At 34.6% G+C, this 72,089-nt stretch overlaps 1 protein-coding gene, 1 long non-coding RNA gene and 1 pseudogene across 3 annotated transcripts; 2 read left to right on the forward strand and 1 right to left on the reverse strand.

The window, feature by feature from the left end:
* Positions 1-22,829: 22,829 nt before the first annotated feature.
* Positions 22,830-26,502, reverse strand: LOC121174000 (uncharacterized). The gene is made up of 4 exons (XR_005889608.1): positions 26,001-26,502; positions 25,079-25,124; positions 24,570-24,979; positions 22,830-22,935 (listed from the first exon to the last, which is right to left on the reverse strand). It is a non-coding gene; the product is annotated as an uncharacterized lncRNA (long non-coding RNA).
* Positions 26,503-39,885: 13,383 nt separating this feature from the next.
* Positions 39,886-42,516, forward strand: LOC100798640 (cytochrome b5). Of its 2 annotated transcripts, none has more exons than XM_003552084.5 (3): positions 39,886-40,128; positions 41,682-41,748; positions 42,016-42,516. In XM_003552084.5, the coding sequence occupies exons 1-3, from the start codon at positions 40,042-40,044 to the stop codon at positions 42,276-42,278; spliced, it is 417 nt and encodes a 138-aa protein (XP_003552132.1). In that variant the 5' UTR covers positions 39,886-40,041; the 3' UTR covers positions 42,279-42,516. The 2 variants fall into 2 exon arrangements, with proteins under 2 accessions (XP_003552132.1, XP_006602525.1); XM_006602462.4 differs by lacking the exon at positions 39,886-40,128 and adding an exon at positions 40,706-41,317.
* A 20,720-nt stretch (positions 42,517-63,236) lies between these two features.
* Positions 63,237-72,089, forward strand: part of LOC102664132 (probable ubiquitin-conjugating enzyme E2 24) — a 12,744-nt pseudogene continuing 3,891 nt past the window's right edge.

Below are 72,089 nucleotides of genomic sequence, written 5' to 3' on the forward strand. Positions count from 1 at the left end.
AGGATTCTTATCGCATGTTACGGTAAAATGAATGCAAAAATATCAACATAAAAAAAATCAAGAAACATTATATGGTTAGTTTACAACAAATTCACAAGATCAAAAGAATAACAAAATGTTTCTTGAGCAAGTGGTGGCAATCTTTAAGTAGCTGACAAACCTTTTTCACTTCCTGTAGGGTTATGTCCTTTCCTCCAGTAATATTATACACTACTCGAGTAGTTGATTAAATAGATGATCCAATTAAAGGAGCCAAGGTAGCTTGTTCTAGTGTTTCTTCTGTTCGGTTTTTACCAGAGGAAACACCTACTCCAGGCATTGCAGTGCTAGAGTCTTTCATCACAACTTTTGCATCTGCGAAATCCACATTGACAAGTCCAAGTATCTGCAAGAAGGCACACCAATTTATAATGTCCAAAAAAAAGCATGGACTACCCTTGACTTGAATGCAAAGCCAAAATGCCCAATTATGAAGGAGATGTGACCCAGTGACCACTCAAAAGCACTAAGGAACAAGAAGGGGGAGAATAGTTCAAGTTTTTAATATTTTCCTTTTCTCTTTGCAAGTTAGTGATCTTATGGGACCAACAAGGAACTTAAATCATGTTATAGTGTCTGAATAGGAAAAAATATGAATAGACGGCCAATCAACTCACTATTATAATGTCTGATATTCCTTGTACTCCTTGCCCTAGAACATTGCCGGCAAGACAGAAAGGATGCTGAAGAGGCATCTGCTTATCGGCTATGTCAAGTAGACGACCATTTGGAATCACTATAAGTGTGTCAATATTTTTCTGCTGCCTTTCGATGGCTTCAAAGGCCTGAAGAAAACCAAATTCAAACTAGAGACTTATTTTCTAGATTTCAAAACACAAACTAAAAGTTTCAAATGAACCATAGACTCTTATCTTCTAGATAAAATAAACTTCAGACAACAAATTATATATATTGGATGGCACATAACTTAGATACTTGAGCTACGACTGGGGCAGCACCATACCCAGTTCCCCCACCCATCCCAACCGTTATAAACACTAAATCTGATTCCTTAAGAGCATCGACAATAGCATTTCTTGATTCCTCTATAGCTTGTTCCCCCAAAAGTGGATTCCCACCTGTGCCTGCATCACTATCAAGAAATTTGAATCAAAGGTCACCCCTCAATTTCTCAGAAAAATTAGCAAAGAAACATGACAGTAGCCTAAAAAAAAAAAATCACATCATAGCAAAAACTATGCAAGTAGAGTGCCTGATCTAATCCACGAGTCAGAACTTCTCCAATTTTAATAGGGTTCTCAACTATAGAATTTAACAGTGCCTGAGCATAAGTATTTATTGCATAGAAGTCTACACCCTGATTGAAAATGCAGCATAATCGAGGATATCATTAGCATTATTCACTTGGTGGCAGCAAAACACAAAGGTGAAAAAAAATTAGATGCATTTCTTTCAGTGCTTTTGTGTCGTTCTCCAATTAGAATTGGAGTTTCTCCTTGGCAACCTATGCTCGCATCCAATGTAAGCATTTATTTTGAAAACTATCAAGGTGAAACTCTAATTTTAACTGGAGAAAGATCTCCTAAATAACTACATCTAAGTTTTGTCCAAACACAAATGGTATTTTATCTTAGAGAATAATGACATTGACAAGTAATAGCATAAAATGATTCCATGGTATATTTTCTCAAAGTATTCAGCTAATCTGGCTCCAATAACGAGAAGTCTAGCTACCTGCAGTGAGAGAATGACATTCATATAATCATATAATCTCTTCAAGTCTATTGGCTCACCAACTGTTTCTGGTGCAATTTTGGATAATAATACAACAGCCTGAGAAAAAAAATGAATCAGAAGAGTAGAATAAAATAAGCAAGTCTAACTTGTTTTATTAATAATTACTTTCAGTCCTTCAGATGTGTAGTCAGAAATGAGCCATCCATGATTTGTAGTTGAAAAAGGCCAAGCACCTTTTGAAATGTGACAGTACCATTTATTAAGATCACCTGGACAATCTTCTAAAACCTTTCAAACAAAAAAGAAATAAATTATCAACAAGGGAAATTCAATGCAACTTAAAATGATAAATGCAAAAGAAAACCTATGAATTCTGAATATAGGTATAAGTTTTTCTTATAGTTGGACCAACAATCTTGATGCAAATTGACAGAATTGTATAATACATGAACTGATATGGACAATGCATAAACTACAATGAATTAAAGATAAGATGATCCTAACATTCAAAACATTAAGGAATGTGACATAAAATTGAGTAAGTTGGCACAATGATTCTTATAGGTAGTAGTGCAACGTAATTCATGACTTCAAAGGCCCAGAAGCATATGAAGACAAGCTTAGTGAGCTGTCCAACTTTGCTCCACAATTTCTCTCACTCTTTGATTGTACTCGCGTTTGTTCTCACTAAACATTCGAGCTGCTTTTGAGTTTGCAGGAGAATTTGGGTTGTGGTCACAAAGCAATGACTGCCATAGAGTAATAACTATCTTTCAGAAAATAGTTATAACATGTTGACTACTATATAGCATAAGTAAAACAACTGATATATGTGCTAGTGATGGCCTTGTAGCATAGTAGTAGTGCCACACAATTTTCTAGGAGGCACCTTATACGTTCAATTCCCATTCTCTGATGAGTTCTGATACTCACATTTAGCCTATCCTTCACATCCCCTCACCATGTTTTAGGACATCCCTCTTAACAAGAATGGACCTTCTCCCAAAATAAAAATAAAAACTAAAATATGAGTAAAAGAAATATAATGAGCTTCTCTTTGATTATGTATATTTTATCAGCAAAATAATCCATTAAGATAAGTCTACAAATAGGAGGATTTGAAATCCTTCTAAAGATGCAATATGCATGAAAGTAGAAAAAGTGAAAATACATCATATAATCAATCTGAACAATATTGTTGTTTCTTAGCAAGTCAGACCTAAAAAAAACTGTTACAAGCCCCTTATCCCCACAAACAAGGAAGCTAAGAGCAGGAAACAATCCTGTTCTATAAAAGGTGTTGCAAATTTCAAGGCTTAAAATTCTAGAAATACACTACAACTGAATTGACAGTTAATGAGATCAAACATAACAACAACAAAGATCTTATTCCACTATGTCATCACCTCTAAAGAGAATGTGTCAGCAGGACATTCTTTCTTTCTATTTTTTAAGGTAAAACTATAAAACATGGATCAAGAAAATAACATGACATTATATATGCCTGCCTAAAATAACTTGTTCATTTTATTATTAATATAAATGATATTCTATATTAATAGTCAAGTAGCAAATCAACCATTTATATTAAGTAATCAAGTAACAGTTTGTTCAAATAATATATTTTAAAGATTAAACTATTTTTATGAAAAATATTTATTTATGAAAGAAAAGACTCAACCATTTCATTAAGGAACAATTATCATTGTGGAGAATATTGTCAATTTTTCTTATCATGAAATTTTTGTATATTTTAGTTATAACTGTATGAAGAAGATAAAATTGGACACAAGTGTTTTTAATTGTTCTTAAAATTGTCCATTTATTTTTATTTTAGGACCTCTCCAGCTTAGAATTTTTTCTACAACCAAACATCATTAGATATCATAATATAGAAGCAATTACATACAACAATTTGTGGGCTAGTCATTCACATTTTTATGTTCCAAATATCCACTATGTCCTAATACAAACAAGTTAGCCTTGGCAGCAGCCTGATTGGCTCCCCAAATAACAGATTGAGGATGAGTGAGTAAATTCTCATAATCACCCAATAGCTGTAAGCTGATAACCGATTCCCCATGACGCACTCCCAAAGCCTGTTTGTCCATCCTTTGATTCGCAGGGCTATGTTCAGCTTCTTCAAAAAGTTTGCCTTCCTCTTCTCCAATAAGGTTAGCAACTACGAGGGTTGTAATGCACAATAACACAAACAAGTAGGTATCAAGGCGAGGTATTGGCCCTTCTCCTGGATCCCTCTCCTAAGAAAACGGGGAGAAAATGTACTTAAAACAAGTTAATAGAATCCAAAATTAGAGTCACTGGTTGGATTTAGTAGAGAACCAATACATCAGTTAAATGTAAGCCTACAAACATAATAAAAATAGAATAGATATGCTGCAATATATTACCCTTTGAACTAGCAGTAGCACTGCAATCCATAATCCTAAAAAGGCACTATGCCATGCAGTACCATTAATAGCTTGCAAAGCCTTAACCAACCCTGCAATAAGCCAACAACCACTTCAATGAAGCAATTCTATCATGCATCAAAAACCAAAAGGACTTATGAATGTTAGATGCAATCAAGTTCAACAATAGTTCCAACAATGAAATTTCTGCATACTAGTATGATGCTTTGACAAAATAACCCAATTTTTTTTATGGAAAACCCCTAGCATTTCAACATAAAAAGCAATTTCTTTTAGAGAATAACAAAAAAAACTTGTACTTCTAGCAGCCAATAGCGTACCTTTGACTATATCTTTTGATGATTTCAGAGCTTGCCACAAATCGAGGTTTCTCTGGGGAACTTCGAGCCGATGACGTTGTTTGGATGCGAGGTTAATAGAATGAGTTGAAGATAACGATGTAGTCACAAAATGAAAGGGGTTTACATGAGGGTGTATGACTTTACAAGAGAAATAGGGCTCAAGGTTTACGAGGGAAAAGGTTTACACGAGAGAGGGTTTCAGCCCCTATGACGGTGGCCTCGACAGAGAAAGGGCTTGGCACGGCAGCAAAGGGAGGCCAGCGAGAAGCGAAGCATGGAAAAGGTTTACAAGAGGAAGAAGTCGAGAATGGAACGCTAAAGGATAAGCTCGAGACTGAGGGGTTTTAGGTCTGCATCTTAAAATCAAAGACGGTTTAAAAAAAACTATCACAGTAACATGCAAGTCAAAGATTATTTTATAAAAATCGTTGTTAACAGCTATCAAATATGGTTTTCGTAAAATCGTCTTAAAAAAGTTGGACTTAATTTGTAGTTTTCTCAATTTAAAAAAAAAAAGTGATTTAGTATTTAATTTGACATAAAATGTAATAGGGTGAGAACTTTTCATATAAGACATGTAGTAATAAAATGTGAAAGTCATGAAGTTGGTTCATGATAGATTTTGTGGTGCATGACACACTATTCTTATGCATTGAGTATGATGTTTGTGTGATTGCATTTGTTTGAGTTACAAAAGGAGAAGGAAAAACCTTTCTTCTACTTTGGTTGTGGTGAGTTAGAACAAGACGTGATCGTGATGTGGACAACATGTCATTCGATAAATATGATCTCTTTCTAATGACTAGTTGAGAAGGCAAGCTTTAGAGAGATTGTGTGGAGAGCTCTATTTGTGTTGTATTATTTTGTGAAGGACAGGGTAACCACAGAGAGATGTGGGTAGTCGGGTAGATGTATATCTTCATGTCATGTGTTGATGAGCTCATGATGTATGGTTGACCATCCACTACTAGAAAAAATGGTTTTAAAATCGCTATGTTAACATCAATTTTCAATAAAACCGATGTTAACAAAAATATGGGGGCATAATCGTAAATAACGTGAGTTCGCTAACATCAATTTTTGGAAAAACTGATGTTAACATGAGTTTGTTAACATCGGCTTTTTGAAAAACTGATGTTAATGCGGCGATTGTTAACATTGGTTTTAAAAAAACCGATGTTAACAAACTCATGTTAACGTCAGTTTTCATAAAAGCCAACATTGTGTTTGTCCTATTTAGAATTTGTTTTCCCGCTTCTCACGCTCACTCTCACTCTCGCTGTCCGCGATGCTTCACTCTTACTCAAATCCTCACTCTCACTCTATCTGTTTTTGACCTCGAATCCTCACTCTCTCTATTTTCGACCTCAAATCCTCTCTCACTCTCACTCTCATTGTCACTCTCCACGACGGCCATTCAACTGCTGGAGCTAGGTTGTGACCTCAAATCGTCAACTCTGCGACAAGGGCATGAAAGGTTAGCCAAGTTTTTCTCTACTTTCTTCTCCTTCTCGCACTGCCATTTGAAATCCCTAACCCAAATCATTTCGTTTCTCCTTATCCTTCATTGATACTTGTTTTGTTTTCCACATTGTTATTTATATTGGTGAGGGAATCGATCTTGGTGAAAATGTGTAAGATATATGCCATGGTTAGTTTTGTGAAATTAAGTTGCTTACAAAGTGTTTTATGAAATGTCTACCTTCAAGTTGTTGTTCGAAGGTTATTATGTGGCTATGGAAATTACATATGATTGTCGATGTTGAATATAGTTGGGGAAGTAATTCATGTATCTATAATTTAAACAATGCATTCATACTTCAATCCAATTTATTCATTTTAAAAAATATAATTGTTGGATCAAGTGGCCTCGGAATAATTAAAAAGGGGGGTTGGATTAATTATTACTAGACCTTTACTAATTAAAAATTACTCTTCTTAGGCTTTTACTATAATGTTAAGAAAATAAAGAATAGAGATAGAAACTTAACCAAAAGTAAAAGCGATAATTAAAGTACACAACAGAAAATAAAGAGTGTAGGGAAGAAGAAGACAACCACAAGAGTTTTATACTGGTTCGGCAACAACCCGTGCCTGCATCCACTCCCCAAGCGACCTGTGGTCCTTGAGATTTCATTTCAACCTTGTAAAATCCTTTACAAGCAAAGATCCACAAGGGATGTACCCTCCCTTGTTCTCTTTAAACAACCTAGTGGATGTACCCTCCACTAAAACTGATCCACAAGAGATGTACCCTCTCTTGTTCTCAGTCACAACAACCCAAGTAGATGTACCCTATACTTGTACCACAAAGGATGTACCCTCCAATGTGTTAAGACAAAGTTCTCAGGCGGTTAGTCCTTTGAAACTTTGTGAATGGGGAAACAAAAGAATCCTCAGGCGGTTAGTCCTTTGAAATCTTTTGTTTATGGGAAAGGGAAGAATCAAAAGAATTCTCAGACTGTGTCGTTTTGAATTCTTTGATAAGGGAGAAGGGAGACACAAAAGAATTCAGGCAATTAGTCCTTTGTTCTTTTGGAAAAGGGAGAAGAGAGACACAAAAAGAATTCAGGCGGTTAGTCCTTGGTGAATTCTTTTTGGAAAAGGGAGAAGGGAATGAAAAAGATGAATAGCACAAGTTTTGTTTTCAAGGTTTGGAAAACCAGAAAACTTTAGAAAGATTTTGGCAAAGGAAGAAGAAGAAGAAATTCAAGAAGATGTTCAAAGAGATTCAAAGGTTGTAAAAGAATATGTGGAAAAGTTGTTTGTAAAGGTTGTAAGTGTTATTGAAATGCAAATCAAGGTTTTGCTTTTATAGACTCTTCATGTCTGGTCAAGAAAACCATTAGAAGAGTTATATCCTTTAGAAAAACTTCAAAACCATTGGAAGAGTTACATCTTTTGATTTTTGTTCAAAACTTATCATTAGTAATCGATTACCAAATCATTGTAATTGATTACACAAAGCATTTTTGTGAAAGGATGTGACTCTTCACATTTGAATTTGAATTTCAACGTTCAAACACACTGGTAATCGATTACCAATATATTGTAATCGATTACACCATTTTGAAATTGATTGGAACGTTGTAAATTTAGTTGAAAGCTTTTTGAAAACAACACTTGCCACTGGTAATTGATTACAATAAACTGGTAATCGATTACTAGAGAGTAAAAACTCTTTGAAAAAAGGTTTTGTGAAAAATTCATGTGCTACTCAATGTTTTGAAAAACTTTTTAGTACTTATCTTGATTGAGTCTTTTCTTGATTCTTGAATCTTGAGTCTTGAATCTTGTTCTTGATTACTCTTGATTCTTGATTCTTGAAAACTTGAAACTTGAAACTTCTCTTGAATCTTTCTCTTGATTTTTGAATTGTTCTTGACTCAATCTTGAAATCATTCTCATGGGCTTTTTGTCATCATCTTTGTTATCATCAAAACACCTTGAATCAATCTTGATTCATCATCATGAAGCAATGAATCTTGCTTCTACAATAATTAAATGAATTGCATGAGTTTTCTCTTCTAGCTGATATTTTTAGCAACTTAATTTTTTTTAGTTTCTTCAAAGACATAAAAACAAAAAAATAAAACAAAAATAAGTACAAATACAAAACCTAATTTATCAAGTAAAAAAAGTATTCCAATGACTATCCAGGCCATGATAATCAACCTGCATACAATCCCTCTATGATAAGCCCATTCCGCTAATGGATCCTTATATATGGTTCTTATTTTTTTTCCAAAATTGACATAGGACTTCTTTTCATAACACTTGAACCATAAAAATAGAAAGAAAAAAAAAACACAGATGACCTATGTAATATTATGTTAGAATTAATGTTAACTCTAATGTATTTTTTACACATAAATTAATTTACTAAAAATTTAATTTTACAAAATAAAATTTATATAGGGGTGTAGAATTGTTGGCAAGACTCACAACAAATAACATGAGTAGAGGTGTCATTACAACAATTTTATTTTAATAGGAGGTGTTTTGTGACTTTGTTGTTATAGCTTAGGAGGGAAAAGTTATTTTTCATTGTATTTGGGATACGGTACTCCTTGTACCTAAGTAAATAAAATCTTTTTTTGCTGATAAAAAAATAAATTTGTAAATTTTATTTGGGATATATGCAAGGTCACCTTTTTTGCTTTTTCTTTTCTTCAAGTTGTCCTTTTTTTAATTTGCATCCATGTTTGTCTTTATCCATATTGGTTTTCTATTTTCCTCTACCATGTTATATTTACGGTCCTAATTGTGTTCTCTATGTAAATGCTTTCGGCTATAAACTATTTAACGTGCACTTTAATGGTCGCAATTTGTAGGTAGTTTTCCTTTTGTTGTTTGCATCAAGATCACGAAATTCATTGTTGGAGACTATTAGTGACCATCATCATAGGTATGAATGTCTTTCATATTATTTTCAGGCTTTTATTTGTTATGAATGCTTTTGTAACTTGTATTATGTGATTAATGACTATTGCTTTATATATAACTTACGTTCATTATGAGTGAACCTTAGTTTCCCGTTTGAGATTCAATACAATGATTTTCCGGACAATTTGGATCAATCATTGTATTGAATCTTGAATTGTCTATTTGGATAATTTAGGAAGAGTCATTTTTTATAGTAGATTCATATGCATAGATTAAGTTTCTTTTCTTAAATTTGATGAAATTTCGGTATAATGCATTTCACTTTGTTCTCTGAGTGCATATTTGATTGTGGTGGAATTCATGTCACTGCTTTCATGTCATGTACTTGGAGATCAATGTGAAATGCTGCCAAAATTTCATCAAATTTAAGAAAAGAGACTTAACCTTTACATATGAATCTACTATAAAAAAAATGTCTTCCTGAACGGGATAGGGCAACACCATTAATGAAAAAAGTGAGGTTTTCATTTGTGGAATAACTTTGTGAGTATGATAGAGTTATTAGTTAGATGGAACAAAGTTGGATGAATGCAAGTCGCATCAGCCCTGCGTATGAGGAAGGCGTTGAACAGCTCTTAGAATTTTCCTTTGAAAGAAGTCGATCGGATGAGGATGGAAAATATTGTTGTCCTTGTATAAACTGTTTGAATAGGAGACATCAAATACTAGACGACATATGAGAACATCTTCTTTATGAATGAATTAAGAAGAATTATACGACATGGATATGGCATGGTGAATTGACAGACATGCAAAGGGGATCCCAAACTGAACCGGTTGATGAAGAAATGGGAGATCGATTAAAGGATATGAGTCGTTATCTTGGGAAAGAGTCTTTTCAGCAAGCACATGTCCCTGTGTATAATACATTGGAAAGTGATTCAAAGAAGCCTTTGTATCTGGGGTGCAAGAAGTCTTTGATGTTGTTGCTAATAGTGTTAAGTCTGGTTAATGTCAAGGTCAGATATGGGTACAGTGAAAAAAAGCTTTACTTCACTGCTTCAGGTAGTGCAGGATATGCTTCCAGAGGAAAATACATTGCAAAAAAGTTACCATTAGGCAAAAAAGATATTGTGTTCGTTGGGTATGGAGTATCAAAAAATTCATGAATGCCCTAATGATTACATATTGTACAGACATGAGTTTGAAGAAATGGATAAATTCCCTAGGTGTGGGGTATCTGGTATAGAGTGAAGGATGATAACGAATATAGTAGTGATAAAAGCACAAAGGAAAGCCCCAATTGAAGGTGTTATGGTATCTTCCAATCATTCTAAGGTTTAAGCATCTGTTTGCTAATGAAGATGATGCAAAAGACCTTACATGGCACACAAATGGGAGAAATTACGATGGAATGCTCCGCCATCCAGTTGATTCCTCTCAGTGGAAGAAGATTAATAGTTTGTATCCAGAATTCAGCAAAGAGGTAAGAAATCATAGTCTTGGACTTGCCAATGATGGAATGAATCTGTATGGAAATTTAAGCACTCAACATAGTTCATGGCCTATTTTGCTAGTAATTTACAACTAGCCTCCTCGGTTGTGCATGAAGCAAAAATACATGATGTTGTATATGATCATATTGGGCCCAAGATAGCCCAGAAACGACATTGATGTTTATCTCAGTCCGTTGATTGAAGACTTGACAAAGTTGTGGGACGAGAGGGTCGTCGTGTTTGATGGGTATCTAAATGAGACATTCAAGTTACATGCAATGCTATTTTGAACCATTAATGACTTTCTAGGATACGGGAATTTGAGTGGATAAAGTATTAAGGGTCATTGTGCATGCCCCATATGGGTAGAAAACACAAGGTATGTACAACTGAAACATGGAAGAAAAATAGTATACACTTGGCATCGACATTTTCTAAAACCTTATCACTCTCACCGGCTATTGAAAAAAGCTTTTAATGGAAGTCGACAACATGAAAGTGCGTTGATACCATTAATTGGTCAGTCTGTTCTTGAGCGGGTTAAATATGTAAATACTATATTTGGAAAGACCCAAAAGAAGCTAACAAGTAAAACTTGCCTATGGAAGAAGAGGTCGATATTGTTTGATCTTCCATATTGGTCTTATCTAGATGTTAGATATCGTATTGATTTTATACATCTGGAGAAAAATGTGTGTGATAGTGTCATCAACATGCTTCTTAACATTCAAGGCAAGACAAAGGATGGTTATTCATCAAGATCTAGCTGAGATGGGTATACGTGACCAACTACAACAAAGGTCTAATGCTAAGAAAAAATACTTGCCTTCAGCATGTCATACTTTGTCAAGGAAGGAGAAAACAAGTTTCTGTCAGTGTTTGTGTTGTGTCAAAGTGCCATAAGGATACTCTTCGAATATTAAGAGCCTTATGCAGCTGAAAGTTATGAAATTACTTAGCTTAAAGTCTCATGATTGCCACATCTTGATGCAACAATTGTTATTCATGGCGATTCAAGACATTTTTCCTAACAAAGTAAGGCATGCCATAACTCGTCTGCACTTTTTCTTCAATGCCATTTGTAGCAAAGACAATATTCTTAGGGTTTAATCCCAACACTTTGCTATTGTACATGATGATAATCCCCGTCTGGCGTCCATGCCTTACTTTGGAGTCATTGAAGAAATCTGGGAGCTTAATTATGTTAAATTCATTGTGTGTGTTTTCAAGTGTAAGTTGGTTGATAGCAATATCGGTGTGCAAACCGATAATTTTGAATTTACTTTGGTAGATCTAAAGAAGCTAGCTTATCAGAATGAGTCTTTCGTCAAGGTTGACAAGCTAAATAGGTGTTTTATGTTCAAGATCCTTGTGATGAAAGGAGGTCAGTGGTTCTACAAGGAAAAACCATTGGTCTTAATCTTGAAGATGATGATTCAACCCTTGTTACTTGTGTCACTCCTTTCTCCACACAAATGCCTAATGTCAACGGAGAAGAAGTTGACGATGTCCATGCAAATTGTAATGATCATGATGAAGTAGAATTAATTAACATCGCATAATGTAATCTTTTTTTATATTTACTTGTTTCCATATTTACAATTACATAACTTACTATAGTTTTGAGTTAAGTTTAATTAATGTTGTTTTTTAACAGGCACATGACTACACCACCGAGCTTCCATCCTCCTCTTGAGTTAGTACCTTCGTTATCGCCGAAGAAGACTAGAAGAGCAACATGGCTCAAATCATTGGCTACCAGACTCGTTGGCATGTAAAGACCAATAGTTCATGTAGATCTTGCCACTAGGAAGCCTGATGGTCCCTACAGAAAGAAATTAAGGACATGTTTGGGGGTCATCGCTCGAGACATGGTGGACGTTACATTTGTTAACCGGAAACAAGTTCCTACAACTCAAAAGTATTTGATTTGGGGGGACATTCAGGTATTTGAATTAAATGTTGAATGCTATTGTAATTGGTTGTATTAAAAATCTTATAATGTTGAATGTTATTGAATAACTATTAAGTGTATTATTTGTATTGCAGGCTAAATTTGATATTCTAGAAGTGTTTGACTAAAGGACAAAAAAGAAAATCCTTAAGACGGTTGGAGAGCGATGGAGGCAGTTTAAGTTAAACTCGACCTCCAATGGGCTCTGGCACAAGGCAAGGAGGATGATGATGACACTATATGTAAGAAGTACAATATTAGTAAAGAAAAGTGGCAACAATTTTGTCAAACTCGTAGAGACCCTTCATGGGAGGTTAGTTGACTTGCATTGTTTATGAATTTGATAGTTATGCATTATTTTAAGGCACATTTTGTTGACAAGTTTCTGTCTAATTGTGACAAGATGTTAGAAAGAAGGCTCAAGCCATCTAGAAACTAAACGCTGCCCCTCATGTGTTGTCTCGTCAGGGTTAGGATTTACTAGAAGAAAATTTAATGGAGGAAAAGCAAAAGAAACAATTGGAGCAAGCAGCCCAATCTTGTAGCACATAAACAATGGTTGATCATCCATCTCCCATTAGGCAGCATGCGAAATTGCAGATAGGATTGTAAGTTATTTTTTTTATTTCAATGATCAATTTTTATAATAACAATAGTAGTCTGTAAACTCATGCATTTTTTTGTTGACTGCAAGATTCCCTTGAAAAGCAGTCAACACAAGGCAACTTTGTTGCCCGTGGACATCAGGATGTGCTAACTGTTGCTATTGAGCGATCGAAGCACTCTGGCTGTGTCCATGCTGCTAGAGTCGGTGTCACGATCAAACAATACTTTAGACTGGCTTCAAAAAGCTCCTGCACATCTATGTCCATCACTCTTAAAGAGTTGGAGCAATTGACACAAAAAATCAGGGACTAGCTGGAGGAGCCGATCACTAAAAAAGTGACTCGATAACTAATGTTGTCATTCAGCCAGATGCAGTCTCAGATGCAATCGCAGATGCATTCTTAGGGACTCATACTGCCTCATGAGCCTGAGGTTGGTTCTTCTGCTGTCCGTGTCAGCACAAAGGGAAGCTATGTCGATCCCTCAAGGCAAGACCCAGACATAGGTGAATTAGAAAAATTTGCATTGTATATTGATGACGATCCTCCCTGCCTGGTTGCCCTTGGAAGAGTTTATGAGGGGTCAACAACTGTCCACAACATTTCTTTGGGAAATGATCAAGTGAAGGTTGGTGTTGAGGAAGTTTGAGATGTTGATGCTTGCGTCCTTGTACCCACTCAAGAGGTTCAGTTAGTTGGGCAGGCCCTTAACACCTTCCTTGCTTGGTCGACACATCTTGTACAACCATTTTTATAATAGGTATTTCATTTTGTTGTGTTTGTTATTATTAAGAAAAGGATTTGTTACGAAAAAAGTGTTGGTTGTCATTCACTTATGTTTATTAACTGTGTAGGATAAACAAGGAGTTGAGGGACTGGTGAAACTTGTAGATATGTCGGAACCTAATGACCATCCTCTATACCATATGACATTAACGATCTCATAGCTTTTCCTCAAGCCTATGTAGGTGTCGTGGGATTCAACTGTGTTTGGGGTGTATAATCATGACATCCCCTTGAACATAAACCATGAAGATCTTTCTAAAATAGCACACGATGATCAATGTCTTAACATCTCTGTTATACAAATGTGGATTTTGTAAGTCACTTTACATTACAATCCATTACATAACTGATTGTTTTAAATTAATGCATAATTTACTTTATTTTAACAACAATAGGCATAAGAATGAGTTAAGTCTGTGATCAGGGAATGCCTCTGTGTATGGATTCCTTGAACCACAGTCTATACAGAGATCTTGGAAATTGCAATTTGAATTTGAGAAATGGATGCAAAATTCACAAAGAGATGTTTATCTAGGAGCCTACTTGAATGGGTAAGTAAAACTGAACAAATCAATTTAAATAATTTATCCACTATAATAACTTAATGTTCTGCAATGCAATGCACACTGGCAATAGGTCGTTATATGTCCTAAGGACAATTTTGTTATCTGGTTATGTTCTTTGCACCATAATCCAGACAACTACTTGAAATGAATTATTAACAGGTCAGTTTTAATTTGTAAGAAATTTACTTTATCATTTGTAAGACATCGATATTTTAATTGTACAATATGCATGCATGTTTCTCTTAACCATTGCTTTAAAGGGATTCAACAATATTCAAGGAAGTAAATCCAAGGCTACTGCTAAATGGATTCCAGTTAAAGTAAGTCATTTAAACAATTGTTGATGTCTTCAAAATTAAATTTTATTATTGTGTACACTAATTTTCGATTAACTTTAAATATCTTATTGAATTTAGTGTAATAAGCAAAGAGGAAGCACTGAGTGTGACTATTATGTGATGCATTGGATGTCAACGATAGTCTTAAGAGATTTCAAGGATAATTGAGAAATGGTAATTGTTTACTTCAAAACTAATTTCATTTGTTATACTTGTTATTATTTATACTAATTAAGTTATGTTTTATTATATCAGTATTTTATTGATCCAAGACCATTGGAACCAAAGAGATTAAAGGCAACTCACATTCAGTGGGCAAGATTTTGAGTAAAAATTAAGGAATTTATCAATTGTATATAGTTATGTTTAATTACATTTGGTTACAGTAGATGATTTTATGTATTGACATTATTGTTTTCTTTAACTATTTCTTATAATTGATAGGAATTATTCAATAACAATATAAAAGTTTGTACTGTGAAACTATATGGATTGATCTGTTTTTAAATTTGTAGGTTTGGGTAATATTAAAAAAAATAAACAGGATATTAAAAAAATCCAAAAAACAACATTGGTTTTTCTGAAAACCGATGTTGTGATGCACTCACAACATCGGTTTTTAGGAAAACCGATGTTGTGGTACAACTACAACATCTATTTTTACAAAAACCGATGTTGTCGTACACCTGACAACATTTGTTTTCCTGAAAACCGATTTTTGTGTTGCACATGACAACATTAGTTTTTAGGAAAATCGATGTTGTCTGGTGTATGACAACATTGGTTTTTTAAAAATCGATGTTGTTCTTTGCATATTTTACATTTTTTTTGGTTTATTGTTTATTATACGACATCAGTTTTCTTAAAATTTGATGTTGTTTAGTGTATATTAACATCGATTTTATGAAAAATAATGTTAACATTGATAATATTAAGTCGGTGGTTTCAACATCGGTTAAAAACCAATGTTAAAAGCATATTTTCTAGTAGTGATCGTCTACTATTATTAATAGAGGAGCCCACACAAACTACTAAAGTACAATCTCGGTGGATAGAACCATTGAGGATTTAGTTCTCAGCGGCAACACATTGTTGAAGTGGGTAATGTCATATACCGAGGCACACTATCCAAACAGGTAACACGGTTCAAGCACATACACTTTCCATGAGTGTATACAGATGATCAAATACACCATTTAAATTAAATTGAATCAATAAAACTAGGTATATTTTAATGTAGGTTTTGGATTTAAAACTTTAAAATTTGGTATTCATATTCAAAATATGATATTATTCTAGCAAAAAGTAAAAATTATCCATCATATATATTTTTATGATAGCCGCACATGTTACACAACTTTCTATTAAGCAATTGCATGCTTAGCTTACTACTAAGTTAATTTTGTCATTTATAATGCATAATACAAACACAAATATAAATAATATATCATTGCAAGAATAAATAAATAAATGCGTGTATATATAGAGAGAAAGATTATAAATTATTTTAATTTCTTTAATATAGACCTAATTATACGGGTCAACTAGTGACTCACTAGGTCGACCTAGTGACTCAATACCCAAGCTAAGTCAATAATTAGTCTAAGATTGATAATATTGCTTATTTGAGAGTGGAGAGAGTACTAACTAGTGTTTTGAGGGTCTGATTAAGGATTGCTTAATACATCCTTTTAGATTTCTTTAAACAAACAAAAGAACATATTTTAATGTTTTTTGTGATTTTTTGGTATAATAATATTATTTTTTTCATTCATTAAAGGAAGGAGAGGAAGAGAGAGAATGAAGGAAATAAAGGAGAAGAGGAGAAACAACAAGAGATCATAGACCAATTAGTTCCCTAGAGCTCAACTTCATAGAATTCCTAAGGTTGGTGTTTTTTCCTTGTCCATCCTTACCCCTTTGATTGCATGATTTCCCTTATTCCTCCTTTTTTTTCTCTCCCTCTGAATGACTAAATGCTAGGTTTGAGCATTTATGGTTTTTTATGATTTTGCATTAGTGAGGGGTTTATTGATTAGATCTATCAATTAGGAAAGCAAAATTCGTGTAGTGGGATTCATTGATGTGCTTGTGAGTGTTTGGGAGCATCTGAATATTGTGAGCAATGTTATCATTGTAAACATGCATAGTTGTTGGAGTGGTGGGGCATGTGCTTGAATTCAACTTCATCACTATGAATTTTTCCCTCATTTTGGTCTGTAACATTAGCCCACCAAATAAAATCTAAGGGACTAAAATTACACAATTATGGAATTTAGAGGATTAGAATAGGAAAATTAAGAAACTTGAGAAACTAAAACTGCACATGCCAAATCATGGACCATGCAAGCATGCTAAAATTTTAAAATTCATTTTTGTTTATGGAGTAAATGGTCACTTTTGTCTCTTAAAGTATAAAGCGGTGACAATTTAGCCCTTGTAAGAATGAAAGTTATGATTTAGTCACTCAATGTGTATTAAGTGCGACAATCACATCATGTTGTTAAGTTTCATGGGACGAATTAATCATTAAGCTATAATGTTTGATCAAGGATCAATTTGACAAAAATTTGTAAAGTTTGGGAACCATCTTTGAAACTAACGTCGTCAAAAGTTAAGATTTTCGATGACGGTTCCATAAAAAACCGTCTTAGAAAATGGTACCCTTCTAAGACGGTTCTGTCTTAGAAGGGTAGCTTTTAAGAAGGTTCTCTACAAACCGTCTTAGAACGGTATCATTCTAAAATGGTTCTTAGCTAAGAACTGTCTTAGAAGAGTATTATTTTAAGACGGTTTTTCTGAGAATTGTCCTAGAATGGTACTCTTCTAAGACAGTTCTTAGTTAAGAATTGTCCTAAAATGTCTTTTCCAAACAAATAATAAAAATATTATTATTAAAAAAATTTAAACAAAGAAATTTCATATTTCATGTACAACAACATATAAAAATTTCATATTATTTTTATATAAAAATTTCATGTTAAATCAACACAAATTGGAAAACAAATGAATTTTGTAAAATATACTAACTTCTAACAAAAAATATAGTAATATTACTTGTTTTAAGTTAAAATTTATTGATAAATTGGGCAAGTAACTACATATGTTAAAGAAATTACACTACAAATATAGAAGTTAATAACTCACCTCTTTACCCTTCAACTCCTAAGCCTTAATTCTGATCAACTCAGCCTCCCCCAAAAATTCTACCTACAAATACATAACATATAAATAATATTTTGTAAGTGCAAGAAACATACTAATGCACTAAATATTAAGCCTTAGCCAAGTTTCTCAAAAAACTAGCCAGAACCCATAAAATCAAATAGGAAAAGGTGAGGAAGCAAACCTCACAACGTTCTTGAACTAGCCATAAAATTATAAAAATACAACTAAAATTATTTGAAGTATCAGTGCCTATATATTGTGGATAAAAAAATTTAACATATAAATAAAAGTGTATAATTGCATATTTCTGTAAAAACTTAAATTAAATATAAATTATATTAAGTTAAGAAGAATGATGAAATGCCGCATTGCACAAGTTTATGAAATAGTCTAAAGTTAAAACTAAATAAAATGGTTGAGTTGTCCCAATCATCAGAATCTTCTACCAGTGACAAAAACTACATATTCAGACTAAAAAGGCAGGAAATTTTTACCAATGTCTTAATTGCACACATGTGACACCCTCTACCCTCACATATATATTAATAAAGGAATAAAAATTCAAATATTAATTAAAAGTATTTTTAAAACATTTTTAAATACAAGCCTTTCAAATGGGTAAAAGGCTCACATTCACTTTCTTTCACATCATATTCAAACTTGTCCAGATAAATAATAAAGTCATCTCGGCTCAAAGAAGGCCATCTAAGTTTCATACAATTAATATAGAACATATATCCTAATGTCACATCCTATCAGAGCGTGGTGTTCCCGTGTCCTCTAGCATGAGGTTCTTCATAGTCACCCACCTATTCATCTGCTCCCCCGAACACAAAGTTCAAGATCATCGCAGGATCCAAACACAAACAGCAAACCGGGAGTGAGTTATCACATTTCTAACTACTAGAGAGAAAAAACACAACATATAGTAGCCAAATATAATTTACTTAGCATATCTCACATTATTTCATCACTTTGTCATTCATCAATCACACTTTTCAATCATCAATCACAATACACAGGAATCACACACTCCGATCAAGACATAATAACACATCAATTTCATAATAAACAATTAGCAAGTGTATGCAACAGTTATGCTAAGACTCAAGCCTATATGCAATGTGGTACCATGTTAGTGAAAAACATCGTCGGGCGCCTAGGAGTACATGACAAGACAAACCACACAGTAGCAAGTCAAGTCACTCTCACTAGGTAATATCATAGGGAGACCAGTCAGGATCACAGTGTTTTGCGAGAATGCTCCAACCATATGGGATCAACATAGATTTAAAGGAGCACTCAAACCGTGTGACCCCCAAGGCCTACACTCCGAAGAGTCCGTTAGGGCCTCTCCCTCCTGATTCAGGTCCAACCCAGAAAATATTTTAGCACACAGACTTTATCTATGAACTGTACAAAACACACGACTCCTCAATTGTTTTCAAAATAGCTTTAACTCGTCACCCTAAAAGGGACTTAACATTAACTCGTTGCCCTTAAAGGGACTTAACATTAACTCGTCGCCCAAAAAGGGACTTAACATTAACTCGTCGCCCTTAAAGGGACTTATAGTCGTGTGATTGTACAATTCATAGTTAATACTCAATGCACACAACATCTCAATCACATACATACACAATTTATCACATACACTCGATCTCAATCACAATGGCATAATCTCAAAATAGCATGTTATCACATCTCATTAATCATATTCACTTTACCTATGAACTATGCAATATACACAACTACTCAATTGTTTTCAAAATCATTTTAACTCGTCGGGTTCTCACAATGGATCCTATCACAATACTCGTCGCCCTTAAAGGATCTTACAATTGTGTAATTGCATAGTTCATAGTTCACAACTCAATACACACATCTCATCTCAATACACATGTATTTCATCATCTGTCACATGTTCAATTTATCACATAACCACAGTTTGAATCATCATTTCATAACCTCAACATAACAATTTATACAAAAGATTTATCACAACATGGGTGTAAAACCCTGAAATAGTTTCTCACAATTATATCAAAATCAATTAATCAAATCATGGGTTAAACACAAAGACATCAAGAGCACTCAAGTTTATCAATCAATTCTCATCAGGACATCAATTGGTACATAGAACACAATAATATTGTATTTATAATCATAAAGGAAAAATTATAATTCAATAAACATCCCAAAATAAACCCAAATTTAGTTCTCTAAGGATCCCTACACATGTTCATTCTAACCCCAATTGCGAATAACTCATCCCTTACCTCTGAGCGGACTCACGTGTCTTCAGCCAGCGATAGTAACATCTCTAACGTTCCTGAGATTCCTTCATTATTCCTCCGACTCTCCGATAGAATTCCAAACGTCAGAGAGACGAGAAGAGATTGAAACCTCCACTTGTATGTCTTCATGCGATTCCTTTTTCTCCCTCCACAAATATTATCTCAAAATCCCAACGGTGAAGTGTGCGCAATTGAATTTGAACAACATATCCAAATTTCATGAAAATCCAACGGTTAACGAAACCGGGATCGTAGTTTTACCGAGACAGTTTTGGGTTTCTGCGGAAATTAAAATGCTACAATGCGAAGGGTTTTCCTCTAAGCTCAGATAGATTTTGAAATTCCCAACGGTGAGAATGTTTAAATTGGGTTGCAAACGTGGTACTCAAATTTCACGACGATCCAACGGTGGACGAGTCTGAGATTGTTGTTTTTCTGAGACAGGTTTGGTGGGCTGCGGGAAAAAGAAAGGGTTTTGAGAGGAGAAGGGGAAAAACGAAAATGAGGCCAAAAAGAGGCACCTTACTTAACATAACTATTTATACCTAGAGTACTTAGTCTATTATTTAATCTATATTTATTTATTTATTTTATTTTATAAAAACAAACTCTATTTTATTTTTTATCAAACAAATAAATGAAATACCCTTTTTATTTTCTCTCAAATCGTTATTTTAATTAATAATTATATCTCCTTATTTATTTATAAAATCTCATCATTTCTCTAAAACTCTATTTATTTATAAATAACAATCCTTTTTAATCTAGATTTTAAAAATTGGGATGTTCCAACACACATGCTCATCTCACAAATTAAAAATCAATATTACCAATCATAACTTATTAAGACCTTGTAGTCATTGATAAAATCACTACATAGCAAGTTAGCCAGTAATGTATAGTGAGTAAATGATAAGAGATGACTCTTGTGGACAGTCAAGGAAGATCATCCTACAATGTCAATTTTAAGAAATAGGAAAGATCTCTATGATACCATGTCAGATTTAAGAAAAATATGAGAGATCTCTATGATAGCAAGGTATGAGGAAAGAAAGGAAAATATGAAGGCATACCAAGTCCACCGGTGCTCACAAAAGGCATGAAAATCCTATCTTGGACTGAGAAAGTAATTCCAATTCCAATGTCCTCCATACTGACCATCAAGGTGACTTGGTCATAAGATTCACTGGTTGCCTTTTAAACACAAGCATCAAAGAAAAATTCTTCCTCGGCAATTAGAATGCCATTCATGGGTGTTTTGAATTCAGGAGAGACAGTAGCTAGAAACTGACATTAAAATAAAAACAAGTTTTATGTCAAAATATTCTCTCGGTCCTCTTGCATCATGCAAATGAGGAATTACAGTTAAAAAGTTATAGACTGATAATAGAAGCAGAAACAATGTTGACAGGGTTTGAAATTTACCTCCCCGAACATCATATCAAGCCAACAATTCAAAAAAAAATCAAACCAAATTTCTATTAAGATACTCTCATAAATTAAAACTAAAATATTATAATTTATACACAAAACATATATTGTGAAACCTAATTAAGTAAAATAAACACGACTCCAATCAAAGGTAGCATTTGGCGCACAAACAGAATGGAATAATAATGTTCTTTTCCCCTTGGATTCACCCTTTTTAGTGGAATAAAAATTGACATTTTTAACTAATGTTCAGTCTTAATAATTCATAAGTTATGCTTCATCTTATTTTAATTTGTTTGCCTAATAATACCCAACTGATGATTTTGATAATATCAATAAAAAAATTATCCAATAATCAATAACTTTACAGTTCTTGGCATGTGTCATTACCACTAAATCACTTGCCAAAACTCCATTGCCCATAATTCAGTACAAAAAAGATATCATATCATATACAGAGAGTACTAGAAAAGGGCCGCTGTTTTAGTTATGACAAATTTCGAGTAACATACATAATCACAATTTTACCCAAACATGTAAAAGTAAATTTGTATCAACTCACTTTGAACATATGACTAATTAGCTTGTCAAGTGCGGTTCAAGGACTTAAGAGACCTAAAATAAATTTAAGATTGAGATCTTTTATTTACTCATAAAATAATTTATTAAATTTTTTTTTTGTTTTATTTAAAACTAATTTTTTGGACTTTTTGTGATGCAAAATTATCGATTAAATTGTCGTAATTAATTTCATTTAACATTTCTTTTTCAATAAACAATAACACCAATCCATTTAATCTTTGTTGAGACATTGTTGATCTTAAGTAAGTTTTTATTATTTTTAGTTTTGAAAAACTCCTTTTCAACTGAAGCAATTGATACGGGTATTGTTAACATTATTCTATAAGTTATATACGTATTTGGAAAATAATTTATTCTTTTTATATAATTAAGGAGGTCAACATGTGAAGACAAAGAAGTATGAAAGACATTGAGAAAAGAAGAATGAATTAAAATTGAATAGAAAGACAATAAAGAGAATAGAAATGAAAGAAAAACTTTTGGATTTCTTTAACTATTAACTGTTAAATTTCTTTTTTTTGAACAAAACTATGATATTGATGAAGAGTTGTTGCTCATTAATTGTTACTTGCGTATCAATAAAAAGAGTAACAGATACTTATAATATTTTAATTAAAATTTATTTTCAAATATAATTTTACAATAAATTTTTTTTGAGATATATTAGTACTAAAAAAAATTTGGACCTTTTTTTTTTTGGGCCTAAAGCCCTTACTTGGGTTGCTTGAACCTTAAGCCGCCAGCCCTGTACCTTCCTTGCCAAATTAACATAAGCTTCTTCCTTGATTTCTCTTAACATGGGGAAAATACTCGAATCTACACACATCAAGATTTAGCATCAAGTTGAAAATAAAATGAACATTCAGGTTATATCAAAGCTTAAATAATATAAGACCTTTGTGAGGCTGAAAATTCATCAGCCATTTTCTAAGCTTAACTATTAAGCTCTCGTCTTGACGTAAGTGGTGAAAATAAGAAGAAATGTTTATAATTTATAAAAATAGTATAACTTTTTTATAACTTTTTTTTAATAAAATAGTATATGCAACGGAGAAAGCATACAATAAAACTGTTTTTATAACTTTTTTTAATATATTAGTTATTGTTAATTATATTTTAGAAATTTAATTATAATTTATTAAAATTTATAAAATCGCAAATAAATATTATCATACAAGAAGTGAGACTTATATAATTTTATAGTTCTTAATAAAAAAAATTGGATGAAATTTTCAATAAATTTTAACTATTAATAAAAATATGTTAGAAAAATATAAATTTAAAAAATTTTAACAAAATATATTACTAACATATTATATCATATCATATTTTATATATATATATATATATATATATATATATATATATATATTATAGTTTTTTCGCAATATTCTCTTTACTAATTCTTACTTTTGCCAAGTCAACCAATACTTTTGAGCACAGAATTAATCGCGCATGGCATGGGTTGAGGTGGACTACTGCCAAATTGTAGATAGAGAAACACATGACTTTGTAATTAATTTTTAATAAATTTTCACTAATAAAAAGTATATGTTGTTATTTTTTTAATATAATCACTGTATTTTTATCAGAATCAAATATGTACTAAAGTATGAAAATAGGTTTAAATAAAAGTAAAAACTACACACGCTTACGCAGCAATGAATCTATTTAGTTTTAATTGATTAACTTTGAGGAAAAAAAATCTGTTTAATTTTTTAAAAGCTTATTTTGAATATATTGCACGTAGAGTGATTTTATATCTTCTTATAAGTACTCTTGTAATTAATAATGTTTACTGTTTTATTAAAAAGATTAAATATAAAAGTAAATATATTTAATGTCTTCAAAATATTTTAGGCTCTGAATTATGATAGTGACTGTATAATTTTGTTGTATGAATAACCTTTTTTGCAAAACACAAACATGAAATGTTTACTTCTCCTTGCTGCCAGTGCCAGAACTACCATTTCTCTCCATGTCTGTAAAAAGTAGAAAAAGACCAATCTGGTTGACGAACAAGGAGAATATAAAAAAATTTCCTTCCAATCCAAGCTAATATTATAAAGGGCTATGTGAAAGATTTATCTTGTTGGGAGAATATAAAAAAGATTATTTTTTTAGATATTAAGGAATTTATAACCTATATCTATGCTTGGAAAAAGGAGCTAGTCAGTGTCATCTTTTTTTTTTTAACCTTTCGGTTGCTTAATCATGATCATTCCACGTTTGTAACAAACTCTTATTCATATGCATGAGCAGATTCAGTATATTAATCCAATAGGAATTTTAAAGTGCAGTTAGCTAGCTGGTTTATTAAAATGATTTTCCTTTATCTTGGGTATTCTATCAGAACAAGATGAGCTCCCCTTTCCTAATATATAGAAACGTAACCAAAAAGCTAATCAAATATGATATATGATATAATAACACCCAGAAAAATTTAGTACCTTTCTTTTCAGTTGAGGCTTATTGCCAGATGGCATCGGGTTCTGTACTCAACTTCTGATTCTGCAGCTCGATCAGTTGGATTTGCTTCAAAATGATCAGATGCAATATTGATATTCTCATGAACAGCATTGCAAGTTTCATTACTAGTCACATTCTGTGAAGCTTCAGGAATGAAATAAGGGTATAGCCACATCTAACAGCCTTCATTTTCTCCCTATCCATTTTCCACTTCCGATTTTCATCCTTTACACACTAACAGCATTTATAAGTTTTGCATACAATTCATGAGAAGATGGTGAAAGCATACTTACAGAATTGAGAAGTTTTGAGGCCATAGCTTGACAGGATTCCAAGGAGACAAGGGAATCTCCAGCACCTGCAGTGACTAACACTGGAATGTCTCCTACAGCTTGTAACAATGATTCAACGTTTTTAGCCGAAATGATGGTTTCAAACATGGCAATTCTTATTTATATCATGCAATTAAAACTTAAGGTAAATGCACTACCTTCTCATAAAAAATTCTAAATGTTCATGAGACTGCAGTGCAGGTCCTGTGAGAAAAAAAAAATATAATAATGAACAAATGGATATATTTTTAAATGAAATGTTTAGAAATAGTTTTTATTTTGACGGGGACAGTCCTTTAATTCAATTAATATATTTCATGCGAATCTTGCATCTCAAACCTCATTCCCACACAGGATATGTGTCAACCTCTGCCTAAAGCAAAATATATATCCATAGTAACTTAGGACTTCATGCTACTTCATATATAGCTGATAGTTCCTCGTCTAATTATATACAGAAAAAAATTCATTCGAGTACAAATTTCTATAGATTAATCATAATTACAATTGCAAAAATTAAAGTGTTTGAGCAAAGTATATATATATCCAGGGCACAAAATTGCAATTTTATTTTGGTAAAACCCATGACATGCAACTTTAAAGCAAAGGGTTGTTACACATACATCACAACAATATCAGTTTCAATTTAAAATTAGGGCGCTTAGAACAAAAAAAAAAATACTCCTAATTGAAATTAGTTGTAAACGAACACAATGCTAGGGTTCAACAAGCAAAAAATCCAAATGAGCAACATCACATCCGGCATGAGGCAACAACACTAGATCCAGTGAGAGAAAAATAGTTAGAAGGGATAATTATTCTCATGAAAGCATCAAATGTACACCACCAAAGACCAATACTTAATAAAAAATCAACAGAAAATAGTAGTATTTCATTTGAACGGTCTAGATAGGACAAAACAGCAAGCAGTTTAACTTGGTAACTAAATGCTACTTACAAATATAAATGATGCAAAGCAAAAGAAGGTTTAGGTTTAAGAAAGAAAACAAAAGAGAAGGGTGATGAACCTAAAGCAGCGAGTGCAAAATTAATGAGTTGTTTAGAAGAAAGAACACTCACTAGAAGTAGAGAAGAGTAGAGCGTGCAGAACCAAACTCCAAATGAATTGTTTGATGTGCTGTGGGGATGAGCGAAAGACGTTGTCTCACTATTTATAGTCATCAATGCCCCACATGACCGGACATCGGAATCTGCAGTGTCGTCATCAGATTTGACGCCCAAATCAAAGGGGTCAGTGAGATTGTGATTTGACCGATCATGTCGTCCGAGACGGCGTGTGACTCCAGGGAGGAGTCCAAGCCAAGATCACAAATGTGGGAGTGTGTGCCGAGAAGATGCTCTATTTCGGCGTGCATTGCACTGTGCATTCTGATAGGGACTGAGTGAAGGAGTGAGGAAAATGGAATTGGATTGGGTGAGCGATGGCGGAGGAGTTGTTTTTGTTGTCGAGGAGGCAGACGAAGCACGACCAGTGCGCTGCCCGATAAGAAAGAGAAAGCGAAAAGGTTAGTGTGCTCTGCCCAATAGAGAAGAAGGAGAAAGCGAGAAAAAGTGGAAACGTTCAAAGACGATTTTGCAAAACCGTATGTACAATATTCAATTACAATGGTTTTTAGAATAACCTCCCTTAAACTCACAATTTTAAGACGGTTATTCAAAAACAGTCTTGTTTATTAATGCGCTTAATTACAATATTGCCACTGATTTGTCTTTAAAGACGATTTATGGTCGACCGTCATTATTAGTGCATCGTAATAAACAATATTTTTAGTAGTGTAAGTAGTACAACATAATATAATTGTGGTACTTTTTACACACTCATGGACTAAATCACTTATTAATTGGTTAGTATTCAATTATTTGTTTATTTTTTAAATAACAATATCGTATAAAAATGAAATATTTTATTTTCACTTTTAAATTTTAATAAAAACAAGCATGTACTTCAAGTATTACAATAATTTTTTTAATAATGGTTAAAAATTAAAATGAATAAATTGATGAAAAATTATGGGAAAATTTATTTTAATAATAAATGAGTAATTTTTTATAATAAATATAATAATTAATATATAAAAATAATGCTTGAGTACTTTTAATTTTGAATAAATAAATAATGATTTTAATGGTAATTTGTCAAACCTTTTGAGAGTTTAATATCATCGGAGATGTTTCAATGTTGATTAAAGAATTATTGAAAGTATGAACCTAAATAATCTTATTTATATCATTTTCTTTGTCGAATTTGTGAAAAATATTTGCTTTTATTTATTTGTGATTTACAAAGTTTAAGATTATATTAATTACTCTTTTGTCAATTATACCCTTACTTTTCACCCAATTTTCATTTAACTAACAAATGCATTTGTTGTGGAGAGGAAAAGGAAAATGGTAAAATAGTAAACCACACAACTATTTCATTATAATCAAGAAAATTTATTGTTATCATGGTTTCCACATCCAAACTTTAAAAGACATAAAGGATTAGAGAGAGTACTATTTTGTCAATTATACCAATAATTTTCACCCAAACTTAGATTAATTTAAAGTTATACATTTATCATGGAGTAGAAATGAAAAAGGATAAAATAGTATATGTGAGACACTGGACGATCTATCACTGGACGACCCAGACATTTATTACAATTTTAATGAAAATAAAGATATAAATTTTTGTTAACCACTTTACTACAAGTAATTCAATAGGTTTCATGACTGGAAGCAACACCAAGTGAGACTTATCCATTAATGGATACCTCATCAACCGAAAGCAAGAAGTACCCGTCCAGTCCATCCAAACAACAATTGGAATAAGCACTCTATTTGAATAATCAATTTATTCTAGTTTATATGATTTTGTTTAAAAGGAACATATATGCGAATCTATCCGTTATTTCCTTTTATATGTTTAACGGCTATATTGAGTTGTGAATGACAAATATGGAAAGTTTTTATCCTATCAAACAAAAACGCGCAGTATTTCTTATTTCAAGAAACAAGATCAATTTGCACAACAATCATAACATTTAAATATGAAGATACTCTCCACAATTATGAGTGTCTCTCTACCCATAAATACAACATCAAAGATTGAAGAACATTGAAGACGAATGTACATAGAAAAACAAGAGTAATGAATCAAGAAATAAGAGAAAAGAAAGGCATTTTGTTAAGAAACACAATGAGCTTAAGAAAGTCCATTATTTGTAGTATACAGAGTATTAGTGAGAGATAAAAACCTTATTGTAAATTCACTCTTTGAGTGTTGTAAAGAATCTTTGATTCTATATCAAACTTCTGTTTGTAAAAGTCAGGAATGGTTGACTGACAAAACAATACTTGGATGTTCTTATATTTAGGGGGAGTCTAAGGGTTGTACCAAGAGTAGCCTTAAGAATACTTGTAAGCCAGAAGTGACAGGAAAGAATACTTGTTGTAATCAAGTTTAATTAATGGAACCCTTTACTGGTTGGAAAAGGAGAACTAGACGTAGCTCAAGTTGAGTGAACCAGTATAAAACGAAGTATTTTCACTACTCTTCATTAGCTTATTAAAGTATTTCATTGTTCATTATTGACACACTCTACACTCAAGGTTTTTACTGAAAGACAAGTTTTACACCTCATTGGAAACAATCCAACTTTAGTCACTAGACGAGGGTTTCTATAAACTTGTTTATTATAACATTTTCCATTTCGAAAAGGTTTTATATTTTGACTAACACACTATTCAACCTCCCTTCTAGTGTGTTTGTTGTATTTTAGTTGGCATCAGAGCCCGACCTCTCGGGTTGAGTATTCTCACAAATAGAAAGGAAGGATCCTAAAGTCAAATAGATATGGAAGAAGGATGTTCCACAAATAAGCCACCACTATTCAAAGGAGTCAAATACGACTACTGGAAGGAACATATGATTGCTCATTTTGAGTATATTCATGTAGACCTCTAGGACATCGTAGAACATGGAAACTACATGTCATTGGACAATCAGCTGAATGGAGTTCCCATAACCTATTGGATAGATGCTCAAAGACGAAGGTTCATGTTGAACTCTGAAGTGGAAAACACTTTGCTATGTCCCCTCTTTGAGGAAGAATATACGAAGAACCATAGCTACAAAAGTGCAAAACAAATGTAGGACACATTAGCTCTAACGTATGAAGGATTGTCACAAGTAAAACACAACACGCACAGCTTGTCGACACGTAAGTATGAACTCTTCACAATGGAAGATGGTGAAGATATACAAGCCATGTTTGGACGCTTCCAAACTATTTTAAATGAATTACATTGTCTTAAAAAATTGATAATTATGATAACATTGACAAAATTCTAAGAATTTTATCCGAAAAGTGTAGACCACAAGTGATAGCGTTGAGAGCTGCAAAGAACCTAGACTCCATGTCCATTGAAGAGTTGATTGCAACCTTAAAGGTTCATCAGTAGGAACTTCGACAAGATAAAGGATTTAAAAAGTGCAAATCTTTGGCTCTAATAGCACAAAAAACCAAAGTCTCTTCAACAAGCAAAAAATCTTCATCTAGACCTGCATCCAGAAGCTCATCCAAAGCTATCAACACTGGTACATCTTATGATGATGAGTTCAACAATGAAAGTTCAGATGAGGATGATCAGCTAGCCTTCATCTCAAGGAAGATAAGGAGCATGTGGAAAAAAAGGAATGGATCACACTAGAAAGGATCTAAGAAACCATATAGAGAAACAAAGGACAAGGATAAAAACTTCATCATATGCTATAAGTGTAAAAAACCAGGACACATCAAGTCAGAATGTCCAAATCTTGATAAGACAAACCACAAGAAAAGGTACTTCAAACCAAAGGATAAGAAAATAGTACTAATGAGCACATGGGAAGAATTGGACGACACATTGTCCGATGAGGAGACAAAAGAGGAAGAAGAAGTTAACCTCTGTCTAAGGATTAGACTCTAAATCAGATGAAGAGGTCAATATAAAAAACCTTGAAACTCTTCAATTAGCATTTCATGAACTTCTCTCTAACTCATCCATTATGTCCAAAGCTTATCAAAATCCGAGAAAGGACTTCAAAAGTGTTTCAAAAGATTACAAAGAACTTCAAGGAAAACATGAAGAAAATATAGATAATTCTTCAGAAATATCCATTCAATCATATGATGTCTTTGAAAGTTTAAAGTTAAAGACAATAAAGCTTCACCATAAAAGTGAGGAAATTTGTAAAGATCTAGTCTATTGGAAGACCTTCAGAAGTTGAAAAATCAACTGGAAGGCTAACAAAATGAGTATATCACACTCAATAAACTTCATGATTTCCTAAATGAGGAACAGTGTAATCTACTGAAAGAATATTTACAAGTCCATAAGAATTATAAAAACTTGGAGGCAAGTAAAGATAACTTATGGGTTGAATGTGAAGGATATAAGAAAAGCCTGAAATTCTCAAATGACAAACTAGAATAGTATAAGGATCTCCAAAAAAACCTTAAGATATTGTTACGTTTCACCAAGAGATTGGATTTCTAAAAGAAACTCTATCCAAATTTGTTGGAAGCACTGAGAAACTAAAAAATTGTTAAGATATAGCAAATGCCCAACAGACAAATCTAAAAATGGATATAAAGGAAAGAAGTATGTTCATGATGAAGAAACCATAGTATGTTACTTATGTGGAAAGATTGGTGTGGAAGCAATGCCTTTCAAGGTTATTTTGATGATGCCAAAGAATCAAGAGTCAAGCAAATTCCAAAGATTCAAGAATGAAGTTTTCAAGAATCAAGTTTCAAGAATAATCAAGATGAAGACTCAAGATTCAAGAATCAAGAGAAGAATCAATCAAGATAAGTATTAAAAAAGTTTTTCAAAACATTGAGTAGCACATGAAGTTTTCACAAAATATTTTACCAAAGAGTTTTACTCTCTGGTAATCGATTACCAAAAGGTAGTAATCGATTACCAGTAGCCAACATTGTTTTTCAAACTGATTTACAAAGTTGTAATCGATTACCATAAACATGTAATCGATTACCAGTGTTTTAAAACGTTAAGATTTTCAAAATTCAAAATGAATAGTCACATCTGTTGATGTGTAATCGATTACACCTTAATGGTAATCGATTACCAGTGACTGTTTTCAAAAAATTAATTTCCAAAAGTCACAATTCTTCAAGTGACTTGTTTCTGAAGATTCTTTCAAAAGTCATAACTTTTTAAGTAATTAGTTTTAAAGGAATTTCCAAGAGTTACAAGTTTTGACTTGAGTCATCAAGAAATTATAAATATGTGACCTTGGCATGAAACATTCATTAATTGATCTTACTCATCTCTTTCAATCAATCTTTCAATATTTTATTTCATCTCTTTCAACAGATTTTTTTCTGTTTCATCTTCTCTTCATCTTTCTAAAAGTTTTTGTTCAAAACTTTCTCTTCCAAGAAAAGTTCTTTATTCAAAAACTTGTGCTATTCATCTTTTTCATTCTCTTCTCCCTTTGCCAAAAAGAATTCGCCAAGGACTAACCGCCTGAATTCTTTTTGTGTCTCTCTTCTCCCTTTTCCAAAAGAACGAAGGACTAACCGCCTGAATTCTTTTGTGTCTCCCTTCTCCCTTGTCAAAGAATTCAAGACGGCACAGTCTGAGAATTCTTTTGATTCTTCCCTTTCCCATAAACAAAAGATTTCAAAGGACTAACCTCCTGAGATATCTTTTGTTTCCCCTTCACAAAGTTTCAAAGGACTAATCGCCTGAGAACTTTGACTTAACACATTGGAGGGTACATCCTTTGTGGTACAAGTAGAGGGTACATCTACTTGGGTTGTTGTAGCTGAGAACAAGAGAGGGTACATCTCTTGTGGATTAGTTCAAGTGGAGGGTACATCCACTTGGTTGTTCAAAGAGAACAAGGGAGGGTACATCCCTTGTGGATCTTTGCTTGTAAAGGATTTTACAAGGTTTAAAAGAAATCTCAAGGACCGCAGGTCGCTTGGGGACTGGATGGAGGCACGGGTTGTTGCCAAACCAGTATAAAACTCTTGTGTTTGTCTTCTTCTTCCCTACACTCTTTATTTTCCGTTGTGCACTTTAATTATCGCTTTTACTTTTGGTTAAGTTTCTATTTCTGTTCTTTACTTTCTTAACATTATAGTAAAAGCCTAATTGAATTTAGTAACATTAAGAAGGATAAGTTTTAATTAGTAAAGGTTCATTAATAATTAATTCAACCCCCCCTTCTTAATTATTCTGAGGCCACTTGATCCAATAATTGGACACATGGCATCAAAGTGTAGACATCTACCAAAGACTAGAGCGTCCAATGCTTTCAAAACTAACTAGAAAGGACCCATGAAAATTTGAGTACCTACAGAGAAAATAATTCATATTGCAAATATATTCAACCACAACAAGAACACACCAATTGTGGTACCAAGATAGTGGCTGCTCACGTCACATGACAGGAGAAAAGTGTATCTTCCAATGTCTAACTCCCATGCAAGATGGAACAGTCACTTTCAGAAAAAATCAGAAGGGGAAGATATCAGTGGTAGGAAAGATAAGTATTGATCTAGGATAGACAACTAAACGATCAATAAGATAAAGATAAATGTTAGTAGGCTCTAAGTCTGTTATGCCCAATTTATTAAAGACAAAATAAGGCATCAAATTTATACTAGCCCCCAAATCACATAGACATTTATCAAAGTAATACCCTTCTATCATACAAGGAATAATCAATTTATCGGGGTCTTTCATATTAGGGGGAAGTTTCCTAAAGACCACAGCAGAACACTCCTCATTGAGATCCACTATGCCAAAAATTTCCAATTTTCCTTTGTTTGATAAAATTTATTTTAAATGCTTGGCATAAGATGGCATTTGTGAAATAGCCTCAACAAAAGGGAGGTTGATGTGCACTTTCCTTATAACCTCAAGAAATCTCTTAAATTGCACATCTCGATGGTCACTTTTAACTCTATGAGGGAAAGGTAGCTTACCTGAGGAGATGTCAATATCTCATTCTTCTTATACCCTTCATTTTGTGGCATTGGGTTCCTATCAATAGGAACCTTAACCTTCTCTGGTGCTTGGTGTCTTTCAGTAAAGACATCATCTACAACTTTTGAAGAATCATCTTTCTCTTCAAAGTCCTCTTGGACTCTTTTGCTTCTAATCATAACAGCTTTGTCATCCTCCCATTTATAGTTTGGTTCAAGTTATAAAGAGAGATTGCTTGGCTATCTTTGGGACAAGAGAGATTGTATGTTGGTAATTTAAGACTCTACCAGCTTCATTCTCTGATCATTCAGAGTCATATATTGAAGCGTGGTCTCTTGAAGAGTAGGTTGTCTCTCCTCCTGCACTGGCCTTTGATTTTGCATGGGTTGAGGCCTATACATCCCTTCATTTTGCCTGAAGCCTTGTCCTTGACTGAAGTTGTTGGGGTATTGATTATAAGAACTATTTCTTCCCCCAACAAAGGTTATCTCATCTATGGTTGCAACTAGCTCAACATCTACAGTGCATTCTCTTGGCCCATGCACATTCTCACATTTATCACATGTTGAGAATGTAGAAGCAAAGCTTCATGGTGAATCAAAGGTGATTCAAAGGTGTTTTGATGATAACAATGATGATAATAAAAAATGATGACAAAGGTGATGACAAAAAGCTCAAAGATCAATCAAAGAACAACTCAAGTGAATCGAAGATCAATCAAAGAACAACTCAAGTAAATCAAGAAGAATTCAAGACTCAAGAAGAAAGTTTAGAGTCAAGAATCAAGATTCAAGGTTCAAGATCTCAAGAATCAAGATCAAGATTCAAGACTCAAGATTCAAGAATCAAGAGAAGACTCAATCAAGATAAGTATGAAAAGTTTTTCTCAAAAATTGAATAGCACATGATTTTTCTCAAAACATGTTTACCAGAGAGTTTTTACTCTCTGGTAATCGATTACCAGATTGTTGTAATCGATTACCAGTAGCAAAATTGTTTTGAAAAAGTTTTCAAATTGAATTTACAACATTCCAATTAATTTCAAAAAGCTGTAATCGATTACAATGTTTTGGTAATCGATTACCAGTGCCTTTGAACGTTGAAATTCAAATTCAAATGTGAAGAGTCACATCCTTTCACACAAAAGCTTTGTGTAATCGATTACACTAATTTGGTAATCGATTACCAGTGACTGTTTCTGAATAAATCAAAATATGTAACTCTTCAAAAAGGTTTTGACTTTTTCAAATTGGTTTTAAGTTTTTCTAAAAGTTATAACTCTTCTAAATGGTCTTCTTGACCAGACATGAAGAGTCTATAAAAGCAAGGCTTTGTTTTGCATTTTCAATTAATTCATTCTTTCAATCTTGAATACTTTTCCAATCAATCTCTTACAATCCTTTACAAGTCTTGAATCTCTTTGAACTTCTTCTTCTTCTTTGTACCAAAAGCTTTTTGAAGTTTTTTGGTTTTCCAAACCTTGAAAAATTGTGCTATTTTCATTCTCTTTTCCCTTTGCCAAAAAGAATTTGCCAAGGACTAACCGCCTGAATTCTTTTTATGTCTCTCTTCTCCCTTTTCCAAAAGAACAAAGGACTAACCGTCTAAATTCTTTTGTGTCTCCCTTCTCCCTTGTCAAAGAATTCAAAATGACACAGTCTGAGAATTCTTTTGATTCTTCCCATTCCCTTATACAAAAGTGTTCAAAGGACTAACCGCTTGAGAATTCTTTTGTATCCCCATTCACAAAGTATCAAAGGTTTAACTGCCTGAGATCTTTATCTTAACACATTGGAGGGTACATCCTTTGTGGTACAAGTAGAGGGTACATCTACTTGGGTTTGACTGAGAACAAGAGAGGGTACATCTCTTGTGGATCAGTTCTAGTGGAGGGTACACCTACTAGGGTTTCAAAGAGGACAAGGGAGGGTACATCCCTTGTGGATCTTTGCTTGTAAAAGGATTTTTACAAGGTTGAAAGAAATCTCAAGGACCGCAGGTCGCTTGGGGACTGGATGTAGGCACGGGTTGTTGCCGAACCAGTATAAAAACTCTTGTGTGTTTGTTTCCTTCTTCCCTAGTCTTTTACTTTTCGTTGTGCATTTAATTTCCGCTTTTACTTTCTGTTAAAGTTTCTCTTCTACTCCTCATTCTCTTAACAATTTAGTAAAAGCCTTAAAAGAGTAATTTTTAATTAGTAAAGGTTTAGGAATAATTAATTCAATCCCCCTTCTTAATTATTATGAAGCCACTCGATCCAACAGAGAATAGAGTTGTAGTGATGGGGACTTGGGCTTGAGCTCTCATGAGTGTCTCAATCTTTATTGTCAAAGCTTGCATTTGTTTTCCCAATTTAGTTTGGGAATCATCTTTCTCCACTTGGTTCATGCCTCTCTTCATAATCCTCATATCTCGTAAGTTGTTATAAGGGTTAGAGCACATATCTTCAATCATCTTGATGGCATTAGTAGGGGGTTTTAACATGATGTTACCCCCACAACTAGCATCTAAACTTGTCCTGTTGTGTGAGGACACTACTCCACCATAGAAAATATGAACTAGGCTCTGCGGAGAGAAACCATGATATGGACAACTTTTGATCATCTCTTGCAATATTTCTCAGGCTTCAGGTAGACTCTCTTGTTCCCTTTGCACAAAGTTTCCAATGTCCTTGATATATTGATTCATTTTCATAGGAGAGAAATACCTCTTTAAGAAGGAACTTTTACACTAGTTCCATGTAATGATGTTGTTCTTAGGTAGTGAGCACAACTAGTCTCATGCATTCCCATTAAGAGAGAGAGAGAGAGGAAAGGAAAAGAGTCTGATGTACTCTATTGGTATACGGTTTTGTCTCACCATGTCGGTCAACTTGATGAACTTCCTCAATTGCTGCATAAGATCTTCATGGGTAGCACCACTAAACAGGTTGTTCTCCAACATTTGTAGGAACTCATGCTTGAAGTCAAAATGAATCCATTTGGCAGCTCTGGCAGTAGGATGGTATTGGTGTCCCCAAGGTAAGGGTGAGGGTATTCCATCAATGTCTAAGCCTGATTAGCTACCATTGTTTTTTCTCTCTCTTCACAAACTTTTGCATGAATTTTTCGAATTAACTTGTTAATATCAGGTTCATACAGAAGAGGTGCATTTTGGGATCTGGTTTGGATTCACTAACAACAGAGGAGAAGATCAAATGCAATAAGAAATAAAAATATAATTAGCATAATATTAAATAAACTATAAAAGAATTTATATAAACAAAATTGTTTGGTTTAACAAAATTAAACTAGTTGGGAATTCTGCAACTAGACCCTGCAAATGGTGCCAAAAACTTGATGTGCAAAATATGTTAGGCTCGTACAAGGGCAAGTGTACCCTATTGTTAGCCGTTATTTACGAATAACTTTTGTATTGAAAGGTTTCATGAAATTTATATCTTTTCCCCAATTTATGGTTCTTTTTGTAGGTTTGTACATATTTTTATGTTTAGTTTAATTTCACTCAATAGATATTCCCAATATTGTGAATTAATGTGGTTCAACTTCAGTTTCAGGCTAAAGGATGAAGAAGAAGAAGGTTGAAGCAGTTGGTGTCTCGCTAAGCGAGTTATATGCGCTTAGCGAGTAACATCCGCTAACCGAGGCACTCAGCTTGCTTAGCGAGTTGGAAGAATCTGGAAGAGAATCTGCCATTCATGCACGCACTCAGCGCGCCATCAGCTCGCTCAGCGAGTCATTTGTCTCTTCTCGCATTCAACACGTCTGGCTCGCTAAGTGAAAAGTCACTAACTCGTGCTTAGCGAGAAAGTGGCGCTAAGTGAGCCTTTAGGATCAAAAAACCCTTAAAAGACTAAAGTTGGCGAAAAATAAGAGTTCTTTTGGGAGAGACGTAACAGAGCCGAAAAACAGAGCAAGAAAGGAGAGCTTGGACGAAAAGCCTCAGCCTTTGAGAGATTCTGAGTTTAGGAGTGATTATTAGGTTTTTAGAGGTGGAGGAGACATCCCCAGCACTTTGTAATCTTAATTATCCTTCAAAAACCTGTTCCTGGGCTGAAAGGTGCTAACTTGCAATGGAAGGCTAAATCTTTTGTTGGGGATTTCTGCTGAACTTTGATGTAAAATCCTTTACTATCTATTTAAAGTTGTTTTATTGTGTTCATTGCTTCTATCTACACTTAATTCTTGCATGCTTATGGCTTGATCACCCATTTGTGTGTAAAGTTAGGATTTTTAGCATTGGAAAGTGTTTTAAATCCTTAGAACTGGATAGAGCAGGCTAGAGAACTGTATGTCTGGACACAGAGTGCAGGGATTTAGTTTTATGTCATAATCTTAATGCAACTCGTTTAGGCTAAGTTCGACGAGGGATCTAGAACGAAGTTTAAATAGAGTTAGGCCATTCACTCAAGGGATCCTGGTTTGGATAGTTGTTTTCAGCATAGAACACAAAAAACAACCTTTAAATAGAGAAAAATACTCAATAACATCAAGTAGGTTCGGTAGAAAGCCCTAACGTTTTTAATCATCTATTTATCTCTCACCTTTAGATAGTTAATTTTGTAGTTAAACTAGAACTATAGACACAACTTCTTTTTATATTTACTGGCTTTATACAAATGTTTACTTACTGAATGAATGCTCTCTGAATGAAACAAGTTCCCTGTGATTCGATACTCGGTTCTTACCATTTTATATCACTTGTGCGACTTAGTACACTTGCTGATTAGTATCGCAATTGGTAGAGTGCGAAACACCTATGCAATATTAATAGCGAAATCAAAAGTTTGAATATTGAACCTAAAGGACCAGTTGTATTCCCAATTAGTTAAACTTGTTAAACTAATAGTAGAATTGGTTAAAAATAGGATTTAAATATTTTTGTGGTTTTGGTTTTTATATAAAAGCAAATAAACAAATATAAAGACGAGTTTGAGTTATGAAAAGAATGGTTAGGGGTTATGACTCACTAGTACCAATTTCCCCCCAATTCTAGTCCTAGTGAAATTCCTTCCCAAGTTAATCATCGACTTCCAAAATCAACTAAAGCCTATGATCAAGGTCAAAATATGCTCTTTGTCTTAAATCAATACCCCAATGATCATGGATCTATCAATTTAAGTCAAAGGATAAAATATATTTTAGGGATGATTAATTAAAGATTAACTAATCTATCGGATATTACCCAAATAGTTTGATCATGTCATTTGGTGTAAAATATTCTCTACCTAAATCTATCAATTACATGCAGATGATCACTACTGAGCAATCAATTGAGTATTAGAATCATCGATTCCAAATAAACATTAAAATAAGGAAGAGAATTAATTAACATAGAAACAATTAGAAATTCCATTAAAGACAAGGAGAGGAGTACATTTGGATAGTTACATCATAATCCCCGAACTAGGGGGACTAGTCACTTATGATTAGAGAAAAACTAGCAATCCTATAAAGTGTAAACATACACATACCGGTAGTCAGGAATGATGATCACAATCTATCTTAACGGTACTGCCTATGCTCTTCAGCTCTCAAAAACCCTCAAGGTTCTCTCAAAATTGTAAAAGACAAGAATAAAACTTGATAATAATAATAATCCCTTTTTACAAAGATAGAGATCTCTACATATAGTTTCCTAAAGATATTTCACGAAAATGCACACTACGACTGTGGTAAATCCACCACGGTCATCATCAGAACTAACGTTGGAGCCTTAGGCCACCATGGATTGATCACGACCCTTCTGGTTAACCACGACCCTCTTAGGTTGACCATGGTCGTCTTGGGTTGACCACAACTGTAGTGAGATGACCACGACCCTTATTGGATCCTTGACGCTATTATGGGAAAGTTGTTATCTTCTGACCATGGTTGTGCTAATTACCACAATCATGGTGAATAGATCACAACCGTTATTAACTGCAAAGTCTTCAAATCTTCATAAATTTTTATAATTTTTAACTCTTTCACTCAATTGAGCGGTTGTACTTCTGCAATACAAAAATGTCCAAACATGAGTTCTGCCAAGAAAATCATGCAAAATGGTGAATATACATGAATAATTATATACCTTTGTTATAAAAAATGTATCAAATTTTTTAAATAATAATATAAAATGTTATTACATTAAATACTAATAGAATAATTATATATCATTGTTAGAAAAAAATGTATCAAATTTTTAAATAATAATATATAATTTTATTGCATTAAATACTAATATAATAATTATATTAAGTATTGGTAAATAATAGAATGTATATAGAAACTCGTAAAATATCAAAACAGAATTATACCTCACAAAAAAAGAATTTATAATTTTCAAATTAATTATACATATAATTTATGGAAAATTATGATAATTAATAAAAAAATTATCATAATAACAATGCATTAAATAAATTGAGTATCATATGATATAAATTTTTCATAATCAATTTAAAATGTAATGAATTGATTCAATTTTAAATTATTTTTTATTGTTAATTTTTCAATCTTATATATCATTAGAAATATAATTATTTCTAAATAGAAGAAATGTCTCAACTAATGGTATCACGATCAATTAATGAAATAAGAATCATTAAAATGAATTGAATAATATTATTTAATAATTTTGAAGAGAATGAATATAAAATTGTGTAAAAAAAATTATCATCCCATAGAATCAAATTATATATATATATATATATATATTAGATTTGAAAGTATAAAAAAATTGTACTTTTTAAACTACTACATTTTTTTATATTGCATTAATCGATATCTATAGATTTTTTTCCAAAACTCCTGAGTTAAAATAAAACATTTCTTTCAAAAAAGGTGCTAACATGTTTTTATCCTAAAATAATAGTTTTACAATTTCAGAAATTAAATTTACTTTGTAGTTCCAAAAAACAATAAAAAGTTTAATAGTTATGCTCCTATGTCTTAAAGGTAATAGGTGGCATAACCATTGCTGAAGAATTTCATATAACTAACCAACCATTCTCACCGATCTCCGTGTTCCTCGCGTTGAACCCCTTTTAACATCTGAATACCAAATAACGCAATTATCAAAATCATCAAACCCTTCGAAGAGACAACATTGTATTGCTCTCCTTAGACAAATGGGTGGGGAGCGCAAGGTTTACACTTTGGCCGAAGTATCTGAGCACAACACATCCAAAGATTGCTGGCTCATCATTGATGGCAAGGTATATATATATATATATATATATAATGTGACCAATGCATGCATTGATGCAAATTTGTTTGTGATTTTACCATCTGGGTTTTGTGTATTTTATTTAATTATTGTTGGAAAACTCACATGGAATGGAATTGTGCAATACGATGAAAGGTTCAATTGGATCTGATCATGAGATTCAACTTTATATATATATTTTTGTGTGGCGTGAATGACATTATATGCTAGTGTATGATCATGATGAAGCATTTTAGATGTTTTTGTGTGGGGCGTTTATTTTTTTTGTTACAATTAACAACCTTATTTTGGAAATGGGCATCAGGATTAATTCCTAATTTCCTATGACTTATCTACATGCAGTATGAGAAGTGATTATTTGTAAATCACATGAATTCCCGTAAAATTGATTCTTTCGGTAATTAATTATCTCTGAAATTCAATTCTTCTTTATCTCGGTATATTCCGTAAGAATTTCAATTAAGCAAATCAAGATTGGGTTGGTTGTGTTATGATTCATCAGTGTTCCACATATTTGTTCCTGAGAGTATTTTTACTAGATAGGTACGAGGAGGGTTGACAACACACTCCATAACACTCTTTTTAATATATTCTCTTCTATTAGTTGAAATTCATGTGAATCCTACTAATTTGAAAATAGGATCAACATAATTAATAAGACCAATATGAATTTCACTTGATATGAAAATAAGTATGGTAGAATGAAAGTACTTGGCCTACACAATTTGTGTCGTGTGTTGCCAGTCAAAACACGTTATATTAAAAGACAATCTATGTTGATGGTTCAGTTTTTTTTTTATTTTTTTTATTTGCTATTTAGAAAATTTACAACTGCTGGTCATGTGCTTAATACAGTAGATTGTTTCTTGAAATATTGAAATTAATTATAAAATTGACATCTCAATATCTACTTTTATCTAGTCCTTTTTTATGTGGTTATATGTAAACGATTCAACAATGATACATGGACTGAGATGGACATTTCAATAAATAAACACTTATCTAACATCTCTCATTTCTCTCCCTTTCTCTCTCTGTGTTCTATCACCTGCCACGTTATTACTTCCCCTCCTCTGTGTCTTTCTTTCTTATGGTTTAGACTACCATTTGGTGTCTACTAAACATAATCTTAAACGTTTTCTCTATTCTCTTTGTTTTTCTAAGCAATGGTTCTGAAGGTTGATATCTATATTACTGCTACTCTGCGGATATGTCATAAAATTTGATTGTGACAGGGATAAATTAGCTAATTAGGTTTAATAGTATTTGCAATTTGGAATCTTTTAAACAATTTTAAGGTGTTTTTGTGCTTTGTTTTGCATCTAACATTCCTTTTCCAAGCATATGAAGCTGCTCAAGACAATGCAACATCTGAAAGCCACCGAATTCACACACACACAAACATATAGCAGTTTATGAAGCATTTATTTCATTTCATAATTGATACTTCACATCAGATTAAAATTTTAACGAGCTTTCATGTTGTGTTAGCAGCCTCTTATCAATATTTTTTTCATAATTTCTTTTCTTTTTCCAGAACAGGTTTATAATGTCACAAAATTCTTAGATGACCATCCTGGTGGGGATGATGTCTTGTTGTCTTCCACAGGTATATATGTGTCTTAGATATCTATCATTTTCTCTAAATACACTTACCGCACGTTTGATTTTGCATCATATTACATCTGACATGTGTAATAGCTGAAGCAACCAAGAGTTACTACTTGCTTTCGCGTTGAAAACATGAATTTCAATATAAATGCAACAGATGCGTATCCAAACATACCCTTGATTTATGCATCTATGTTGGTGTCACTCACTTGAGTTACATGCATTCAAATGTCTTTTGACAACACAAAATGTCACTTGTTTGCAGGGAAAGACGCCACTGATGACTTTGAGGATGTTGGTCACAGTAAAGGTGCTAGAGCCATGTTGGATGATTTATATGTTGGAGACATTGATCCATCAACCATCCCTACCAAGGTTCAGCACACTCCTCTAACACAACCTCAAAATAATCAGGACAAGACATCATCATCATCAGACTCCATGACCAAGATGCTCCAGTTTCTACTTCCCCTGCTTATCTTGGGTGTTGCGGTTGGTATTCGTTTCTACAACACCAAATCTACATAGCCACTTAAACTGCATGAGCACTTGAATTTTATTCAATCCTTACTTTCAAATTTAGCTTGTTTTGTTCTATGGAACTACCATTATATGGGATCAATAGGATAAACCATTATGTTTTCTTTGTCACTGTCATTTGTTGTTGAATTTCTGGTTGTCTTACCCTCTCCTTGATAAGCTACCAGAACCATTTTCTGCTATTTGAAGTTTTGGTAGTTTTAGAATTTGAATTGTATGAGATTCTGGATACACTAATAAAGTTATCTTTTGGAAAGTAGATTGGATTTTCAATTTCTAATGTAAAACTGTGACTTGTCATTATAGGAATTTTGCTCCAACATTTTCACTATTTTGCATTTGGTACACATCTCTATCTTTAGAGTTTACAAGTAAAGACTTAATTCAATTTTGTTGTAAAATTAATTTATGGCAAATCGAACAAATTACTGGCTGAGTCGCGGACAATGACGCTTTCTTTAAGACGTTTCGTGGCACTACCCAAAAGTTGTGTAAGCAGACTATCAACCACGAAGTCCCCAGGATAAAATAGCCCAGATCATTGTGTAAGATTCCCACTGCACTGAGGGAACCTTTCTAGAATTACACCCTCTTGTATGACTTGAAAAGTCACTCTAAAGCCACCCAAAAATATGACTTGAAAAGTCACTCTAACAGCCAATCAAAAATATGACTTGAAAAGTCACTCTAATAGCCAACCGAAAATATGACTTGAAAAGTTACTCTTATAGTCAACCGAAAATTTAGAGCGACAGAAAGAAAGAGGGAGAAGTTTGCCGGAAATGCATCGACTGAGATATGGGAGGGAGAAAGAAAAGTTGAGGAAATGTTTCTCAACTAGGACAAGAAAAAAATGAAGAAAGGGGCTCTCTATATATAGGGAGTAAAACACTATTCAAGTGTTTACTCTGAGCGATGTGGGACTTGAAGCTTTTTTTTTCTTTTTCAAACTTTCACCTATTGTCTCATTTGTTCTAACAATCCCTCACTTGAAATTTGAAAAAAAAAAGATTTTTGAGGATTTCATAAAATTGTGCATAAACAAAGGTGTCATACAACTTGAACCTTTGCATAGTGAGCAAGATTCAGATTTTACTAGAGTGACTCGAAGTCTTGAACTCTATCTCCAACATCAAACCACACACAACCTTTTCATAGGTGTATTCTATAAAGTCCGTGCGTTAAAGGCCATGCACGCCTATCCCGATATAGTGAACGCTCTAGAAATTTTTGCCCAAAATTTCATATGAAGCGGCCCCCACTTCCACATTCACATAAGTGAGTCTATCAAGAGTACTCCTGTAGCCTAGGTACTCCGCTCAACATAGAGTATAGATCTCATTAAGAATTAAGAATTTTTTCATAACTCATCCTCTTGTTACTTCAGGAATCATGCTATTTTCACTTATAACAGCATGTTCATCTCATATCACTTCATAACTTGTTATTACCCATTGAACCTAGTTCTTGGGATCTCCAGTCATTTAGGTCGGGTTACCATCATGAATGATCATTGCAGTAAGGGCAATAGTCCCATTCTTTTAGAAGTGTTACGGACTTTCTCTCTAGCTAATCCTTTCGTCAAAGGATCTGCTAAATTATCATCAGTGCGTACGTGATCCACTCTAACAGCTCCTGTTGAGAGTAACTCTCTAACAGTGCTGTGCTTACGACGTATCTGTCGTTTCTTACCATTGTAATAACGGTTCTCAATTTTTGCAATAGTTGCGGTACTATCGCAATGGATCAACACAGCTGGTATCGGTCTTTCCCATAAAGGAATCTCTGCAAGTAAGCTTCTCAGCCAACTTGCTTCCTCACTAGCAATTGCTAGTGCTATCATCTCAAATTCCATAGTGGATTGAGCCAAGATAGTTTGTTTCTTTGACTTCCAAGAAACAGCCCCACTAGCTATGCTAAATATATAGCCGCTGGTTGCTTTGGAATCATCTGAAATAGTTTTCCAATTTGCATCGTTGTATCCTTCAAGTACACCGGGAAACCTTTTATAATGTAATCCTAGGTTTATGGTTCTTTTAAGGTACCTCATTACCCTTTCAATAGAGTGCCAATGCTCCATACTAGGTCTACTGGTAAACCTGCATAATAATCCCACAACATAGGCTATGTCGGGCCAAGTACAATCAGTGGCATACCTAAGGTTGCCAATGATACTTGCGTACTCAGTTTGTCGTATACCTTCACCAGTGTTCTTAAACAGTTTTACACTTAGATCATATGGTGTACTAGTAGGTTTACAGTCAAAGTAGTCATATTTCTTTAAGATCTTCTCAATGTAGTGAAATTGATCCAGAGAAATTCCCTCTTTTGACCTGATAATCTTAATACCAAGGATTACACTTGCTTCTCCGAGGTCTTTCATATCAAAGTTGTTACACAACAATGATTTCACATCGTTCACTACATGAATATTTGAACCAAATATGAGAAGGTCATCGACATATACACATATGATAGTGCAAATATTATTTGTAGTAAATGCATTTGTCACTTTCGTTCACCTTAAACCCATTCGAGACTTAAGTTATCAAACTTTTCATGCCACTGCTTAGGTGCTTGTTTTTGACCATACAAAGATTTATCTAACTTGCAGACTTTATCTTCTTGTCCATGAATCACAAACCCTTCAGGTTGCTCCATATAGATTTACTCTTCCAATTCACCATTTAAAAAAGTAGTTTTAACATCTATTTGGTGTACCACTAGACTGTGAATAACAAAAAGAGATATTAGCACCCGAATAGATGTTATTCTAGTGACTGGTGAAAAGGTGTCGAAGAAATCCACATTCTCTCTTTGCCTAAAACCCTTGGCTGCAAGGCGAGCCTTGTATTTATCCACAGTACCATCAGGTTTTAGTTTCTTTTTCAAGATCCATTTAGAACCAATTGGTTTCCAACCAGGAGGCAAGTATACTAAATGCCAGGACTTGTTAGATTTTAAAGAATCCATCTCATCATTAATGGCTTCTTGCCACAAGTCAGCTGATGTAAGCTCCATTGGAGCTTGTAGGCCTAGGATTTTCTTCATCAATGGATTCCTTTGCTTCTTGGAAGATGAATGGAAGCGGAATGGAGAAGGAAGAGAGAGAGGAGACGTCACTTCAAGGAGAAGATGAGTCTAGAAGAAGCTCACCACCATAGGAGGCCATGGATAAGAGCTTGGAGGAAGAAGGAGATGAATGAAGGGAGAGGAAGAGAAGAGCACAAAATTTTGAGCTCTAAAAAAGCTCTGAAATCTGAAGTTTAATTTTCAAATTATCAAAGTTCCAAAAAAATGAACACACATGACCTCTATTTATAGCCTAAGTGTCACACAAAATTGGAGGGAAATTTGAATTTCAATTCAAATTTCACTTGAATTTGAAATTGAATTTGTGGAGTCAAACTTTGGAGCCAAAATTTCACTAATTATGATTAGTGAATTTTAGTTATGGTTCAGCCCACTAATCCAAGATCAATTCTAAGATTCTCCACTAAGTGTGCTTACGTGTCATGAGGCATGTAAAGCATGAAGGACATGCACAAAGTGTGACTATATGATGTAGCAATGGGGTGTAGTAAGCACTTGTTCACCTCCCCCCTCTAAAATTTAATTGGATTGGGCTTCTACCAATTCAATTAAATTTATTTCCCAACACACACACATCAAATATTCACTTAGTGCATGTGAAATTACAAAACTACCCCTAATACAAAAACAAGTCTAGGTGCCCAAAATACAAGGGCTGAAAAATCCTATATTTCTAGGCCCTACCTACATTATGGAGCCCTAAATACAAGGACCAAATATAATGACATCCTAGTCTAATATGTACAAAGATAATTGGACCCAACCTTGGCCCGTGGGCTCAAAAATCTACCCTAAGGTTCATGAGAATCCTAGGGCCTTCTTCAGCAGCTCTAGCTCAATCCTTTTGCTCATGGCTCTAGTGACTGGTCCCTTCCTAGGGAGGATTGCATCATCCCCTCCCCCTTGAAGAGGATTTGACCTCAAATCTGTTAGTTCCTCCTCCTCAATATCAGCTCCACCTGCAAAAGGAATTAAATCAGAAATGTTAAAAGTGGTGCTGACTCCATACTCTTATGGGAGTTCCAACCTATAGGCATTGTTATTGATCCTCTCCAAAACCTGAAAAGGTCCATCCCCTCAAGGGCTAAGCTTGAATTTCCTTTTAGTATGGAATCTATCCTTCCTAAGCTGGAGCCAAACCCTGTCACCCTCATTAAGAACTAGCTCTTTTCTTTCTCTATTGCCTTTAGTTGAATACACCTTTGTTTGGTTCTTTATTTAGTTCTTAACCCTCTCATGCAACTTCTTTACAAACTCTGACCTAGATTCCCCTTCTTTATGTATAAAAGAAGTGCCTAGTGGGATTAAACCCATAGACAACCTTAAAAGGGGACTGCTTGGTGGTTCTATGAACCCCCTTGTTGTAGGAAAATTCTACATGAGGAAGATACTCATCCCAAGACTTATGGTTGCCTTTCAGAAGATCCCTTAAAAGGGTGGATAAAGACCTATTCACTACCTCTATTTGCCCATCAGTTTGTGGATGACAAGTGGTAGAGAAAAGAAGTTTAGTTCTTAGCTTAGCCCATGAGGTTTTCCAGAAGTGGCTAAGAAACTTAGCTTCTCTATCTGACACAATGGTCCTAGGCAAACCATGGAGTCTCACAACTTCCCTGAAAAAGAGTTTTGAGATGTGGGAAGCATCATCCACCTTGTGGCATGGTATAAAGTGTGCCATCTTGCTAAACCTATCGATCACCACAAAGATAGAGTCTACACCTCTTTGGGTTCTAGGAAGCCCAAGGACAAAGTCCATACTAATGTCTACCCAAGGTGCAAAGGGGATGGGTAAGGGTGTGTATAGCCCATGAGGCATCACCCTAGACTTGGCTTGTAAACAAGCCACACACCTAGTGCAATGCTTATGGACAAGCTCCAAAGGCTTAGACAAGGGAGTATGAGTGTTCAAGAATATAGACAACAAATGGAACTACTCTTTTTAAGAGATGGAGTTAGGGAGAAGGAAAACTTTGGAGCCAAACTTTGGAGCCAAAATTTCACTAATTATGATTAGTGAATTTTAGTTATGGTTCAGCCTACTAATCCAAGATCAATTCCAAGATTCTCCACTAAGTGTGCTTAGGTGTCATGAAGCATGTAAAGCATGAAGGACATGCACAAAGTGTGACTATATGATGTAGCAATGGGATGTAGTTAGCAAATGTTCACCTCCCCCTCTAAAATTTAATTGGATTGGGCTTCTACCAATTCAATTAAATTTATTTTCCAACACACACATCAAATATTCACTTAGCGCATGTGAAATTACAAAACTACCCCTAATACAAAAACTAGTCTAGGTGCCCTAAAATACAAGGGCTGAAAAATCCTATATTTCTAGGGTACCCTACCTACATTATGGAGCCCTAAATACAAGGACCAAATATAATGACATCCTAGTCTAATATGTACAAAGATAATTGGACCCAACCTTGGCCCGTGGGCTCAGAAATCTACCCTAAGGTTCATGAGAATCCTAGGGCCTTCTTTAGCAGCTCTAGCCCAATCCTCTTGGAGCCTCTTGCTCATGGCTCTAGTGACTGGTCCCTTCCTAGGGAGGATTGCATCATCATCATCCAAAGAAGACAAAGCTTCTTGGAGGTTAGATGGATCCTCATCTAATGAATAGGCCATATAATCGGGCCTATAGTCTTTAGCAATTCTTGCTCTCTTACCTCTTCGAGGCTTTATTTCTGGTTCTGGTGGTGCAAGATTTTCACTACTAATAGCAGGAAGATGACTGGATGAAGTACCCCCACTATTCCTTAATTTAAAAGGAAATTTATTTTCATAAAAATCAGCATCATTTGACTCTATGATCACTTTTGCGTTTAGGTCATGAAACCTATACGCTTTGCTATTAATAGCATAACTGATGAACACGCATCCATAGGCTCTACTTGCGAGTTTAACCCTCTTGGGGTCTTGGATCCTTACATAGGCCAGGCATCCCCAAGTTCTCAAATAGGACAAATTTGGTTGTCTTTTCTTTAATATCTCATAGGGAGATGTCTTGCTTTTTGATTTGGGGATTCTATTTAGCACATAACAAGCAGTTAATAAAATTTCGCCCCACCAAAAAGATGTTGCACTTGAACTTAACATAGTAGCTACAACTAATTCTATAAAAGTTATGTTCTTTCTTTCAGCTTTACCGTTCATTTCATATGAATATGGAGCAGTCGTCTCATGTATGATTCCATGCAAATTATAAAACTCATTAAACAAACTAGAATCATACTCTGAGCCTCTATCACTTCGAAGTTTCTTAATTTTCTTATTGAATTGATTTTCAAATTCTGTTACATATAACTTAAACATGTCAAGCGCTTCACTTTTATTTTTCATAAGATATACATATGTATAATCAGAGCAGTCATCAATAAAAGTGGTAAAATATCGTTTTCCATTTCTGGTCAACGTTCCATCAAATTCACATATATCATAATGTATTAAGTCCAATGGCTCAGATTCTTTAACTACTGATTTATGTGATTTCTTGGTTATTTTAGATTGACTGCAAAAAACACATTTTTTTAAGTGATTTGAAGATAGCTTTGGAATAAAACCTAAGTTACTCATGTTAGATATGCAACGACTATTTATATGACAATGTCTAGAATGCCAGATATTAAAATCACACAACATGTAAGCAAAAGGAGAAACTTTGTTAATATCAAGATTCAATTTGAACATGCCATAAGTGGCGTACCTTTTCCCTACAAATATCCCATTCTTGGTCAAAGTAAATAAATCTGCATCTATGGTCTGAGTAAACCTAGCCTTGTTTAAAAGAAAACCAGAAACCAGATTCTTTCTCATCTCTGGAGTATGCATCACATCTTTGAGGATCAAAGTCTTTCCAGAGGTAAACTTCAGTTCAACATCTCCAGTTCCAACAATAGTAGTGGTGTGGGAATCACCCAGAAGCACTTTCTTATTTTCAACATTTGTGTATGTTTTAAACATAGCATGATCATAGCAGACATGGTGGGAGGCGCCAGTGTCTACCCATCATCCATCTGATCCTCCAATCATATTGATCTCAGTTATCATAGCTATGTATGGCTCTTGAGTCATGGTGTTGTTGTGAGACACAATCAACACTTCATCTTTCTGATCTTGCTTGTGTGCCTCTTCCTCAATGCGCAGACGTGTGATCAGAGACTCCAAAGAGAATTCTTTGGTCTTGTATCTGAGAAGGTTTTTGAAATCCTTCTAGCCAGGAGGCAGCTTGTCTATGATGACAGCAACCTGAAATTGCTTATCCAAAGCCATACCCTCTGATATGATATCATGAGCAATTTTCTGTATCTCATGGGATTGAGACTCTACTGATTTATCATCAGTCATTTAATACTTGAGGTAGCGGCTAACAACATACTTTTTAGTCCCAGCTTCCTCAGTATCATACTTCTTTTCCAGAGTCAGCCAAACTAATTTGGCAGACTTATATGGGCTATAATAATCATAGAGATCATCAGCTAACCCATTCAGAATGAAATTCTTGCATAGGTAATCATTTTCATTCAGAGAGCTAATTCTATAGTCATTTTATCCTTCACTTCCTTCTCAGCATCTTCAGGTACCACTGGAATATCAGCGTTCAAAACATAGGCAACTTTCCTCATAGTTAAAGAAAACATCATCTTTTGTTGCCAACGTTTGAAATGATACCCTTCAAACCTAAAAGGTTTGTTGAGGTCATTGTTGTTCGAGCCAGTAATATTTATGGTAGCCATGGCAGAATCGAAAAGCGTCTTAAAATTGTTGTAAAATTAATTTATGACAAATCAAACAAATTACTGACTGAGTTGCAGACAATGTCGCTTTTTTTAAGACATTCTGTGGCAATGCCCAAAAGTTGTGCAAGCAAACTATCAACCACGAAGTTCCCAGGATAAAACAGCCCAGATCACTGTGTAAGATTCCCACTGCACTGAGGGAACCTTTCTAGAATTATACCCTCTTGTATGACTTGAAAAGTCACTCTAAAGCCACCTGAAAATATGACTTGAAAAGTCACTCTAATAGCCAACCGAAAAATGACTTGAAAAGTCACTCTTATAGCCAACCGAAAATTTAGAGTGACAGAAAGAAAGAGGGAGAAGTTTGCCGGAAATGCATTGGCCAAGATATGAGAGGGAGAAAGAAAAGTTTAGAAAATGCTTCTCAACTAGGACAAGAAAAAATGAAGAAAGAGACTCTCTATATATAGGAAGTGAAACACTATTCAAGTGTTTACTCTGAGCGATGTGGGACTTGAAACTTTTTTTTTTCTTTTTCAAACTTTCACCCATTGTCTCATTTGTTCTAACAAATTCTAGACTTCTAACTAGTGCTCTTGGAATACGGTTAAGGTTGGAAGAAGTAAAATTCACTTTTTTAATAATTTGTACGTTGCGTAAGGATTATTCTCTAACTATTGGTTGAAGAATATCTTTGGTAGACACTAATTCCGAAAAAGAGAGTACTATATATCAACATACAACATTGTGATTTCCAAAAGTAATTTCACTGTGATTTTCAATTAATCAAAACTTTTCTATTGATTCTTTGTCTAATGTTCTTAAGGCAGTTAACAAGACCCGTTTTATAAATATGCTACATTAAAATTCAACTTTTAATGATGCACTCAGTAAAGTTTCTATTCAATAATCAACCATTATTTTTTTATAGAATTGTAAAAAAAATGTTGTTAACCACTGGTTCTCACTCATTATACAAAATTTCATTTATTTTTATTAAATCCTTTCATATTTTATAAACGCGTTACATTAAAGATAAAATCATTTTTAACCCAATTGAAATCTAATAAAGAAACAGAGCAGAAAATATACCGAAATGTGAATATTACTCTTAAGAGATCATTCGAGTTATTCTAAAACAAATTAAGAAGCAAAAGTGAGACAGAGTGAAGAAGCACGAAGTGAGAAAAGGGAAGTAATTAAATGACAGACAAAATATTAGTCGGGGTGAAGTGTCCAAACGAATGAGATCTTCAAAAATGAAAAGTAATGTTTATTTTTCTTCACACTTTTCTTATTTTTTGTTCAAGGATTTGATATCAGAGCTTGATGACATCAACTGAGACCAATTCAAAAGTTGAATTGGAGAAATTATTACATAGTCCCAAACTATTATATGTTTATGGTAGTCAGATTCATTCATGAAAGTGTGAAATAATAACAAATTGATTCATAAAAGGTGAAAAATTTAAATTTAGTTTGTGAATATATAAAAGTGTGATAAATTAATAGTGTAGGCAATTTAATGACAAATTGATATTTAAACTTTTTAACTTAATATTAAATTAGTTCTTAAAAAATAAGTATTGTCAAACTTGATCTTTAAATATTACAACTTAATGACAAATGATTTCACATTTGTTGTACTTTTTGCATATTCAAAAATTAAATTTATATTTTTCATCTTTCAAAAATCAATTTGTCACTCGATCACACTTTTAAAGATAAATTTGGTAATTTATTTACCCAAAAAATAAATTTGATTATGTGTTACATAAAAATTGATCGAGACCATAACAGTCAAGGTTTATGTAATAATTTCTCATTCAATCTCTGTTATTTCTAGGGAAACTTTGGTTGTCTTCAAAAGTCATAGTTTGAGACCCTTGAGTGCATGAATCTAATTGCATGAAAGTGTTCCAACTCAACTAGTAATCTTAAGTTGGGTTTTGTAACTATACAATTGCACTAAATAATCATAAAAAAATAAAACCTATAATAGTATTATACATCTAACCTTATTAACAAAATTATCTCTCATAAAAGAAAAATACACGTGTTCTCTAAGAAAAATGTCCTAATTTGAGAGTGTGAAACTATTGATCTAGGACCATAGGGCATTGTGGAAATTTCATTAGTTGCTATCATAAATACTCAGCTGATTCGAGGAATAAAGAAACTCAATGCAGAATATATTACAAGATGTAGCTAACACGCATGAAATCACATCTCCAATGGCCAACATTGATGAGCAGTACGTAGTGGGCAATAGCCAAACCATGCCACCTTCAACATATAAAGCCTCTACATTACGTACATGGAATTGATGTCTGAGAGGCATTTCTCTTATATTTATTTATTGGTACATATTTCAATTTTATTTATTACGCTAGTCATAACTTTTTTTTTCTTTTGTTTTGTAATGATTACTGAAGGGATAAGTGGTCAATGGATCTTTGTTACTTCAACAAGGTTTGTAGAGTAATTGTACTCGCTTTCGTTGATACACTACTAGAAAATAAGCTTTTAACATTGATTATTAATCGATGTTGAAAGTACCAACATTGAAAGTATTATCGTTAACATCAATTTTTGAAAACCGATGTTAACGTAAAATAACAACATCGGTTATTTAAATAACCTATGTTATATAATAAGAATTACACAAAAAAAAGTATATATGTTCATACTAACGTTGTTAGTTAACATCAGTTTTTTTTATCAAAACCAATGTTAAGTTCCAACGTTAACATCAGTTTTCTAAAAAAATGGATGTTAACTGTCAAACGTTAACATCAATTTTCTACAAAAACTGATGTTAACTATCAATGTTAACATTGATTTTCTACTAAAATCGATGTTAACTGCCAACGTTAACATCGATTTTTCAAAAAACCGATGCTGTCATTATATGTTAACATCGGTTTTCTAACAAAATCAATGTTAACATTGGCAGTCAACATTGATTTATTTAAAAAAAATGATGTTGTTAGTGTAGGTTAACATCGGATTTTTTAAAAAACCAATGTTATTTTTAGGAATTCTTTTTAATACACTGTCTATTTTTTCAATAAACCCAAAAATTAACCTGCAAATTTTAAATCAAACCACACAGCACACACCACAACATATATAATTTTCATTTTGTTTTGAAACAGTTTTTAACAGAAAAATTTCATGATAAATTTATTAATAACTATGAATTAAAAGAATATTTAATGTTAAAAGGAGACAGCAATAACTAAAAATGTAAAGCAATAACTAAAATTACAAAGACAATAACTAAAAATTGTAAAAATTTCACACACCACTATGCACGTGATTTACTTTTGAATAGTTTAGTTTGCATACTTGTCCATACCACACACCAAACTTTCATCCAAAGACACTTATTTACTGAACCACAGTTTTACCAAGTAAAACAAGTTCCCCGAGAGTTCGATACTCGGTATTCACTTACCGTTTTATACTACTTGCGCAATCCGGTGCACTTGTCAGCCGTTGAACAAGTTTATGGCACCGTTGTCGGGGAGCTTCTTTCTATTTGGGAAGTTTAGTTCAATTCTTTAAGTTTCTATTTGTTATTCTTTTATTACTTGTGAATACTTATTTTGTTTATAGTTGTTTTCTTCTTGAATTGGATAACCGTTGTTTCTGTCAGTGTTTTGTATGCATAGATCTCCTATAGGTAATTTATTTCCTCTGGACTTGGAAATTGAAGCCACTTTAAGAAGGAACCGAGCTGAAAGGAGAAGGAAATTGCTGCAAGACAGGACAGTAGCTTCCATTTTAGACGAAGAAGTTCAATCTTCTGATTCAGCATCTTGGAGATTATTATTTCTATTCCACAAATAAATTGTGATTTTTGTCAAAGAGAGCATTACAAGGACAATTGTTATCTCTATTCCACGAATAATTCTGGGTGGAGACAGGAGTTTAATCCTTACAATCATTATGAAGAAGAAAGAGCTCCTGATCTTGAAAGTGTGTTTGAAAAATTCATAGCATATCATGCTAGCTCTAAAGCTAATCAAAATTCAATGCAAAATCATGAGATTCATTTAGGCAAGAGCTATTCTTTAGAAGATTATCAAAGGGAACCAGAGTTACGAACCTACTATCAAAAGGAGGCAGAAAGAGGTTTCAATCTGGACAACTTGTTAATGCAATTCAAGGATACAATTGAATCAATTCAACGAGCATTTAAAAGTACAGAAATTCAGGTTGGTAAGCTGGTAGAAGAAGTGACTCAAGCTGTGGGCAGAAGAGAAGAAGAATTTGTAGAGGTTGAAGCTCAAGAGGAAAGCCCTGTAAATAAGCATGATTTAAAAGAAGAAGATGAGGAGAAAGTGCAACAACGGGAGCAATGCTCACAAGTACACACTCAACAAGAAAATAATCTCCAAGTTAAGACATTTCCTCATCAACTGATTGTCAAAGAAGAAAGGCATGAAGACCATGAGGTTCCAATCATTCTGGGACAACCCTGTTTGTCAACTGCTAGTTGTGTATTAGACATGGGTAAAGGTAAATTGGAACTAAGTGTAGAGGATCAAAAGATATCCTTTAACTTATTTGAAGCAATGAAACATCCAGATGATAGTGAGGCCTGTTTTGAAGAAGAAATGTTGGAGCAGGAGATTGAATTAACAGCCTCAGCCATGGTATTACACTCTCCTTTGGAGGAAGAATTTGACAATGTGACATAATGCCTAGTCAGTGAAAATGAAGGAGAAGAGCTAGCTTGTATTGAAGAGTTGGATGGTCCAGGAGATAAGTCTATTGGTCATGTGATGTTTGAAGCATTAGAAAACAGTAGACCAATGGAAAAGCCCAAAGTAGAATTGAAGACCCTTCCAGCACATTTGAAGTATGTATTTTTGGAGGACAATAAGGCTAAACCTGTAATAATTAGCAGCTCCTTGCAGAAGAAAGAAGAGGATCAACTGGTTCAGATTTTAAAAAGTTGCAAAGCCATTATTGGTTGGCACATCTTTAATTTAAAAGGTATCAGTCCATCATATTGTATGCACAAAATTAATATGGAAGCTTATTACAAGCCTGTGAGACAACCTCAAAGAAGGCTGAATCCAATAATGAAAGAAGAAGTAAGGAATGAAGTGTTCAAGTTGCTAGAAGAAGGGCTTATCTACCCAATCTCAGACAGTTCATGGGTTAGTCCTGTTCAAGTTGTTCCCAAAAAGGGAGGTATGACAGTGATAAAGAATGATAAAGATGAGCTAATTCCTACAAGAACAGTCACTGGGTGGAGGATGTGTATTGATTACAGAAAGCTGAATGAAGCCACCAGGAAAGACCATTACCCGCTTCCCTTCATGGACCAAATGCTTGAGAGACTTGCAGGGCAATCTTTCTACTGTTTCTTAGATGGATATTCGGGCTACAATCAAATTGTAGTGAATCCTCAAGACCAAGAAAAGACAGCTTTCACATGCCCCTTTGGTGTATTTGCTTATCGTCGCATGCCTTTCGATTTATGTAATGCCCCAGCTACTTTCCAAAGATGTATGATGGCAATTTTTGCTGACATGGTAAAGAAATGTATTGAAGTCTTTATGGATGATTTCTCTGTCTTTGGCGCATCTTTTAAAAATTGCCTAGCAAATCTAGAGAAAGTGTTACAACGGTGTGAGGAATCTAATTTGGTGCTCAACTAAGAGAAATGCCACTTCATGGTTCAAGAAGGCATCATGCTGGGACACAAGATTTCCAGAAGAGGAATTGAGGTGGATAAAGCAAATATTGATGTTATTGATAAACTTCCCCCTCCAGTTAATGTTAAAGGCATACAGAGTTTTTTGGGTCATGCTTGTGGAAGCAAAGCTTCATGATGAATCAACAATGATTCAAAGGTGTTTTGATGATAACAATGATGACAACAAAAGATGATGACAAAAGTGATGAACAAAAAGCTCAAGAGAATCAAAGAACATCCATCTCAAGAGAATCAAGAACAAGTCAAAGAGTTCAAGAATCAAGAAGAATTCAAGACTCAAGAAGAAAGTCTACAAACAAGAATCAAGATTCAAGATCTCAAGAATCGAGATCAAGATTCAAGAATAAAGAAAAGACTCAATCAAGATAAGTATTAAAAAGTTTTTCAAAACTTTGAATAGCACATGAGTTTTTGAAAAAACCTTTACCAAAGAGTTTTTACTCTTTGGTAATGGATTACCATATTGTTGTAATCGATTACCAGTAGCAAAATAAGTTTGAAAATGTTTTCAAACTAAATTTACAACGTTCCAAATATTTTCAAAAGGCTGTAATCGATTACAATGTTTTGGTAATCGATTACCAGTGTCCTTGAATGTTGAAATTCAAATTTAAATGTGAAGAGTCACATCCTTTCACTCAAAAGCTTTGTGTAATAGATTACACTTATTTGGTAATCGATTACCAATGTCTGTTTCTGAAAAATCTAAAGATGTAACTCTTCAAAAAGGTTTTGACTTTTTCAAATGGGTTTTAAGTTTTTCTAAAAGTTATAACTCTTCTGAATGGCCTTCTTGACCAGACATGAAGAGTCTATAAAAGCAAGGCTTTGTTTTGCATTTTCAAATCAATCTTTCTAACAAACTCTTACAATCCTTTACAAGCCTTGAAATCTCTTTGAAGTTCTTCTTCTTCTTCTTCTTTTGTACCAAAAGCTTTCTGAAGTTTTCTTGTTTTCCAAACCTTGAAAACTTGTGTTATTCATCCTTTTCATTCTCTTCTCCCTTTCCCAAAAATAATTCGCCAAGGACTAACTGCCTGAATTCTTTTTGTGTCTCTCTTCTCTCTTTTCCAAAAGAAGGAAGGACTAACCGCCTGAATTCTTTTGTGTCTCCCTTCTCAAAGAATTCAACATGACACAGTCTGAGAATTCTTTTGATTCTTCCCATTCCCTAATACAAAAGCGTTCAAAGGTTTAACCGCTTGAGAATTCTTTTGTATCCCCATTCACAAAGTATCAAAGGTGTAACAACCTGAGATCTTTGTCTTAACACATTGGAGGGTACATCCTTTGTGGTACAAGTAGAGGGTACATCTACTTGGGTTTTACTGAGAACAAGAGAGGGTACATCTCTTGTGGATCAGTTCTAGTGGAGGGTACATCCACTAGGTTCAAAGAGAACAAGGGAGGGTACATCCCTTGTGGATCTTTGCTTGTAAAAGGATTTTTACAAGGTTGAAAGAAATCTCAAGGACCGCAGGTCGCTTGGGGACTGGAGGTAGGCACGGGTTTGTGCTGAACCAGTATAAAAATTCTTGTGTGTTTGTTTCCTTCTTCCCTACTCTTTTACTTTCCGCTGTGCATTTAATTTCTGCTTTTATTTTCTGTTAAGTTTCTCTTGTACTCCATATTCTCTTAACAACATAAGTAAAAGCCTTAAAAGAGTAATGTTTAGTTGGTAAAGTTTTAGGAATAATTGATTCAACCCCCTCTTCTTAATTATTCTGAGGCCACTCGATCCAACAATGTTGGATTCTATCGACGATTCATCAAGGACTTTTCCAAAATCGCCAAACCACTAAGTAATCTGCTAAACAAGGATGTTGTGTTTGTGTTTAATGATGAATGTTTAGAAGCCTTTAATACCCTCAAAGCTAAGTTAGTCTTTGCTCCTGTGATTACAACACCAGACTGAGGACAAGAGTTTGAATTAATGTGTGATGCAAGTGATTATGCAGTAGGTGTTGTGCTGGGATAGCGAAAGGGAAGAATTTTTCATACCATTTATTATGCCAGTAAAGTGTTGAATGATGCTTAGATGAATTATGCCACGACTGAGAAAGAATTGCTGGAAATCGTTTATGCACTTGAGAAATTCCAGTCTTACTTGGTGGGGTCAAAGATAGTAATTTACACTGATCATGCAGCAATTAAATATTTGTTGCGGAAAGCGGATTCTAAACCATGGCTGATCAAATGGATATTGTTACTCCAAGAATTTAATTTAGTTATCAGGGACAAGAAAGGATCTGAAAATGTGGTAGCAGACCACCTATCCAGACTAGTCAATGAAGAGGTCACTTTAAAGGAAACTGAAATAAAAGATGAATTTCCTGATGAATCTTTGTTTTTGATTGCAGAGTGACCCTGGTTTGTTGACATGGCAAATTTCAAGGCAGTTGGTATCATCCCCAAAGACCTCACTTGGCAGCAGCAGAAGAAATTTTTCCATGATGCTCGATTTTATATATGGGATGATCCACACTTGTTCAAGGTAGGTGCAGATAATCTCCTTAGAAAATGTGTGACAAGTGAGGAGGCCAAGAGTATATTGTCGCATTGTCATAATTCACCATGTGAAGGGCATTATGGTGGAGACAAAACAACGGCTAAGGTCTTACAGTCAAGATTTTTCTGGCCAACACTCTTCAAAGATACCCATCACCATGTCTTGAAGTGTGATCAATGCCAAAGAATGGGGGGAATTTCCCAAAGGAATGAAATGCCTCTTCAAAACATTATGGAAGTTGAAGTTTTTGATTGCTAGGGTATTGACTTCATGGGTCCTTTCCCTTCATCTGTAGGTAATGAGTACATTTTGGTGGTTGTTGATTACATGTCTAAATGGGTGGAAGCTATGGTCACTCCAAGAAATGATGCTAAGGTTGTGGTAAAGTTTATAAAGAAGAATATTTTTGCTGGATTTGGGGTGCCTCGGATTTTGATTAGTGATGGTGGTTCACATTTTTGTAATGCTCAGCTTCAAAAGGTGTTGAGTCAATATCATGTGCATCATAAGGTGGCATCCCCCTATCACCCTCAAACTAATTGGCAAGCCAAAGTATCCAACAGGGAATTAAAGAAGATATTAGAGAAAACAGTGGCGTCAACCAGAAAAGATTGGTCAATCAAATTGGAAGATGCACTATGGGCTTACAGAACTGCATACAAGACACTAATTGGCTTATCTCCTTTTCAACTGGTGTATGGAAAATCATGTCATTTACTAGTTGAAATGGAACACAAAGCATATTGGACTCTGAAATTCCTAAATTTTGATGAGAAGACATCTAGGGAGCAAAGGAAGATTCAACTTTTGGAATTAGAAGAAATGCGGCTAGCAGCTTATGAATCTTCAAAACTCTACAAAGAAAGAGTCAAAGCCTATCACGATAAAAAGCTGTTGAAGAGAGATTTTACACCAAGACAACAAGTACTACTTTTTAATTCAAGATTGAAATTATTTCCTGGTAAACTGAAGTCCAAATGGTCTGGACCTTTCGTCATTAAGAAAGTTTGGCCTTACGGTGCAATAGAGTTGTATGATCCACAATCTTAGGACCCTGACAGAACATGGGTGATAAATGCTCAAAGATTGAAACTGTACCATGGTGGAAAGTTTGTAAAGTCAAACACCATCTTGCATTTGATCACCCATTGAGGTATCTGCATCAAGCTAATGACGTTAAAAAAGTGCTTCCTGGGAGGCAACCCAGTTCTGATTCCTTTCATTTTGTTTTTCATGCATTGCATAAGTTGGAATTTGCTTTATGATCATTGAAAAACGGGTATATCAGCATATATTGGGTTATAGATATTGGGGTTTGATTTAAATGTTTTGAGAAAATGGACTGAAGATAACTTAAAAACATTTTCTTGAAAACAGTCCACTCGCTAAGCGCATATCACGCGCTGAGCGCATCTCCTCCATTCGCTAAGCGAGGCTAGCCTGCGCTAAGCGCTCAAACCCCTTCATCTCAAGCTAATTGGGGTCTCTAAGGGTGAGCTTAGCCCAATTCAATTCAATCTGAATTGGGCTAAGCAAGAGTACACTCGCTAAGCGTATTGTGTTTGTTGGCTAAGTGCGATGCACCCGTGCTAAGCCCTATTCATTGCGGTCAAATTACTGGTTAATTGAGCTAAGCGCGACCCACTTGCGCTAAGCCCAATTCCTTGCAGCCTAAAATTGCACTAAGCTAGCAACAACTCGCTAAGCTCATACCCGCTCTGTATGCAGGATGCAGTATATTTGCTAAGTCGACCTTGAGCCCGGCTTAGCGAGAGTTACAGGTTTCCTTATCTGCACAATTCGCTTAGCGCACTACTTTGCACTAAGCGCCGTTCAAAATAATAATAATAATAATAATTTGAATTTTAAATGGGCCTCGTGTCATCCCGCCAAGAGAGGAAGCGGAAAATGATGAGAATCCTGAAACTGGCCAAATACAGGCTAAAGGCCTAAGTGAAGAAGGACGAAGACCCAAGTGGAGAAGGATAAAGCCCCCGTGTGGAGAAGGATGAAGGCCCAGAGGCAGAAACACTATCAAGACTATTAATTGTTGCTAAAGGCCCAAACTAATTTCAAGGCCCAAGTTAAATATGTTTTTAGTTATAATTTTTATTTATTGTAATTTTGGCCCAAACTGTTTAGAAGACCCATGTCTATTTTTATCTTTTTGTTGAGATACACTATAAGTATTGGTTTTTATTTTCAAATAAAAAACTTTTGGCATTTGATAAAATTTGGTGAGAGTTTCTCTTTGAGTTCCTTGTTGAACCAATCTCAGACTTATCAAGGTAATCCCTGTGGCGTCTACCCTAACTTATCCTCCTTTACTAGAAGTGGCGTCATCCAAACCTCCGTAGCCTATATCAAGCGATTCGCTCCTACTCAGGTTCACATCATCTGGTATCAAAGCTTCGGCTCTTGATACAGGGTTTATCCTATCCAAATCTTTTTCTTTGTATTCTGTCCAGGTTGTGTTTTTGTCCTTGTTCTGTTATTTTCATTTTTGTTTACATCTTGTTTCATTCTTGTTTGCGTCTTGTGTTCTGTTATTTGTGTTCTTGTTCTTGTCACGTTCTTGTTCTTGTTTCTTGTGTCTTTCACACTTTGTGTAAAAAAAAAGTTGCAGAAATTTTGAAAAAAAAAATTGGGTGTTTGATCTTTGAACACGAAATTGAGGCATTTAGAGGTGTCTTTTTGGAAATAAAATCGTGGATCAAATCCCCTTACCTAGATTCTCCTTCGGATTCTGAGTGTTTTGATATATAGTGGGCCTCAAACAGACAACCATAGCAAAAGTTATGAGCATTTGAAGTTTACTTGTCATATCTGTTATCCTATCTAATATCTTATTTGTTATCCTATCTAATATCTTATCTTTTATCCTATCTAATATCTTATTTATTATCCTATCTAATATCTTATTTGTTATCATATCTGTTACCCAAATTAAAGCTAATTTGTTATCCAAATCCAATCTAATATATTATTATCCAAATCAAGTCCAAGTTGTTATCCCAAATCAAATCCGTCTGTGATCATTATATTGTCTTTCCTTTTATTTTATATTATCTTGTGTGTCTAATTTGGTCCATCCAGGAACATAAGAGGAAACACAAGTGGTAAAAGGCAAGAGGGAATATATTACACCAAAGCCTATTGAGAGCATCAAACACGAGTGTACTACCATTTAAGAGTTAAACACGTGAGTAGAGTGTGGTGAGGTCCTGATGTTCATGTCCGTGTTAGTCATGAAGCCATAGACCAACCTAACTCTATCTATATTCAAATCTGAGGTGTGGGATGTGGGAGCTAGGTTGGAGTAAGAAAAGACACTCCATGTCTGGGCCAATGTCGCCAGATCTTTTCTGAGAAGTTTCCATGGCTGGCCCTCAGCATTCAAAACAAACCCCTTGCGGGGAATACAAAGCATGGCTTCAATCTCCTGGTGGTTAGTCCTCAACCTGCAAAATCTAGAGTAGGTGGGTAAAGATTCCCCCTCCTCTAACACCACTGGAGTCTAAAGCAATTCATTCAACCTGTCTACATCTATTTTGATCAGGTGTCCTCTTACTCTGGCTTACTTTGGAGCTTGGTCCTCTGTGGTGTATAAATCAACATAGAATTCCTTAACCACAGCCACGTCTATGCTTCCATCCTGGAGGTTGGCGAGGCATTTGTGTAGATTACGCCTCTCCAACTCCACCTGGAACTCGTTGAACTCAGTATGATAAAGCTTTACATTTCTCTTCGAAAGGATATTCCAGCCAAGAATGTTGTCAGTGTATCTATTCCAAGCTTCCAAAGATTGGAATTGCCTGGTATCATACTGAGTTGTGGGCCTAGAAGCAGTGCTCTTCCTCTTCCTGGATGCCATCTATAATAAAAAGAACCCATCAGTTTATTAGACCAGAAGTTATCAAAATTGAAACAGAAAATAAAAACTGAAATTGGCAATGTGCGTTTAGCGAGACACAACTCGCTTAGCGTGCCTTAGGAAAAACAACACACTGGCTTAGCGCAACAGGGTTGCGCTTAGCCAACCATGAAAGAATTTTTCTCTGCATAATTGGCTTAGCGAGATAGGCACTCGCTTAGCCCATAGCACTTTTATTTCAAACAATGGCTTAACGAGCAGCACTAGCTTAGCCTTATGCATGCCGCAATGAATAGCGCTTAGCCCACAGGGGCGGTGCTTAGCACGAGCAACACTTCAAAAATTTGACTAAGTTATGTGGGCTTAGCGACGAGACTCGCTTAGCCCAATTACTGCCGCAACGAATAGCCCTTAGCTCAGAGAAGCTGGGCTTAGCGCGAGGCAGTCAACAAAAAAAAATTGTCTGAGGTACCTAGGCTTAGCAAGACATCACTCGCTTAGCCACAGGTTTGTCATTAATTATGTGTTCAGGGGCTTAGCGCACACAGATGCTGCTTAGCCACGATGTTCATAAAGAAGATGAACATTCAACAACATGGATGAACTCGCTTAGCAAAGGCATGTTGGCTAAGCGAGTTGTCTGGAAATGCATATATTCAAGGCTTAATTGATGAACTTGCTTAGCATATAAGATGCGCTTAGCGAGTTGACTGTGTTTTCCAGAAAAAACGTAGACGAAGAAGTCTTTCGACTTCCTCTTTTAGGCCTCTACTAAGCCTCTATTAGACATGCAACATTGTCTACACTATCTACACATTGAACTCCTAACAAAATCCTAATTTTTATTTATTCTACTTACAATCTAAACCTAAAAACAAATTGCTAACCTAATGTCTTCTATCCTAAGGTATTAACAAAAGAAGAAGCATAAATGAAATTGGGAACTTACTTGGATTGAAGATGCTTCGTGAAGATTCGATGAAGGATGCAAGATGAACTCACAAATGTAATGCGAAAATTTCAGAAGGGAGAGGTTGCAGGAAAGCTTTTCAAATATATGGGGTAAGTGTAAGTGGAACTGTTGTTACACTTTACTTATCCATTTTTCGACCAACTCGCTTAGCGAGTCAACCTGCTAAGCGAGAGAGAGACGTTTGGATTTATGCTTCCTCTCTCGGCGGGCTAACACGGGGCCCATTTAAAATTCAAATTATTATTATTATTATAATTATTATTTTTGAACGGCGCTTAGTGCAAAGTAGCGCGCTAAGCGAATTGTGCAGATAAGGAAACCTATAACTCTCGCTAAGCCGGGCTCAAGGTCGGCTTAGCGAATATACTGCATCCTGCATACAGAGCGGGTATGAGCTTAGCGAGTTGTTGCTAGCTTAGTGCAATTTTAGTGATGTGAACCTGAGTAGGAGCGGATCATTTGATACAGGCTATGGAGGTTTAGATGACGCCACTTCCAGTGAAGGAAGATAAGTCAGGGTAGACACCTCAAGGATTACCTTGATAAGTCTGAGATTGGTTCAACAAGGAACTCAGAGAGAAACTCTCACCAAATTTTATCAAATGCCAAAAGTTTTTTTTATTGAAAATAAAAACCAATACTTATAGTATATCTGAACAAAAAGATAAAAATAGACATGGGCCTTCTAAACAGTTTGGGCCAAAATTACAATAAATAAAATTATAACAAAAAACATATTTAACTTGGGCCTTTAAATTAGTTTGGGCCTTCAGCAACAATTAATAGTCTTGATAGTGTCTCTACCTTTGGGCCTTCATCCTTCTCCACTCGGGGGCTTTATCCTTCTCCACTTGGGCCTTCGTCCTTCTCCACTTGGGCCGTTAGCCTGTATTTGGCCAGTTTCAGGATTCTCATCATTCCCTCCTTGGAAAGCATTTGCTCTCAAATGTCCAAGATCATCACCGGGTTCAAGTACCACTTCCTTCCTTTTCTTGTTGGCTTGCTTGGTATAGCTTTCATTCTTCTTTGCAATTTGCACATTCACTTGGTCATACAATCTTTTCACATACTCAACTTTGGCATGTGCATCCTTACGTTGAGTCTCTTGGGGATTGCTTTTATAAGTTGGCCTGTTAGGTAATGAAGCTCCGGGGAGGAGATCAACTTGAAGTTCTATGCCTCTTGAAGGTGGCAGTCCATGAGGAGAAATAGAAATAGTAAACTCATTAGAATTATCAGTAGAAATTTTACTGTCTTTGCAATACTGTAGATTGAGTGGTTCATGAGCAGGTAACACTTTCCTCACTTCACTCACCTCTGCAAAATAATTAAATTTTCTCTCATGTGTATCATTCTCTCTGTTATGTGTATCACTCTTTTCCTCGGGTGTATCACTCTTCTTTTTCATATTCCTTTGTGGTGCCTCAATATTTTCTTTCTCTTGTTCTCTCTTTTCTCTCATTCTGATTTGGTCATCACACACTTCTCTAGGGGATAGGGGTTTAAGAGTAAACAAGGAAGATTTGGCTATTCGTCTATAAAGTTCTTCTTTGTTACGGTTCAACAAACATTGCATTTGTGTAGTCATCGCGTCCAAAAATAAGCGCTGAGATCCGTCCAGTTGATGATATACACCACCATTGTCACCAGCTCTTGCCATGATTAAGGAACAAAGAATTTTGCAGTAAATTAAAAAAAAAATCAGGACCTCACCACACTCTACTCACGTGTTTAACTCTTAGATGGTAGTACACTCGTGTTTGATGCTCTCAATAGGCTTTTGTGTAATGTATTCCCTCTTGCCTTTTACCACTCGTGTTTCCTCTTAAGTTCCTGGATGGACCAAATTAGACATACAAGGTAATATAAAATAAAAGGAAAGACAATATAATGATCACAGACAGATTTGATTTGGGATAACAACTTGGACTTGATTTGGATAATAATATATTAGATTGGATTTGGATAACAGATTAGCTTTAATTTGGGTAACAGATATGATGACAAATAAGATATTAGATAGGATAATAGATAAGATATTAGATAGGATAACAGATAAGATATTAGATAGGATAACAAATAAGATATTAGATAGGATAACAGATATAACAAGTAAACTTCAAATGCTCATAACTTTTGCTACGGTTGTCTGTTTGAGGCCCACTATATATCAAAACGCTCAAGGCAGATTTCTTCTATTGCTCAGAGTAACTTCTTTAGGCTCGGATTTCCAACCTTGATCATTGCCCTATGTAGAGCTAGAGGAGTTACCTCTGATAGTCTGACTTATGAGAGCCTGAGCCCGGCCATTAACTTGGCCTACATTAAGAAAAACTATTGGAATATGGATGATCTAACAGTTAACTTCAGAGGGGCACGGAAGGCAAGGGATTGACCAGTTGATGTTCTTTCTTCTTCTACTCCACCAACTTCTTCCACTTCTACTACTCCTACACCATCTCCTCCAGGTCCATCTGCTCAAGACTCTCAGCGCTTTGAATCCATGCTTCAGAGTCTTCATCAAGGACATATTTTGTTAATGTAGAGCTTGCAGGTTGTAGCTTCTCTAGGATCCATTCTAACAGTGGAATAGTTCATGGAGAAGGTATCCTAGCCAGGAACCCTGCCTTCTCTTGAGAGAGAAGGTGAGGGTCCCAGTGCTCAGGTACCTCAGCAGGTACAGGATGCATCTTCTAAGGCCACCATCCCTGAGCCATTCATTTTTGAAGCAGGTGAGACACAGGTAAGGCAGGAGGCTACTACTCCAGAGAGATCACCACAGATTTCACTAGATCCACCCTCTCCAGTGGTGGATCAATCTTCTCTTCAGCAGCCAGTAGACCCTCCTACACCAGTGCATGAGATGCCAGCAGACCTTCCTATACTAGTGCATGAGATGCCAGCAGACTCGTCTACACAATTACTTGATCTTCTAGAGGACCCTCTACACCAATCCTGGGATTGACTACCACTCCTCCGGTCACTCCTATGCTACATCTTACAAATGAAGAGGACACTCAGGATAAGGATACTCAGTCACAGGACCTGTCATAGGAATTTTAAATTCCTGCTTTTGTTTTGATGACAATTATGATTATTATAATTATGCCTTTAGTACAATTTTTGTTGTGATATGGGTTTATACTTTTGTTTATGGATAGTAGTATGCAAGTCCTGAAGCATATAGAACAGTTTAACTTGACTCCTTGAAATTGCAGTTTTGGTATAGTTTTGAAATGGTGATTATGGATTGAATGCATGATTGGAATGAAGCTTGTGTTTTATCATGAGTTTGAGCAAGTGTGTATGCTAGACAAAGAAAGAACAAGAATGTAAGCTTGCAATTAGAAATGTTAGTCAGTAGACAAATTGATTGAGAAAGAAAAGCTTGAACCATAACTCGGTGAGAGTGTGAACTCAATTATTGAGAGAACGACTAGCATAGAGCAATGACTTTTGTTTCAATCTCTGAATTTTAGAATGAAATGCATAAATATGGATATGATGAAGGCCATTATTGTTTTGAAAGCCACTTGACCAAAAAGCTTACCTGTTTATAAATGATAATATCATTTGCACCCTTCTGTGAATTGAATTGTAATGGTCAAATTGAACCTTAAGCTTTGAAATTGTTATCTCTATTTACCTTGCTTAGGTTTTAATTGGTTTAAGACAACTTTGCCCCAAATTTGGGGGAGTTTGTTTGATGGATAATTTAAAAGGTAAGAAACAACAACACACACAACAAATCAATAAAATATTTTATGTGTTCAAAAAAAAAAGAGAAATTCAAATAAGTGTGTGTTGTTAAAACGAAGTCAAGTGAAAGGCTAGTGAATGGACTAAGTGGATTGAAAAGACAAATTGGGTTAGTCTAGGATCTGTGCTCTCTTAGAATTTAAGTCTTTGAATCCTAGAAAAACCAATAATTCTTGTAGCCAAGCCTCATTACAAGCCTCTGAAATTCCTTCTGATTCTATTTATGTATTTTTGACTTTATGGCATGAGATGAAGTACAAAGATTAGAACTCTTGCTGGTTGTTATTGCTTAATAGCCTAAACACTTGAGCTTGAGTGAAACAGTAGCCGTGAGACTTTGGTTTAAGCTACTTTCCTTGACATCTGTCTTGTGCCTAACTTCACCTAATTGTATTGCATACATCATGTTCTTCTCTTTGAATAATTGCATTCTTTGTGAAAGGCAATTGATAATAACATTTTTGTTTCATTTGTTATCGTGTAATTAATATTTTGTGAATCACACACCTTTGTACATAATCACTGCATGTTTTGTCACTTGGGGACCGGTTTGTTGTTCTTTATTTGCTTGAGGACAAGCAAAGCTGTAAATTTGGGGGAGTTTGTTACTCGGTCAATACGACTAACTTTTGTGTAAAAAACTGTTGTAAATTGTATACAACTCCCCCCATGTATAGTTGTTTCTGGTAGTATTGTAATTACTTTTTGATAAATTAGGTAATAGGTACTTTGTATCCTAGTTCTGTGTATTTAATGATCATTCCACTTCAATTTCAGGTAAAATAGGCACGATTGGTGAAATGCAGATATCATGAACTCACTAGGCCAGGCCACACGCTGGGCAAGCCATCCGCTAAGCGCACCATCCTTCGGCTAAGCACGCAGAAGAATCTGGAAGAAGGATGAGTTGTACAGAGGCATTGAGTGAGTGTGAACTCGCTAAGCACACCGCTTTTAACCCTTAGGCTAAGCGAGAAGACTGGCACTAATCCAGAAGTCACTAACGCGCGCTAAGCAAGCTCTTCTTCCGCTAAGCGAGCGCCCACTGGCAGGATTGCCTATTAAAAGCTGAAATCTCGATTTTGGAGGGTTGTTGAGTTTTTTGAGAGTTTTGGGCTGTGGAGAGACTGAGAGAGAGCTGAGCTTGACGAGGAAGCCCTATTGCGGAGCTTTGGATGAGATTTTGAGAGGTTGTGAGGTTTCTAGAGGTGGAGGAGACATCCCCACTACTTGTATTTCTTCTATCTTTCATCTTCTCTTCTCATTGTTGTAAAGAAAGCTTCCCTACTATGGAGAGCTAAACCCTCAGTTGGTTCTTTCTATGGGGTACTTGATGTAAATATTTGTATATCTATCTAACGATGTTTTATGTGTTCACTGTGCTATCAGTACTCAAATCTAGTGTGCCTTTGCCTTGATCACGTAACTGCATGTTTAGTTAGGGTCACTCACATTGGGAAATGGTTTGATCCTTAGAACTTTATAGGACGGGGCTAGCTTACATATTTTCACGAGACATCGGGGTACGGTAACCTAGTTTTTGTTTTGTTATGTCTTAATGTGGTTCTGGTTAAGTTTAGTCCAACAAGAGGGATCTGAGGATGACGCTTGATTAGGATTAGGCTAAACATGCACGAGACATGGGGTTTACCCATAGGAAGACCAACACATTTTTTTACCCGTCTTCACACACCACTACTCACGTGATTTACTTTTGAATAGTTTAGTTTGCATACTTGTCCATACCGCACACCAAACTTTCATCCAAAGACACTTATTTATTGAACCACAGCAACAAGTTCCCCGAGAGTTCGATACTCGATATTCACTTACCGTTTTATACTACTTGCGCGATCATGTACACTTGTCGACCGTCGAACACATGTAAGGTCTTTTGTGTCGTCTCCATTAGCAAACAGACGCTTAAATTTTGGAACAATCGGAAGATACCACAACACCTTCATTGGGGGGCCCTTATTTAAGTTTTCATCACTACTACACTCCTCATCATCCTTGACTTTGTACCGTGATACCCCACACCTAGGGCATTTTGGCATTTCTTGAAATTCATTTCTATATAATATGCAATCATTCAGGAAAGCATGAATCTTCTGATACTCCATACCCATCAGACACAATATCTTCTTTGCCTGATAGTAACTTTTAGGCAATGTGTTTTCCTGTGGAAGCATATCGTGCACTACTTGAAGCAGCGAACTAAAACTTTTGTCACTCCACCCATATGTGGCCTTGACACTAACCAGACTTAACACTGTTGAAAACAACATCAACGAATTCTTGCACCTCGGATACAAAGGTTTCTTTGAATCAGTTTGCAATGTATCATACATGGGGGCATGTGCTTGTTGAAAAGACTCTTGTCCAAGGTCATGAAACATATCCCCCAAGCGATCTCCCATTTCTAAATCAAACGGTTCAGATTAGGACCCACTCTACATGTCTATCAACTCACCATGCCATATCCATATCGTATAATTATTCTTAATTCCATCACACAACAGATGCTGTAAGACAAGTGGCCTCAGATATCTTAAGAAGGGGGGGTTGAATTAAGATATTCCAAACTACTTGCCCTAATTAAAAATCTATTTCACTTTTTATTTAAGTTATGAATTCCCTTAATGACAATCTTCTTAAATATTAATTCAAATAAAACAATTTGAATATGAATATAAAGCAATAATAAATAAAGGAGATTAAGGGAAGAGAAAATGCAAACTCAATTTTATACTGGTTCGGCCACACCCTTGTGCCTACGTCCAGTCCCCAAGCAACTCGCTTGAGAGTTCCACTATCTTGTAAATTCCTTTTACAAGTTCTAAACACACAAGGACAATCCTTCCTTTGTGTTTAGAATTCCTTTACAACAAGAGACCCACAGTCTCTTAATTCCTTAGAGAATGAGTAGAAGAAGAAGAATGAATCTCTCTAGAAAGAGATAGATTTTTACAGATTGAGCGCTCAAATAATTCCTTAATGAATTGCAATTGAATTGGCCAAGGAATTCTTAAGAGGATAAAATGAATTTGTTCTCTGAGAGGATAAACACTTTTTTTTCTGAAAAACTCTGTCAAAATCGTGTCTCAAGTCACACATATATAGGCCTTATGAAAGCCATTCAATAACCACATGAAAGGATGTGACTGATGAGAATGTTTTCTGAAAAACTCCTCTGGTAATCGATTACAATAAGTGTGTAATCGATTACACTCTTTTAAAATTTGAATTAAAACGTTCAGAAACTGCTGGTAATCGATTACCATATATGTGTAATCGATTACACAGTGCAAATTTTGAATTCAAATTTTAATAGCTGTTGTAAATCAGTTTTGGCCACTGGTAATCGATTACATTCTCTGGTAATCGATTACCAGAGAGTAAATTTTGTTGAAAAACACTTTTTAACTTAAAATTCTTGGCCAAACCTTTTGCTAATCCAATTGGAATTCCCTTCCATTTTAATATCCTTCCTAAGACTCTATAGACTGTCTTGATCATCCATCTTGATTAACTCTAATTGCTTTGTCTTGAGTAAATCTTTGAGAAGCATATGATTCATGTAATCCTTTGGCATCATCAAAACTTTCAGCTTGATCCTTTGTCTACAGATGCTCCCGTATGTCGTCGACTTTTTGTTGTTTCCTGTTCAAACAATTTATGCACAGACGAAAAAAATTTTCATTTTCATCTAGTCGACTTCTTTCTTAATTAAATTGTAGGAACTGTTCCACGCCTTCCTCATATGCAATGCTCAAGCAACTTTCATTCATCCAACTTCGATCCATCTAAGTAATAACTTGGTGATACTCCAAAACTCGTTGAATGCATGAAATCTCACTTTTTCATTTAAGGTGTGGCCTTATCCCATTCAGGAAGACATTTTTTTATGGTAGATTCATGCTCAAGGTTAATCTTATTTTGTTAAATTTGACGAAATTTCGACAGTATTTCGCATTGGTCTCCAAGTACACGACATGAAATCGGTGACATTAATTCCCCGATAATCAAGTATGCACTAAGAGAACAACTAGAAATGCATTGTACTGAAATTCCATCAAATTAAACAAAATAATGTTAACCTTAACGCATGAATCTATCATAAAAATATGAGTCTCCCCAAATTGTCAAAACGGACAATTCAAGATTTAATACAACGATTAATGCAAATTGTCCGCAAGAATCATTGTATTCAATCTCAAACGGGAATCTAAGGTTCACTCATTATGAACAAAAGTTGTATCTAAAGCAAAGTACATTAATGATATACAACAACATACAAAAGCAATCATAACAAAATTAAGCATAAAAAATTTATGAAAAATTTTTGTACCTGTCACAATGATCAGTAGTGTCCAGCAGCGAATGTCGTGATCACGATGCAAACAACTAGATAAATAGTGCCTACAAAAAAAATATTTCAATGTTATACAATATATAATATTTAAACAGGATAATAGAAATTAGTACTAATAAGATATTCTGCATAATTATATGATGACACCAATTAAATAAAATTCCAGCCGAAACGAAATTGACAATAATAGCATTTGGATATAAGTACAAAATGATATTCTAATTACTGATGCGGCACTAAACATTACATAACAAAAAAGTCCAGGTATATTTGGCAAGAGGAGATCCAGTTGATATATACTCACAACTAAATGATAATATCACTTATTTTATATATATAAAAAAAAAAAGACCAGAGAGGTGGTATGGTGGTATGTGATATGGGGTATAGTAAAAAAATATTGATTAATGAAGATAATTATTAATTTAGTTTAAATTGAACCTAGAAATGATTACAAGTGTGGGAAGAGAGAAAAAGAGTAATTAGGTTGTGCTTCTACAATAATTTACCAACAGGAGTAGTTGGCAATAGTTAGTGTGTCTTTTAAAATGATACTCGTCACCTCATAGCTTGGGCAAGTACACAAACAAAGCAAAGACTCTCTCTCTTTCTCACTTACACTCACACAATCTCTCTCATCTATGTGTCTTTCTCTTTCCAGCTTGGTAATATTAGTACAAGTAGAGTAGTAGTAGCTCCTGATGGTGTTGTTATTGTGTTGTGACCTATTA

The sequence above is a fragment of the Glycine max genome, chromosome 18 (genome assembly GCF_000004515.6).
Source record: "Glycine max cultivar Williams 82 chromosome 18, Glycine_max_v4.0, whole genome shotgun sequence".
Taxonomy (NCBI): domain Eukaryota; kingdom Viridiplantae; phylum Streptophyta; class Magnoliopsida; order Fabales; family Fabaceae; genus Glycine; species Glycine max.

Bases quoted from the DNA above. Each gene is read 5' to 3' on its own strand.
- LOC100798640 (XM_003552084.5), top strand. From the start codon at position 40,042: ATGGGTGGGGAGCGCAAGGTTTACACTTTGGCCGAAGTATCTGAGCAC. The intron at 40,129-41,681 runs GTATATATATAT...TTTCCAGAACAG, and splicing joins GGCTCATCATTGATGGCAAG to GTTTATAATGTCACAAAATT. The intron at 41,749-42,015 runs GTATATATGTGT...ACTTGTTTGCAG, and splicing joins TGTCTTGTTGTCTTCCACAG to GGAAAGACGCCACTGATGAC.